The 72089-nt window shown below is 39.0% G+C and overlaps 2 protein-coding genes across 20 annotated transcripts in view; both read right to left on the bottom strand.

Annotated features, from left to right (window-relative positions):
- Positions 1-3015: 3015 nt before the first annotated feature.
- Positions 3016-47956, bottom strand: ston2 (stonin 2). 6 transcript variants are annotated; one of them, XM_079833729.1, is made up of 9 exons: positions 47886-47948; positions 39711-39882; positions 37081-37245; positions 32254-32436; positions 18909-20780; positions 14603-14805; positions 12581-12638; positions 8261-8322; positions 3016-4558 (listed from the first exon to the last, which is right to left on the bottom strand). In XM_079833729.1, the coding sequence occupies exons 2-8, from the start codon at positions 39787-39789 to the stop codon at positions 8309-8311; spliced, it is 2574 nt and encodes an 857-aa protein (XP_079689855.1). In that variant the 5' UTR covers positions 39790-39882; positions 47886-47948; the 3' UTR covers positions 3016-4558; positions 8261-8308. The 6 variants fall into 6 exon arrangements, with proteins under 6 accessions (XP_079689855.1, XP_079689854.1, XP_079689856.1 ...); XM_079833728.1 differs by lacking the exons at positions 3016-4558; positions 8261-8322 and having other exon boundaries at positions 8993-12638; positions 47886-47956; XM_079833730.1 differs by lacking the exons at positions 3016-4558; positions 8261-8322 and having other exon boundaries at positions 8993-12638; positions 37088-37245; positions 47886-47942.
- A 17108-nt stretch (positions 47957-65064) lies between these two features.
- Positions 65065-72089, bottom strand: part of foxn3 (forkhead box N3) — a 122434-nt gene continuing 115409 nt past the window's right edge. For 10 of the 14 annotated variants that reach the window (XM_079833577.1, XM_079833578.1, XM_079833572.1 and 7 more), the window contains one exon: positions 65402-69708. In XM_079833577.1, the coding sequence (XP_079689703.1) occupies positions 69240-69708 (469 nt within the window). In that variant the 3' untranslated portion in view covers positions 65402-69239. Of the gene's footprint in view, positions 69709-72089 lie in introns of all 14 variants that reach the window. The other 4 variants (XM_079833568.1, XM_079833575.1, XM_079833576.1 and 1 more) reach the window with 3 other exon arrangements.

Raw genomic sequence — 72089 nt, forward strand, 5'->3', positions numbered from 1 at the left:
AAATAAGTAACATTTAATGTTTATTTATTAATTTGGCATCCAGCCATTTAAAGCATGGTTTCCCAAATGGGGGTTCAGGAACCCCTGAGGGTTCGCGAGGGAATTGCAGGGGGTTCGTAGTCATTCAAAATTAAACGAATAGGCTAAATAATATTTTTTTAAATTAAAATCTAAACAAAACTTACTAAATAAAAAATGTTTTTGAAGTAAACATGCAAATGTGCCATTACATTATTGAAATATATACTTTAAATTTCAGGGGATACTTCAAGTAAATTATTATTGGTCAAAGGGGTTCGGCTGACAAAAAAAAGTTTGAAAACCCCTGATTTAAAGGCTCGTTTACTCCTAGTCACTTCATGCGTTTTTACTGATCAATAGCTCTCTGATTTGTTAAAACTGTTCCATTTACACTTGGCCACATACAGTAAATGCGTCTCCGCAAAACGAATATAAATCCGATCTTCGATTCCCACGCTATATGCAAATTTAATGGAGTTCATGTCAACGAAAGCAACAGATATGGAAATGAGCCGCATTTTATTTATCATCAGCTAATTTCAAGATCAAAGGCCGCAATAGAAATGCGGCATAAGCACCGGTAAGACAATTTAGTTTCACTATTTTTAATATAGATGATTGCGTGTCGAGCGTCTGCAACTTACTTTCATTTTCATTTGCGACAGTTTGCATGTTGGCTTGCTGATGAGATACTCATCTGTGGCACTTTGTGTTGCAGTAGTGCTGTCATATCTGGCCACAACATGTCATATAGCCTATAATATGCTCTCTACGTGGCTATATATTTGGTTTTAACAACCAGTTTCATCTCAAAATTGCTTAGAAAGGGCATTTACATATGTTTTTTCCACAATCGGATACCTATCCGATCAGAGAAAACGCACAAGGTGTAAACAGGCCTATTCATTTTTCATAACGGCCTTTTAAAAAGTGTCTATAAAACAAACTTTCAAAGACTAGACTGACTAATTTGCAAAAATGAGAAGGAAGGAGCAAATCATCACAAAGACTATCAAACAAGGCATAAAAGACATTTAAGAAAGATCAGAGAGGAACAGAAGGGGTGGGACATGTACAGGTAAGTCAACATCACGATTAACCTGTGAGCAGAGGAAGGACCAGAGGGGGGATTGGGATGAAAAGAAGGAGTGGACCATGAGTCCAGAGGGACAGCAGAGGAGACACAATGAGAGGAGGGAGCCGAGAGCCAAGGGGATTGGAAGGAAGTTGTACATCCAAGAAATGGAAACATATTGGACACAAAAATGGCCATTAACTCCCTAAGAGAGGTCAGGGTTATAAAAAACGGCTGGGGAGATTCAACGAGGCAAGAAGGCTGTCAGCACAGCCATGGGGAACCAAGGTGCAACAGGTTCAGCAGAACCCGGAGAGAAGGGTGAGTCTGCTAAAGAAAAGAGATGTGGTTTATTATATGTGCACAGAAAGGCCAAGAGTATATATAGATACACACACACATACACTGCTGAACTTCTGGGATTTTTATGCACAACCATCTCTAGGGTTTACAGAGAATTGTCCAAAAAAAGTGAAAATAGCCAGTGAGTGGCAGTTCTGCGGGCAAAAATGCCTTGGTGATGCCAGACGTCAGAGGAATGGCCAGACTGGCTCAAGCTGATAGAAAAGCAAGAGTGACTCAAATAACCTCTGGTTACAACCGAGGTCTGCAGAAGAGCATCTCTGAACACATCAGCTAACAACAAGAAACTGAGGCTACAATTGGCACGGTCATAAATATTGGACAATATAGAAGATTGGAAAAAGGTTGCCTGGTCTGATGAGTCTTGACTTCTGTAAACAACATGAAAGCATGGATCCATCCTGGTAGTGTGATGCTGTGGGGGATATTTTCTTGACACACATTAGGTCCATTAGTAATAATTGACCATGGTCATCACTTTATGACTACAGGGTACCTGTACAGTCTTCTGATAGCTACTTCCAGCAGGATAATGCGCCATGTCACAAAGCTCAAATAATCTCAAACTGGTTTCTTGAATGTGCCCACTATACTCAAATGGCCTCCACAGTCACCAGATCTCAATCCAATAGAGCACCTTTGGGATGTGGTGGAATGGGAGATTTGCATCATGTGCAGCTGACCAATCTGCTATCATGTCAATATGGACCAAAATCTCTAAACGAATGTTTCCAGCACCTTTTTGAATCTATTCCACGAAGATATGGCTAAAAAGTGGTTCTTGGCTCGTAATCATAGGGGAACCACTGTTGGTGCTATATAGCACCATATCTTAACATGTTCTGTATATGGTAGCGGTGCTATATAGCACCTCAGCCAAAGAACCAGTGAAGAACTGCTGAAGAACCCCTGAAGCACCAAGATTTGGTGCTATACAGCACTTTAAGTGCTTTCCCTATGATTACGAGCCAAAGAACCACTTTTAGTGCCATATAGCACCATTTTTTTTTAGAGTGTAAGGTTCGTAGATCTGTTGCCAGACATATAACATGCTAGAAACATAATAATCACTGCAATAATGATTCAGTTATAGGGCCATATTTACTAACAGCTTGGCCAGCACAAACCCTCTTTTTGCCGTTAAAAAACTACTGTCAGGATTTACTAAAGACACGCAGTGATAAATTAGCGCTGAAAAGGCATGGACAGGGTTATTTTTGCGGCTGACCTTATTACATTATGCATTTGCAGGAGTTTCCCTTTCAGATGCAAAATTCATAGGAGTAGAGTATCTAAATGAATCATGCGAGGTGATTTACTAAGGTTTGTGCTCGTCAATTTACTGGTGTTTGCCATTATTTACCGCTGGTCATTTTGGAAATGATACGGCTGCGTGTGCGTTATTCATTTGTGCGTCGTCCGTAGATCACGCGCAGAACTGTCCACTCCCATCTGCGCTTTTATGGAATTAGCGGTCTCAAGATAATTTGCCCTGTATAGTAAATCAGGCCCTTACACTCGTAAGCATTTGCCTATTACATTTTTTTTTTTTTTTTGCCAGGCAGTGTATATAGTACTGTTTTTTAATCAAGTTTTATATATTTGAGGTGTATTTCAGATATATTTTGTCATATGTAATTCGCACAGACATACATTTACGAGAATGAATGATTTCAAACCACGTGGCTTGTTTAGAGTGTTTTAGTGTGCTTTTCTAAGCAGTCCAATTTACAATTTGCATATGCTGGAACAAACAAGTGAGAAAAGACTTATGAAGTCTCCGTGTATACAGGAATCAGATTATTATAACGGTTTGGGGCGGGCATTTATCCACTTTGGTAAGTACGCCCTAGCAACCGTCATCAATGTCCTATTAACACTAACATCTTAGCAACCGCTTTACAATCATATCTTAGCAACAGAACGCACCCATCTCTGTTATCTCAATCCAAACGAAGTCTGAATAAATTCTCATATTTATATCCGTACGGCTCATCAATGCCTTCTTAAGCCGCAAAATAGTTTTAAATAGAATATTTTTCTTTCCTGATCTTCTTTAAAAGAAGATAAACCCTGACCTCTTCAGAAAGGTTCTGAAGCCTCTTAGATTACCTAGCTCACCACTAAAACTCAATCAAAGAAGCTTTTGTCAGGCTGTAGTGTCTGGCGAGAGTGAGCGAGCAGCACAGTGACCTTTCAACAATAGCCGCTGTTCTACAATGTGAACTATTGAGCTTAACAGCAGCGAATAAGGCCTGTCCATTCTGAGGAGACAATTGCATTCTCTAGGAAAGCAAGAGCCTACTCTGCGGCCAACCATCAAATACATGGGCTTTTCTGGATTAAAGCAGTCTATCTGGCCATTGCGGGGTCATCAGCTTTAAGGTGACGGTGCAGCAAAGACAAACAGCAGAGCCATTGTACAATTCTTATGGCATCAGAGCTATCACAACAAGCACACAGCCGCACAGACACAGGGCCAAAATCAACAGGCTCTCCATTCCTTTGGAACGATCCAACATGATATTTACATTGGATGAACACGAAGCAATACACTTTGTGAACATGATCATAGAGACGAGTAAAGGTTACAGATTTAGGGCAATGCTCGGTTGATTCAGACCATGACGTTTTTCAGAGACAAACTCTGTGCGGTTGCATACAATGGACGATGTGTTTGACGGATCGTCTTGGCCGTCTGTGCTGGCCACACACACGAGAGAAATAAACCACTATGGAATTGGCCTGAATAAATGATGTGTGAATGTCTAACTTAGTTGACATGCGTACAGTATGGACCTCTGTGCAGTCAAAAAATGGGGAGTAACCAGCGGGTGGGATGGGAGGGCGTACGTATGCGTTTAAGTGGCGAGGGCGAGTGGGTCACCGGCCAGATTAAAAAGACCCATAAGAGGATTGATACTTGAACAATCCTCTGTTTTTCTTGACTTTCAGAAAGGCAGACTGCTTCCTCGTGTTGTCGAGATCTGTCATGGCATTAACATGCCTTCAGGGGCTCCTTCAGACTCCCTGTGAAATCTGTCGTTATTTCACTTTCCCGCCATCCAAAGTGACAAAAAAGTGGTATTCTTTATATATCTGTAAGAGAAGCAGAAATGTAAGTCAATATTCACTCTGAATTCAAAACTGGAGAAAGGAAAGGAAAGGCTTACTGGATTTTTCAATGAATAACAACTTTAAGATATTGCATGGCTTTAGTAGACTTGGAATATAGTGCATGAGTAGTATGAATACTTTTAGAATATTTTGTGGTGCTTTTGTGCAGCTTAAAAGCTCCCATTCATTGTAATAGCATGGAAGAAAGCACCAGTAAATTGTATCTAAAAAAAGTTTCCTTTTGTGCTGAGATGGGTTGGAACAACATGAGAGAGAATAAATGATGACTAAATTTTCATGTTAAATTGACGGAGGTACGCTAGACATCGTGCGGAGACTATGATGCCACAAGGAACACAGTAATCTTTGATCTGTGATCCGAGTATTTGCTCTGCCACTTTATTGGTCAACAGGGTAATTTTGGAGGTTTGGCAGTCTTCCCTGACCTTTTTCTGTTTCCAGACAGACAGCAAATTGACAAATGAAAAAGACTGATAAACAAACACGCAGACGGCTTCACAGGACATCTGAACATGCTAAGATCCGCTACAGTGCCCTCGGCTTCGCGGGCCAGACGGTCGTGCCAACTATCTTGGCAGCGCACACTGTATGCCACCCACATCAGCAGAACCCTAACCCATACTGAAGAAATCAATAATGTGGATTCATCTCATGCTTTGAATGCCACGTAAATGTGGCATAAACTGACAATTTGAAAAAATTCCAGAAAAAACATTGGTTTTGGATCTATTCAGTATTCTTACTCCATCGTCTATAGGAGTAGGCTAACAGTAAAAGTTGAGAAGTTCATTTTGAGAGGACATTATCGCACTTATGGCAATATTATATCTTGATGACATAGTGCAGCAGATGAAAACAAAACACTCATAAAATGTAGGCCAAGAAAAGCATCTCTGTGGAGGACTAGGGTGTTGTTCTATCTATGTTTTTATAATAAAGTTTGTTGTTGGCGCCCTCTGCTGGGTAAGAGTTCTCGACACAATGAAAGCATACTAACTAGACACTGTTGTCTCTGTCCATTCCAGTTGTTGCTAGTCATATTGTACAGTTTAACTCCAGTCAAAGTTTGCCTAAAAGACATCAACTGTCTTTCATGTCAGGCTGCATGATACCTCATAGCATACCTCACGATTGAATGCCTTTGTATCCATCCAATATCTCTTTTTCTATACAGTATCTAACTATCTATCTATATAGTGTCTCTCGCTGTAAAAAAAATAATAATACACTATATCTACTCAATAAAATTGTGGCAAAAGATCACAAGCAATATTATTAATTAAATTCAACAAAAAAGAATTGAGTAAAAATTAAAGGTGCACTATGTAAAAAATGTTCAGTAAAATATCCAAAAACCACTAGGCCAGTGTTATATATTTTGCTTAGTTGAGTACTTACAATATCCCAAATTTTTCCAACTATTTGTAAATCGTGAGAAAATTGCTATTTTAACCAAGGAACCGGGACGTGTGAGGAAGTCGCCTGTCGATGGCGTCAAATCTGAGTTACCCTCTGTTTGGTTTATTTTGCAGAAACTCTTTACTCTCACTGCAATGTGCAACGAGTGTCATAGCAGCCGCCGAGTGAACACACAGAGTAACGTCATAACATAATTTTCAACACACTCAGATGTATCTAATATGATAAACAGAGCTGCGTTACCTCATACTCTTGACCGGAAAAGCGGAAGTGGCGCCGGCGACTGTGGCATAATAAAAGTCCAGCCGGCGACTATGCCATAGTAAAAGTCCCGCTGCTCGCGAGGCGTGTGTTGCGCTCTTCTTATTAACAATCGCTCCTGCTTCAAACTACAGTAACGTTAATAATCGCATCCATGAACATGATTTCTGCCCGAGTCCTATCCCGATTCTTTTCCACCGGCTGTGAAGTGAAGACCACATGTCCCAAGATTCTGCACTCAAACGTGGCGTCATCAAAATACGCCTTTGTTTTGAATAGGCGACCTCTAGTGGACGGAAAGGTTACATAGTGCAGCTTTAATTAATTCCTTAAAAGTCAACCAGAGTAACTGCAAATATACAAATTACAGCTGAAGAAAAGAGAAACACAAGAACTACAACGGACTTCAGCAAACAGCCTTAGATGAAATCAACTGAAAAGACATTACATTTCATTTATTACCAACTCGACTGACTTTATTTCTGTCATTTGTCTACATTTCTTTTTGAGAATTAACAGAGGTTTTGATGTAGATGTTTTATTGAATTATGGTGATAAGTGTTTCATTTACTTGGGCAGTTTGACTCTTGACTTTTTAAGTCAGTTTGTGGTTTTTGTAACAGTGTATGCAAACTATCTATACAGTATCTCTCTTTTATACAAAATATCTACCTATACTCTCTATCTATCTATCTATCTATCTATCTATCTATCTATCTATCTATCTATCTATCTATCTATCTATCTATCTATCTATCTATCTATCTATCTATCTATCTATCTATCTATCTATCTATCTATCTATCTATCTATCTATCTATCTATCTATCTATCTATCTATCTATCTATCTATCTATCTATCTATCTATCTATCTATTATATATCCATTTACCTATCCAAAATTAGATATTGAAACATATTGAACTTTGTCTCCTTGTCTCCTTGTCTCCTAGAATTTTACACTGCTTTAGCTGTGGCATAAATTGAAAATAATAATTGGGAAAAACTATGAACCTATAAAACAGTCCTTGTGAGGTTTGGAGATGGTGAATACAAATGACTTCATAGTTCAACTGCATCTCTTGGAGAAGTCTTACCCTATCACATTTATGCATGTGCAGACAGAGAATGAATTATTAAGAATTTGAGAATCCTCACAGGCGCTGTCCCTGCAGGAGAGAAACCTCTGCTAGATCAATATCTGCTTCACCTAGTGTCACTTGACAAGCGCTGGGAAATTGCTGCTGTACAAAATAAAAAAGTCCCAATTTCTTTCTAGGTCAAAGCTATTACATTTCCAAAATATCGAAGGCTCAAAATGCCCAGGCCTATCCAAGATTTTCTCTGTATCTCTAGTGTAGGGAAATACAATACAATTGCAGGTTTAGTCTCGAGTGGACCTTTCCTTCACTTTTGCCGCATTTCAATTTTCAAGATGGTAACTATGGAAACGCATGAAATGTTGACTAAGATGATGTGAGGGGGTAATACGTTCCTCACATTTCAGACTCAGGTTATAGACTGTAAGAAAGAACAGGTTCATGATATTTCTCATTAACCCATCTTACATCTTCATTAAATTACAGCAGCAGCAAAGCATGTATGGAAAGACCCCTGCAGGGGAATAATGGGATACATTCAAGGAAACGCACTGATCATCACCCAGAGAATTTGAGGATAAATGTGAAAATGTCTGCAAGTACAGAGAGTTATAATGAACTTTGCAGGCCTATACAATAATCAACATTTTAAGTCAGATGTGTTTAGTGCAAATTGACGACTGCCCAACACAACAATCAGTCTCTGAATAGCCCAACATTTAAAGCTGTTATTCTATCAAATCATTATCCCAGTGAATTTGGTGATTCAAGCCTTCAAAATAACAGTGTAAAAGCAAGAAAATAAGTCATTTGGGCCATCTGCCTAACATAGAGAAAATAATGGTATACCAAATAAATTAATTAATTAAAATGCAGTACTTACCAACCACTTCCTAAAGCAGCGGTCCTTTTTGCAAAAGGAAAAGTCCCGCTAAAGTTTAGCTCCTACAAAAAAAATGTAAAAGGAAAACACAATGTACAAGTATATCACTCTATACATCAATAAATTATGAAAATTGCATTGCAATGTAACCATCATACACTCTAAAAAATGCTGGGTTAAAAATAACCCAAGTTGGGTTGAAAATGGACTAACCCAGCATTTGGGTTGTTTTAACCCAGCGGTTGGGTTAAATGTTTGCTTAAAACAACCCAATCGCTGGGTTAAAACAACCCAGTCGCTGGGTTAAAACAACCCAATTGCTGGGTTAGTCCATTTTCAACCCAACTTGGGTTACTTTTAACCCAGCATTTTTTAGAGTGTATATAAAATGTATATATATGCATGTTATACGCCAGGCATAAAACATTTACCATTCAATTGTATGCAATATGTATCAGGCGTTTTTTTTTTCTCCTGAAAAAGGTCAAATACCTCTGAATCAGAGGTAGAGCAACTCTGGTGAAGCACTTGACAGTATTTTGGAAAGTCATACAAATGTGAGAGTTGTGAGAGTTGTTTCTGCTCTTCTGACTTACTTTTTGCTAAAAGGTATGAGCATGTCTGTTGATCGGAAATCATGCATTATATATGTACATAGCAGAGGCATACCATCCACAAAATCAACATATTAGATAGATGAGGGGAAATAGCAAGCAACATTTTTTTTTTTATGAAATCAAACACTTTATTGTATGCATGCCGTCCAGTTGAGAGATGAAGGTGTCTGATTGAGTGATTGATGTTAGTGGAATTACAATTATGAAGACAATAAAAAAAAATTAATATATCTATCCATACTGCATCAATTGGCAAAGCATAATTTTTTAAAACATTAACAAAGAAAACCAACCCAGAAAGAAACAAAAACAACAACAATCAATCCTGGAACAACTCAAGACACACGAAACACTAACAATTATTTTTTTGCCAAATATCAGTCTCTCTACTGTGAGTGTCAAAAACAGAATACAACAAAATAAATATGCCAATTACTCTCAGTGTGTCAAGTTACTTTAAGACTATATGAATAATCAGCAGAACCAACCACATTTTTTAAACCATTCTTTGCTTTCAGTGTAACACAGTGAAATCAGGGTCAGGTCAGATGATATCAAGCATTTCTGTCAAGTGTTTTCCTCTGTGTAACAGGACAAAACAGAGCTATCTTAAATCATAATAATTTTAATTATGATTAAAGCATACATCATATCATTTTTTGAAATCATTCTAGGTTTGTGCACAAAGCACGATCAAAGCAACTGCCAAAACAACATGAAATTAAAATGCTATTTAAATGATGCACAAATATTATTATCTTAAGAAGTGTTATCTTAAATATATTTTTTAAACACTGATTACTTATCAGTATAATGTCAACCACCATTAGTTAAATGATGCAGTACATAAACCCGAAAAGAATTGTGAAGACAAATTGTTCAAAGCACACAGTGAAAAAATCGAAGACATCATTACAGCAGTTTTCACTAGTTGATCACAAAGTTAAGCCCTCTTTAGTCATTTTGAACCTACTTAAATGTTAAACTCAGTAAAGCAATACACTCTCTTAAACTCATCAAGATGTGCAAAGTACAGGGTATTTGACATTCATGATCTATTTCCCTCACATGAATACTTTGCTTTAAGAACTCATTGTGTGGCAAACAAGAGATTAACTGAATGTGAACACGGATCTATATAAATGGCTAGATTGCTCATCGCGTTCTAAACTGCCATCAGGCAGTGAAGCCCATAGACAGTAAAAGAAATGGACACAGCGACCCCATAGACTTCCACAGTGAAAAGTGAAGTCAGTTAGAAGCACTCACTTCCTGATGGCTGAGCGTACAGCGCAGCCTCAGACTGAGTTTGACGACGTAAATGTGACGTGAGCAACCTGTCTGACAATTGTAAGCCTTCTAGTAGTTGTGCAAAGTGAAATCTGAATCACCGAATCTTGCAGAAACGGAGAGCGTGAGCAGGAGCAACTTTTGGTAAGTATTCTGATTAATTAGTTTGTCATTTTGCATAGTATTTATTTATTTATTTTAATAAATTGCCTCATAGACAGTAAAAGATTGCCTGTGAGCTCCTCCTGTCTATACGGTAATTTCTCTACTGTGCGCCGGTTGTCGCATGGTTATGACGCAATCGTTAGCCTATTTTTACAAAAACGGCTTCTAGGGGGCGATAGTGTAAGCTACAAGGTAATGGAGCCTTTTATACATTGTCGTGTTTCTTTAGAAATAAACAATGGACAAATGGAGTCTTTAAACGCCTTAGATGTAAAGTTATTCGCTGTCAAAGTGTTTAGCTGTCAAAATGAATGGGAGTCAATGGGAAGCTAACAGCAGGTAAAGGCTTGGTTAGCAATGGCTGCCCCTATGGAAGGTACGCTTTCCGGGGGCTGGATAACCCCCTTGGTGAAGCCACCGGAAGTGTTTGAGCGGCCATTTTACTATTCCCTGCATCATTGACGTACAGCTAAAACATTGACCTAAAATCACACGATTTGCAGCATCTCAGTCTCACAGGATTAGTTTTACGATATATGTATGTAAATTAATAGTTACTTCAGATGTTTTCTGTAAAGTTTTGGTCTTTTCGGAGAGGATGAGTCATATAGTGAAATCCTTAATGTGGGTGTGACTACTGCACACTGCCGACACAGGTAACGTAACTGTACTAACACAAAAATGTATTTCTTTATGTATGTAATGGAGTTGTATGTATTCATATTTATTGGAATACATATCCATAAAAATATGTATTCATTCAGCTAATCACCGACATACGTTAATTAGGGGTTAGTAATATTAAACATATATCTGTGTTTAGCTGCAGAAATTGATTCAAATAGCTTATATAATAAATATTAATACCAGCCTCTATATTGCACTATATTGTATTACAATTAAAAGTTTGTCTTCATCTCGGAAATAAAGCAAGCATCACCCGAATAAGTTATGTGTATTTTATTTCCTGATTGAGCAACATCTATTTCAGACTCTTAAAGACAGTGCAAATGTATGCCGTTTGTTTCCATATGAGTATAACTGTTATATGAGTATTCCATAAGTCTTTTTATTTAATCATCGTTTAAATCATTAACTGCTTCAAAATGCATGCTGTTAACGAAATCATTGTTGAAACATTTGCAGTTAGCCTAGGCTACTGTGTGAATAAAAACAATACTACAGCACAACACAACAGTACAATGCGATTTCAGGTTATGTTTTCAAGTCATAAAAATTCGTGCTTTGACATTTGTGATACGCTGAAGTGTCTCGTCCGCCCGCCGAGCTGATGTTCTCTACTATAATGAATATGAACGTAACTTTTTAATAAGCAGGGGAAATTCCTGACTTTAAACTAAGTCTTCAAATATAAATATGCTGACTCGTAAGGCAGTTTTCTCAGTAAAATCATATAATTTCCTACTGATTCAATAGAACGCGTGAGCTTACTAGGAAATACCAAAATGGCGGCGCGACGGCTTCACTTTTTATGACGTCATGAGCAGTCCAGTCATTTATATAGATCAGTGAATGTGAATTATATTTTAATTTGGAATTTGTGTTGAATGAAATTCAAATATAAATATTCTTAAAAACAAATTAAAATGTGCTTATAAAAGACTCATGAACACAAATATAAGGTAAACAATTTGCATTACTAGTACCTTTCGATATATTTATTTGTCTTCTAATTTTAAAAAAAAGCTCTGAAATGTGTTAGTTAACGAGTCCCTCATTATTCTCTGTACAACGTTAAATAGCAAGAAAAATTACCTGTGTAACCCTACACAAATCACCCTTATAGGCCAAAATATACACATACACATTTTTTTTTACACAAAATCTGTGATATCTGCAGGTCAGACAAATCATGACAGCTGCATTGTTTCAGGCAAAGATGATTACAGGACTTCATGAGATGATGGTGGGCAGAGCAATATTTTCATGTCCGTAAAATAAAAGCTCTGGACTTTGCTGCAATAGCAATTCATATTCTTGAAATATTTAGACACAATGAATGTGGAGATCTGGAAATATACTGTAGTGCTTTGCGAGGGGTCTGTGGTGTGTTTTCCCTTTTTGCATATCATTCTTACTAAATATGTTTCACTTTCATTTCAATTTCAAAATATTGTCCAAATGGGCAAAAAATGTAAACGAAAACTACCCCAGTTTAGGGTTGAACAACAAGTGCAACCTGTGAGCCTCCCTCTCTTCCTGGTCCCTCACTGAGGAGTGCACTCGCCTGGTTGCTCGTTTTGAGGACTGTCCAATGTGCTCTCATTCTTCTGCTCCACTGCCACCTACAAGACAACAGAAGCAAGTGCAAGTGAGTAGCTGAGTATTAGCAAATGCTTTCCACAAGGAGGCAGTCAACTACAAGGCAAGGAAGCTGGGAGTAATAACATAGTGTAAAGGGAACAACCTAATCTCAGGCACCACCTGTTTCCACATGCTCATCCCATTTCAATCTGCCCATGACTGACCTCACTGGGGTTCAGCATCTTCTGCCACTTTCCTGCCCTGCAGCTATGATGCATTTATCATATAGAGCAAGATGCTTCATCAGCAGGTTTCTCTGTCATTCCTATACGGAGGTTACAGGCAGAGTTTTACATCTTGTTCCTGCCGCCCTGCTGTTTGTTGCGCACCTCTGCTCAGTGATGAATCACTCCCTGTGGCTGCTGAACAGTAATGGGAACAGATGTTTGTAGAGCACAGCTCCAGCCACCTTAATGACATGTTCGGAATGCAGTAGGGAAAACAAGCTCTGGCAGCTGACACAGCAGGTTGCTTGAGGGTGACAACTTGTCTTTCAGTGGCTTTGTCACAGGGTACATGACATTTAGCTCAGACCCGTCCCGAAGGGCTTGAAAATCACCACTAAATAACCAGATTAAATTACCGGTTTTCTAAAGTGTAATTTTGAGGGTGAGGACAGGTGTATAACATCTAACAAGATATAAACATAGCTTAAAATCACTGCACTAACACATACTTTGGGGAGAGTGGGGTAAGATGTGCCAGCCTTTAATCTTGCAAAATGTGACTTTAGAAAGCACCAATCATATATAACTGCCTGTGATTGAGTGCTCTATTATATAGTGTTACACACACACACACACATATATATACATTTTTACATTTTATATATATATATATATATACACACACCGATCAGGCATAACATTATGACCACTGATAGGTGAAGCGAATAACACTTATTATCTCTTCATCACTGCACCTGTTAGCGGGTGGGATATATTAGGCAGCAAGTGAACATTTTGTCCTCAAAGTTGATGTGTTAGAAGCAGGAAAAATGGGCAAGCGTAAGGATTCGAGCAAGTTTGACCTGGGCCAAATTGTGAAGGCTAGACGCCTTTGTCAGAGCATTTCCAAAACTGCAGCTCTTGTGGGTTGTTTTCCCGGTCTGCAGTGGTCAGTATCTATCAAAAGTGGTCAAAGGAAGGAACAGTGGTGAACCGGTGACAGGGTCATGGGCGGCCAAGGCTCATTGATGCACGTGGGGAGCAAAGGCTGGCCAGTGTGGTCTGATCAAACAGACAAGCTACCATGCTAGTTAATAATTTAATTACCATGCTAGTAATAATTTTATGCCTGATCAGTTTATATACATACTTTTATTTTACACTGATACTTTATATTAATAAATTTTCAAAAAACACCTAAAGACACATCTCTTCCAGCAGCACCTGACCAATCAAGAATAGCACTTATCATTCTATTCATTTTCTGTCTGTCTAATTTTTTTTTTTTTTTAAATAAACGCTCCTGTGCGTTCTGAGCTAGATTAACTGAGACTTGCTACAGCACTTGCATACTGTTGTCCTTGACTGTTCTAGTTGCTTCTTTTGCTCTCATTTGTAAGTCGCTTTGGATAAAAGCGTCTGCTAAATGACTAAATGTAAATGTAAATTAATAATATTACAAAAACTATAACTAATACACTGAAATATTATAAATGTCACTACACTGAATTTTGTTTTATATGATTTTATTATGAAAATCAGAGTATTCTGCAGCAAAATAAGACATAGTATTGTGCATTAATAAATCACTTTATGTTCATTTTTTTATTTTAAATGTATTCAATTTAATATTTACACTGATGCAATGTGGTTCAGTAAGGTGTGGAAAGTTTTCCACACCAAATTCTCAATCCTCCTTGCCTAGAGGACAATTTAAGTAAAATGTGTCACAGTTTACTCCACCTTCACACACACACACACACACACACACAGAATACCTGATAGGAGTAATGTGATTTGTAGGTGATCCATTTCTTCAAGTCAGTTCTGTCCCCCACAGACAGAGACCGAACGGTGGCTTTGGATGCAGAAGCAGAGGGCATGTCAAACTCAACCTCTACCAGGCACTCAAATTTAGGAGGCACCTCCCAATCTGAGCCCAGCTCCAAACGACAGAAGAACGTATGAGGATGCCCCAGTGCTGCAAAAAAATACCATCCACAACCATATTAAATGTAATGTATGCAATATTAAAGCAAATTATTAATTAATGCAAATTACTACATGACATTTTAGATGAAGGACCTGAGCTGTGTAATGTATAATTTAACATTAGCAAAGAACTGGCCTCGATTTTGCCAAAATGAATTGAAGAAAACTCAAGAATTGTCAAATATGGATTTTTTTTATTTATTTACAAAAACCCATAGATTCGCTTCAGAAGGCATTTATTAACCCCCCGGAGCCGTGTGGATTAGTTTTATAATGGATGGATAAACTTTTTAGGGCTTCAAATTTTGGGCTGTCATTTACTGCCATTATAATGCCTGGAAGAGCCAGGACATCTTTTAAAGGATTAGTTCACTTCAAAATGAAAATTTCCTGATATTTTTTTACTCACCCCATCTCATCCAAGGTGTTTGTGTCTTTCTTTCTTCAGTTGAAAAGAAATTACGTTTTTTGAGGAAAACATTCCAGGATTTTTCTCCACATACACTCACCAAAATGATTATTAGGAACACCATACTAATACTGTGTTTGACCCCCTTTCACCTTCAGAACTGCCTTAATTCTATGTGGCATTGATTCAACAAGGTCCTGAAAGCATTCTTTAGAAATGTTGGCCCATATTGATAGGATAGCATCTTGCAGTTGATGGTGATTTGTGGGACGCACATCCAGGGCACAAAGCTCCCGTTCCACCACATCCCAAAGATGCTCTATTGGGTTGAGATCTGGTGACTGTGGGGGCCATTTTAGTACAGTGAACTCATTGTCATGTTCAAGAAACCAATTTGAAATTATTCGAGCTTTGTGACATGGTGCATTATCCTGCTGGAAGTAGCCATCAGAGGATGGGTACATGGTGGTCATAAAGAGATGGACATGGTCAGAAACAATGCTCAGGTAGGCCGTGGCATTTAAACAATGCCCAATTGGCACTAAGGCGCCTAAAGTGTGCCAAGAAAACATCCCCCACACCATTACACCACCACCACCAGCCTGCACAGTGGTAACAAGGCATGATGGATCCATGTTCTCATTCTGTTTACGCCAAATTCTGACTCTACCATCTGAATGTCTCAACAGAAATCGAGACTCATCAGACCAGGCAAAATTTTTCCAGTCTTCAACTGTCCAATTTTGGTGAGCTCGTGCAAATTGTAGCCTCTTTTTCCTATTTGTAGTGGAGATGAGTGGTACCCGGTGGGGTCTTCTGCTGTTGTAGCCCATCCGCCTCAAGGTTGTGCGTGTTGTGACTTCACAAATGCTTTGCTGCATACCTCGGTTGTAACGAGTGGTTATTTTTTTGTCAAAGTTGCTCTTCTATCAGCTTGAATCAGTCGGCCCATTCTCCTCTGACCTCTAGCATCAACAAGGCATTTTCGCCCACAGGACTGCCGCATACTGAATGTTTTTCCCTTTTCACACCATTCTTTGTAAACCCTAGAAATGGTTGTGCGTGAAAATCCCAGTAACTGAGCAGATTGTGAAATACTCAGACCGGCCCGTCTGGCACCAACAACCATGCCACGCTCAAAATAGCTTAAATCACCTTTCTTTCCCATTCTTACATTCAGTTTGGAGTTCAGGAGATCGTCTTGACCAGGACCACACCCCTAAATGCATTGAAGCAACTGCCATGTGATTGGTTGATTGGATAATTGCATTAATGAGAAATTGAACAGGTGTTCCTAATAATCCTTTAGGTGAGTGTAATAGACTTCAATGGGAACCAAAATGTTGAACTTGGGGGGGGTACTTCCGCCCCAAGAGAACATGCAAAGATTAATACAAATGCCCTTTACCAAAACACTCCATCTTCAACTTCAAAATTGTCCGACATCATTGTTTTACCTTTTTTTGCTAAAGAATGTTTGTATTAGTCTTCGCATGTGCGCTTTGTAAACACGGGGGCAGTGCAAGATGAGCAATTTAGGTTAAAACGTTTTTTTATTTTTATTTTAATGACCGATCATTTCACTAGATAAGAGCCTATTCCTCAGCTGGGATCATGCAGAGCCTCTGAGTCTGAAGCCCTTCGAAGCCCTTTGAAACTTCATTGATTCGGACCTTCAACATTTTGGTTGCCATTGAAGCCTATGATGTGGAGAAAAATCCTGGAATGTTTTCCTAAAAAAAACTAAATTTCTTTTCGACTGAAGAAAGAAAGACATGAACATCTTGGATGAGATTGGGGTGAGTAAAATATCAGGAAATTTTCATTTTGAAGTGAACTAATCCTTTAATATAACTCTGATTGTATTCATCTGAAAGAACAAAGAAGAATGTAATATACACCTAGGATGGCTTGAGGGTGAGTAAATCATGGGGTAATTTTCATTTTTGGGTGAACTATCCCTTTAAAACCTAAACATATCCTTTAAAATTGCTTTTGTAAAGCTATTGTATGGCTTCAGAAGACTATAGCTTATGAGTCATATGAACTACTTGTATGATACTTAAATAGGAACCTGACAGACATTCGTTAAAATATCTTCTTGTCTGTTCAATTGTACAAGGAATGTCATATGAGTTTGGAAGGACATGAGAGTGAGTAAATGATGAACAACATTCACTGTTTTTCCTTAAAACATTACTCCAGAGAACAGAGAATGAAAGAAAAAAACATATTTGAGGAAAACTGAATTGTAAAGCTCACGGGTGTCAGACAGTGAGTCTGTGAATTAACAGATAATGACAGCTTGAGCTTTGTCTAACCAATCAGACTCATACAGGGGGAGGGGATCCCTGCTGATGTACTATTGAAAAGCCTAAAGCACTGGCCATTGACAAAGCAAAATACCACCACTGGCCACAATGCAAATGTTATGACAACAGAAAATCAACAATAAGGATAAAAGATTATTTCTACATCACTGCACTTGCTTTGGGAATGAATGCTGCATTAAAGTGGCATGGCTTGTTACCGCAGCATTGTGATTTGGGTTTTTGTGAGGATTTATTCAGCAGCATCAAAATATAAAAATCCTTAATCTACTATCTATACTAATATTCTCATAATGATACTAGAGAAAAACACACTAAAATAAAAGGAACATTCTCAAATATTTCCATTAACCAATGTTATGTGACTAAAATGAAATTTTTTCTCAATAAGTCATTCCAAAACACATGGCAATGGATGTTTGTAGGTTTACGTATATCGCAGCCACCATACTAGCCAATATTTTTAATCGAAGGAGACGTAGGCATGTTATACAAGCATTAATGGCAGGGAAAGCCCCTTATACTTGGGAGCGGCCACATAAGAGGTATTTCTGGGAGGTTATATACATGATTTCACAGAGTAACTGTAGCCTGGTTTCCATTACAGATTCCAGTATTCCTGTAATTCTTTTGTCTTTTATGAGTTTAATAAATAACTCTCGTCTTCTGTCCAAACATACCGCGCTATCTTTAAAGAATGATCATGTGACTTAAGTACGCCAGGTGACCTGTAAATGCGTTTTCATTCCAGTTTTGCAAGATATTAATTTTTCGAATTGATTTTCGAAAACCACCTCATGCGAACATAAAAATGTTTTTGTGATATATAGGAGTTTTTGCAAAACTGAAGTGTTTCCATTGGGCGTATTTTCAATTCACAATTTCAATTTGCGCAATTTGAAGGGTAATGGAAACGCAGCTAGAGACTCAAAATTGTTGGTTAATTTACTGACTTGATCGATCTAACCTCCATCTGATGGAATATATTAGCTAGATAAAATAAAACAGCTCTAACACAGCTTTGATATTATATAAGAGAAACAGAGGAGAACAAGATCAGTTTAACCTGAAATGTAGAGAGTGCATCATGGCTATTCTACGCTAATGCTATATCTAACTATTTCGATTTTTAGGTCAATTGACACAAAACAAAAATAAATAAATAAATAAATAAACAGGGAAGAGCATGAGTACTCTCAGTGACAATTGATTCGTTATGAAAACACAATAACTGTAACTTCTCAACTACTTTTTTAACTTCCTGCATTCAAAACATTTTCAAAAGCCAAGTTGATTCCTGTTGTCACAGCATTTGACACCATAGCTACCTCAAATTCAGACCTACGTTCTCACCTGAGTTCTTATCTGGCAGGCGACTGATCCTCCACACCACAGACCTAAACGACTGTTCGTATTTAGCCGTGCCGAGCGTGACCCTCATAGCTGGTTCGGACCCTGACGTGCTGGTTGAACCAAAGCTGGCTCCTTTATTGAACCGAGCCTTCAGGGACTTTTCTCCCGTCACGCTCTCCCGCCTAAAGTTCTTTGCCCAAATGTCTGGTATGGGATAACGTATAGCAATGTTCTCACATGGTATTAAAGTTAAAGGATTCCGATTGGATGAGAACCCCGTTGACATGACCAGCCAGGACTGCACCTCCACCTCCGCACCCTTGACGCAAGCGACTGTTCGCAGGGTGAAGGGAAGGGTTTTTTCTGCGAAGGCAGTGCGGAAACGCAGCAGTTCAAATCGACGACCAACCGGTGGACTAAACGTAATGGCACGGGACTCTGTGAACTCCAACTGGTCTGCACACTCATGCAGTCGACAATCACGCATTTGAATCCAACGTGATGTTGTGTTGGGAATTATGTCATGCCGAGAAACCACCTCTTTACCTTTGACCTGGACATCATTGAGGCCAATACTACAAGGTGGAGATCCATTCAAGAATGCTAGCATGTTCACTCGGGTCAAAACTAGCTGCTCCAAGATACGGCTGTCCCCTTTTGACAGAATCCCATAAAAGTTATCCCTCACCTCCACATGGACCTCCTCGTCAGTGTAAGTCGTTGGCCAATTGAGACCTTCTTGATCCACTGAGAGTCCTACAAGCCTCTCCTGCAAAGCATGACGAAAGCTCAAAAAGTCCTGGTAGTTTATGGTCCCAAGCTTCACCGCTTGCTCTTTTACGGGCAAATGTACCACTGTGACCTTGGGCTGGATCTTCCTCTTCTCCTTGTAAACCACATTGTCTACACTGATAGTATGAACCCGACCGTTCTCGTCATAGTTTTGGAGCTTGGGTTCAGATATCTCATGCTGGGAGTTCAGCTGGAACTCTTTGAAGGGCTTTTCCAGCCCTTTCTCATAGAAAAGTTGCAGCTGGCCACTGTTCGTCAATCTGACAAATATTGGTCCCCAGTGACGTGAGGACATGATGTTCTTCTTCTCAGGGATGCGCAGGAGCATGGGCCAGCCTTCCTGAGGAGTCATGTGGTCTGGTTTGTAGGTGGAATCATCTGAGAAAATTTCATCCACCGAATCATCTGGTAGTGTAGGACTACCGTCACAGTCAGGGTCAGAGATGTGTATATTCTTGAGTTGATCCAGACCATCTACAGGAAAGCCTGATGGGACACTATCTTTTCCAATTGCAGAGTCCTTCTGAGCTGAAAAAAGCGAAATAGATTCCTTTTTGATAGCATCATCTTGATACTCAAAGAATGGTGAGCTGAAGCTGGACACATTCTGTGTCTCTGGACACAAGCTAATGCCTTGGGATGTTTTCAGGTCTGTTTTGTCAAAATAGGCACTGAAAGGGTTAATAGGGGAAGGTTGTAGGTTGGAGAAATCATCATCCAGGAAAGGGTTCTTCTTGTTGTAAGGGATGCTGTTGTTCAATAGTGTGTTATCAAAGGCAAAGACGGAATTGGTGCCATCAGGGGTCAAGTCCAGGATGTGTCTCTCTCTCATCTGTCCAAAAATGGAAGAGGAAATCAAGTTGCTGTTGGCATCTTGCAGTGGAGAGTTGTTGAGATTATCCAGTTTTATATTAGACGATCTCCCTGGAGGCTGGATGTCCTCATCATCATCATCAAAAGTAACCCAACTCGTAAAGTGGTTGGAGGTGACATATGAATGGCCATTAGTGTGTTGGTTATTTGCTGTCCAGTTGAATGAATCCATGGTTATTTCTTCATCCTCTTGGCACACAGAGGAATCTATCAATAAAAAAAGAAGACAGAGCTGTTTCAAAACTTTCAAATCAAATTTGAGCTCTCCGACATTTAATAATGAATACTTTTATAACGGAAGCATTCTCTCAAAAGAATTAACAGAAAGGAAGGCACATGTCATGGGAGGCAGACATAATCTTATAAACAAGGAAATGCCTAACCTCCTTGGCACTATCTTTTGAGTTTATTTTTGAAAAGTCACAATGGTTGGACTATTTGGGTCTAAATCAAAAAAAGAATGAAAGAAAGACATTTCTACTAACAGAAAGGAGGAATGATTCCAATCAACTACGATTCACAAGCGTTTAAACATACATTTCTCTCTTTTCACATGTTATGCATTTATTTCAACACAGATACACTATATTGCCAAAAGTTTTGAGACGTCTGCCTTTACATGCACATGAACTTTAATGGCATCCCACTCTTAATCAGTAGGGTTTAATATGGAGTTGGCCCACCCTTTGCAGCTATAACAGACTTAACTCTTCTGGGAAGGCTTTCCACAAGGTTTAGGAGTGTGTCAATGGGAATTTTTGACAATTTTTCTAGAAGCGCATTTGTGAGGTCAGGCACTGATGTTGGACGAGAAGGCCTGGTTCGTAGTCTCCACTCTAATTCCACCCAAAAGTGTTCTATCGGGTTGAGGTCAGGACTCTTGGCAGGCCAGTCAAGTTCCTCCACACCAAACTCGCTATCGGGTTGAGGTCAGGACTCTTTGCAGGCCAGTCAAGTTCCTCCACACCAAACTCGCTCATCCATGTTAGGGATGCACCAATACCGATACCAGTACTCGGGTGTCGGTCCAATACTGTGCTCAAGTACTCGTACTCGTAAAACTACCCAGATACAACCACACCCGATACCACTTTATGGCAATGCATCTTCGGATGAGGAGCCGCACAGAAAGTTACATAATTTGCCGTGCACACCACCAAGTGAAAAGGGGTTTCGTGCTCTCAACGCGCACGACTGTGATGGCTTCAGTGCTGGGGTGGACGTGACGAGTATAAACCAAGCTTAACTGCTCGTGAGGCAGATACCTCTCGGTAGTGAGTGCTGAAAGTGAAAGGCTGTTTAGTAGGGATGTGCACAATGACTAGTCTAACCCCGGTAGTATAACTAGCCTAAGCAAACTTAATTGCTATACTAGCTTGACATGATATGGAAGAAAACAGAAACATTTTGTGTAAGCTTTCAAAACCCTCCCTCATCCGAATGGAGATTTATCTGAAGCCACCGCGAGCGCCAGAGAAAACCAACGCATGCAAAAACTGAGGTAAAATTAAATGAGTTTGTTTTGCTGCAGATATACACTTTTCAAAATAATATATTAATTTCAAGATATAACATTAACACGGCGGTAATTCAAACATAGCCTTTGTAAAAATAAATAAATAAATAAAGCAAAACCTTAAATGTGCCAAAAATATGTAGACTAGTATTTTCTAAGTCGTCTAACAGCAGCACTAACGTTTAATCGACTAGTCTCGCACATAGCCCTCGCTCAGTGTCACACATTGTAGATGAAAACAGAAACAGGCTCATAGCTGATAATGCAGAGAAGCTTCTTTTAATCAAAAAGAACCTGCCTCTCATTTTTCCGGAAAAGGCTGTATGGCTATGATAACATAATTTCAGTTGTTCTGCTATGTTGTGTGGTACTGAAATCCACTGAATGTTACAGGTTGCTTTTATGGGAAATGGGCAGCAGTGCCATGTTTGTTAAGGAAAACACCAAATTGAATGTTAAAATGTCAGCAACAGCTTCAATTTGTATATTTACTTTGTTACAGTCAGAAAGTGAAAAACATTGGATGAAAATAAGAACTGAAGAACAGAAGAACTGTAATGGCATTATTAAGTACTCGTATCAGCAAGTACCCAAATGTAAGTACTTGTACTTGTCTTGGTCTGAAAAAAAGTGGTATCGGTGCATCCCTAATCCATGTCTTTATGGACCTTGCTTTGTGTACTGGTGCGCAGTCAGGTTGGAACAGGAAGGGGTCATCCCCAAACTGTTCCCACAAAGTTGGGAGCATGAAATTGTCCAAAATGTCTTGGTATGCTGAAGCATTAAGAGTTCCTTTCACTGGAACTAAGGGGACAAGCCCAACCCCTGAAAAGCAACCACACTACATGATCCCCCCTCCACCAAACTTTAAACTTGGCACAGTGCAGTCAGGCAAGTACCGTTCTCCTGGCAACCGTCAAACCAGAGAAGCGTGATTCGTTACTCCAGAGAACACGTCTCCATCGCTCTAGAGTCCAGTGGCGGCGTGCTTTACACCACTGCATCCAACACTTTGCATTGCACTTGGTGATGTAAGGATTAGATGCAGCTGCTCGGCCTTGGAAAAAAATTCCATGTAACTTTCTTTGCACTGTTCTTGAGCTAATCTGAAGGCCAGTCTGCAAAATAATAATACATTTTATTTATAATGCGCTTTTCTTAAACCCAAAGCGCTAGCTGCATGCCTAGTTTAAGTTAAAGAGGAGAAAGTGATTCTAAATGTACCTTAGGCAAATAAGCATATAAGAGTGATAGCAAAAAATTCTCATCCATTCATTCATTAAAGAATGAAAGAATTCTGCTGCTCTCTTGGTAGTTTAAAATCAAGCCCAAACTCTTGTCTGTTCCAGTTTTCAAATGCCAAATTAGAGAGAGAGAGAGAGTCTTTACCTGTTGCTAGGCACCAGCATTCCCCACCTCAGACCTACTTTCTCTGCCAATGCAACAAAGCACTCAGTGAATGGTCTGTCTCACATGCTGAAAACTGGCATGTCTATGCAATGAGAGCATAAATGCAAACATAGACTTTGGCTTATTCACAAACAACTATTTTTATGATCTGTAACAGAATTATAGACCAAAATCAATAAACAACTAATCCATTTGAGGATAACTTGTACTTGAATTGTTCAGGCTACTTCTTCCCAGTCTCTCCAACATTTACTATTTAATGTGAGAGAGTGTACTATGGCTTGTGGCTTTGCTAATCTTCTCATATTAGTTCAACAGGGTTTATCACACTACAAATCTACTCAACTGAAACAGATACAATAACAGAAAGTAATAAACGACTACAATACAAAACATGTGTGCACACACAGAAGCGACCACAGACATAAAGAGACTCAGATTTCAAGACTGGGATCTTATCAGCCCTGGAGGGAGGAGGTTAAAAGATTATCCCAGCTCAGAAAAAATGCAATGTCCCAAACATGAATACTTATGAACATCCCTCTAAAGCAAGTTTGTTCGTGTTCTTACAAGAGCTACATCAAATCAGCCAGAGGGTGAGATGCAAATTGTAACCATTAGAATAAAAATGAAAGGTTCAAGTTCAAGTTAAATTCACTAAGAAAATCTAACAAATGGACAATATTATTAATATGTATTTTTTCTTCCAACAAAGATTTAATTGTAAAATTTGTTTTCTTATTCAGTATTTAATTGTTTTCCAGTAAAATACCACCACTACTACTACTACTACTACTTTAAACATCCTTAAAACAAGACAAATTTTACTAAGCAAACCTGCATAAATTACTTTCTGACCATACTGGCATTTACTTGCTTATATGCTTATAACAAGAACAACGGTATCTTACACAACTTTGCTTCTCAAGTAAATTTATCTTATTTTTTCCTAAAAAAAAAAAAAAAATTGCAGTCTAGAGAGTCCGTTCTACTGAGTAAATCATGAAAGCAAAAGCCTGTTGCTAAGCATCAACTTACTGGTATTTCTTCAAACTTCCAGCTCCAAGCAAAACTCAGCATGGATAGATTGCTGATCCTGAGGCTGTATAAGCTATGCCAAGTGGGAATCCAACAAATGCTCGCACCCCGCTTCTTTTTTAAAACAAACTACCCTATCTTAAAATACAGAATTGAAAGAAGAATATATGCTTAATCAGCCATAAAACATGCCCATGTTATATGTTTCTTAAAAGAGGAAGGAAGAATGGTGAAAATCAAATCCAAGCCAAAGTCAACCAAAACTTTCATACGAACACTCAAACTCTGTCACAAAGCAACAGTGCATGGAAAGAGACTCACCAGTACAGCAGAGTCAAGAGTCCAGGTGCTAAAGAGAGGAAACAGATGGGACACCAATTGTGAGGCTTCACTACGGCACCGTGCAGTAAGAAGCAGGTCACATGATCTCCTCTGTCTGTGGATTGCCCACACAGACATGTAAATGCCTGTTGGTCTGCCTGCCTCCCTCTCAGGGGGAGTCTAAACTTTTTGACAGGTAGCTGTCTTTACCGAAACTCTGCCACACCTCAACACAGAAATGCATTCTTTGAAATACGATTGGTGGATAAGGTCAGAGAGTTGCCCGCACTTAGTGTACTCTCTCATGTTTGTCTGTAACCATGTGGAGGAGTGATCCTAAATATTTAGATTTGTGGAAATGTGATACAGAAACCGACTCATTTATAACATCATGGTGTGCAAAAAAACAACTCTTTTTATACAGCAACAAAATGTGCAAGTCAACTGGCATCTGACTGCAAACTAAGAGTTGAGACAAATGGGTGACAGCTTGTGTTTGCACTGTCTTGATCTGCTTTGAGATCGCTCAATCCTTTCCTAAAGCACTGAGCTACTGACCTTTATTTTGCTGGTTTCAGATCAGTCCTTCTAAACAAACCCAGAGCCTTAACAGGATTACTGCAGAATTTTCTCTACTACACACGTACCCTTTCAAATAAATTATTGTTCACGTTAAATGCATGTACTGATCTCAAGATTAGCACTTTTACTGTAATATATAATTTTAAATGCCCATTTTTAAACCTCAAACTATTCATTTCAAACAAGCTAAAAAAATCCTGCTTTCCATGATGCATCCTATAAGAAACTCACCAAACTATGCTGGTGAGAAGCAAGCAGCTCTTTACTATAATGTGAAACGGAGTGATAGCTGCAGGTGTGAGTCACAGGAGGCGGGTGTTTTGCGAGAACATTTGCAGGGGTCAAAGGTCAAAGATGGTGAGGAAGCGTGGAAGATTCCCAGCAGGATGTGCTCTTAAACAAGCTGTTGCTCTACTCTATAACCTCTACTGATCTGAGATTACAGTTTACTTCTGTTGTTCTCTGTAGAGATTTGCAAATTGACAATGCCCTTCTGTGTGGGCTCCACATTCACACACGCTCTTTCTCTTCCTCTGTTGACCGCACACACACACCCAATGCAGCTCTATGAACAACACCATTCTTATGCACCACCGGAAATGGAATAAGAAGGAAATGAAAAAGCACACTGTTTATCAAATGCACTGCATGTCCTGATAAAGAACATCTTCAGCCATCTGTGCCCGTAAATTAGCCCAACACAAAGCTTTCAAAAAGACCTGTCTTGCACCACACAGCTGCATAAATATTCATATTCATTCGTATCCAATAGTCTCGACTTACAATGACATTCATAACTATAATGTTTCAATCATGAATATAAGCTGTAAATCACACACAAAGGATCCCTGTAAAGAAAACATTTACAGTGCTTGAAGTACACACAAACCAAGAACATTCACTAGAAAAATTAAATGGAGATGTGTAATGTGTACAAATAGTGAAAGCAGGACAAAAAAATGACAATGGAGATGTGCAATGTGTACAAATAGTGAAAGCAGGACAAAAAAATGACAGCGGAAAAGGACTATGTCCACAAATAATCAGCAATTACAAGCAAATTTACTCTCAATTCAGCTGTAAATAAACAATCACGGACCAACACCCATGGGTCACATGGTGAAAGGAAAACAAACAGAACGACACCCTGCTGCCAGGATTGAGCACTGTACAAATCAACATAGTGAGAGCAGGAGCAAAGGACGGTAGGTCTAATGGGACAGGCCATATGGAAAATCCAAAAACCCAAAATGCTTCTACAAGGGACTTCTTAGTAAAGATTGCTATTGAAAAAGTTTAATAAGCATGTAGATTATTTTTACTACAGGCATGAATGACACCTCAAATCCGATTTGTTGAGGACAGGTGTTCTGACATCTGGCTAAAGGGTCAGTGACAAATAAGGTTTGGCAAGATGAGAAATTCAAAAATCGTTTAAAAAAAATAGTTTTTAAAAGCATGCATCAGGTATGTTAAACTGTACATAGTGTATTTATGTTGATTTTATGTAATTAAAAATGACATTTGTATCTTTTTTTTTTTTGGATAAATGTTAAGACTAAATGTACCTGAAATTGTCAAATGGTGTAACTGCCAAAGAATGAGAAAAATTAAATATTTTATCCACCTAGATGGCATATAAGTGTACTCATAGAAATAAATACTACCACACGAAAATATATTTTATTAGAGTTATCTCTAAATGTAAATTTGTATGCGTTTTTGCAATATTTGGTGGTACATCTAAATAATATTTGACAAATTATGTACAAATTGTTAAGCACCATGTTATTGCACTAAAATAGATTATTGCATTTTATTCCACATTAAATTTCCTATATATAATTATATTTTAATGAAAAATACTGGTTACGCCAATTGACAAACCAGTTACACCACTTTTGCTTCTACAGCCAAAGGCTATTGTTTGTTGAAGAAATTGACACAGAAAATCAAGCATGACAGTCAACAAGGTCAGCTGAAGTGGGTTTTCTTTTAATTCAAAATGCTTACTCTGAAGCAAATCGTGTCAAATCAGTTCCAAGGACTGGTTTGTCACGATATATCTCAAGGACGCATACTTCAACGTGTCCATCCTTCCTCAACACAGGAGGTTCCTTAGGTTTGCTTTCGGGGGTGAAGCATACCAATATCTGGTTCTTCCTTTCGGCCTAGCTTTGTGACCCTGCACTTTCACGAAGTGTGTGGATGCAGCTCTTGCTGTCAAGTCAAGTCAAATTTATTTATATAGCGCTTTTTACAATGCAGATTGTTTCAAAGCAGCTTCACAGTGTTAAACAAGAAAATAAAGCTACATCATTTGATTTGGCCATACAGCCGCTCTGGAGAAAACAGTGATATCATCTAGCTCATTTCAATTATCATACAGTGACAATGTGAGCAGATCAGTAATTTAGTTTATATAGTTAATTTAGTTTACTAATTAGATTCATTTGGATAATTAGTTGAAAATGTGTGTCCCCAACTGAGCAAGCCAAGCCAAAGGCGACAGTGGCAAGGAACCAAAACTCCATCAGGGGCATAATGGAGAAAAATAAACCTTGGGAGAAACCAGGCTCAGTCGGGGTGCCAGTTCTCCTCTGGCCAATTAACAAACAGTGTTTGATTATTATTCTGGCAACTTTACAGGTGAGAAGTCATATTAGATCAGAATATTCAAAATATCGGAGGCAACATGCCGGTGACGGGTTTAATGAAGATGACGTATTGATTAAACAGTTATTAAATTGTAATTGTAAAAAGATTCCAGGACAATCGCATCCTGAATTATATCGATGATTGGTTGATTCTGGCTCAATTGGAGCATTTGGCGGTTCGACATCGAGATGTTGTTCTCGCCCACATGCAATGATGCAGGCATTTCCTGCTCCTGATGTCTCCTGCTCATACCGCTTCCGATTCTCTCAGCCGCGAACGAGCTCAAGCTAGGCCAGTCAAGTCACTGTTTCAGAGACTGTTGGGTCTGATGGCAGCTGCATCCAACGTGATACCTTTTGGCCTGCTGTACATTAGACCCCTGCAGTGGTGGGTCAATACTTTCTCAGGTGAAGGGGTCGATACTTCACCCCGTCCAGAGTTATGTGGGCGTAGCCTCTGAGAGGGCCCAGCTCATAAGTTCAGGTCTCTGAACTGAGGTTGTAGAGACCATCCTTTACTCCAGAGCTCCCTCCATTATGTTAAAATGGGAAACACCCACTTCATTTTGCTACATTATTAAATCATGTATGCATGTATATATTACATGATATTATATATTGATTAAAATGTTAAGTGAATGGAATAGAAATATGCATTGAAGCTAAACATTTCAAAAACACTAATGTGCAACATAATAATTTTACCCTAGACTTACAGAACTTTAACAATAAAGTTGTGGAAAAAGCACCACTTTCTCAGTCAAAAATGCTTTAATCAGCATCATGAACTAATGATATTTGACTAAATTGGCCCCTAACAAAAAGGTTTGTAATAGGAGTCAAATTATGTAACTGGTTACACCATTTGACATTTCAATTAAAATTTGACAGGCATTATCACTGACACCTATTTAAGTACATGGCCTTTGTGGTAATATTTTAATTGCAATTTTTAAAGTTAATACTCATTTTTATAATAATGATGATGAATTATCAATGTATTCCTGGGGTCATACCATTTGACATGTATACCTAAGAATACCTGACCATACCCTAAAAAGTTACTAAGCTTTGCATGCAACAGTTAGTGTCACCAGGGATCCTTCTCTAGATATAATTTCCTATCACATGGTCTTCTTGCAAAATATTAACAAAATGGCTCCTTGAATAGTGGTTACACCACCTTGACACTAAAGGAATTTGTCTCAACTCAAATGATTCCCCAAATTAATTATAATATTCATAACAATGGTGTTCCATCTACTTTTATTCACTATAAAATAGTTCTAATGCAAGATTATGCCAAACTAGCTGATATGGTGTTTTATTGAGAACTTTACCTTTTTTAAATAAGATCAATTATTTGGTACAAAGTTTTTATGGTTACTCCACATTGACATTTTTGCAATTATCCCCCAAATATTCTCTCAAAATTTTAGACTTAGTCCTCGAAAAAGAGAGTTCATGCAAGTAACTTGCACATTTATTTTGATATTTTAATACGGACACAAAAAAATTTGCGTCACGTCATTGACCCCAATACAATGGATGAAAAAACAATCCCATGGAGCAACCCAAGTCATATCAAGAGACCAGAGACCTGGGAATAGCATTAATCGAGTAACCAGAAAGCAATGTTCAAGCAGAACACACTAGCATCATGATGCCATTTTTTTCTACTCACAAATTCTTCAGAAAAAATGTAAAAACATAGTTAGCACAGATTATTAATTCCGTTATGGTACTATCCGAAGTTACTTTAAGTAGCATTCAAAAGTTTAGGGACAGAAAGATGTCTCTTATGTTCACCAAGGCTACATTTATTTGATCAGAAATACAGTAAAACTGTAATCTTTGAAATATTCTCTATGTAATTTATTCCTGTGATGGCAAAGCTGAATTTTCAGAATCATTACTCTTAGGCTTCATTAGTCATTAGTCTCCAGTGTCATATGATCCTTCAGAAATCATTATGATATGCTGATTTGATGCTCAAGAAACATTTCTTATTATTATCAACGTTGAAAACAGTCATGCTGCTTAATATTTTTTTGGAAACCATTTTCTTCAGGACTTTTTTATTTATTTGAAAATATATATATTTTTTACATAATAAATGTGTTTACTATCACTTTTGATACATGTAATGCACTTTTGCGGACAAAAATAATATTCTTTAAAAAAAAAAAAAATTACTGTCCCCAAACTTTTGAATGGTAGAGTACATTCTTACAAATAAATTCTAAATTCCAAAAAAAGAAAATCTAACATATTATATTGTATATTCTTATTTTAAATGAGTCCTATAATGCCACATTTACAAGATATACAATTGTTTTAGCTTAGTTTTAGCTCAAAATACCCCACAGATCATTTTTTATAGCATGTTAAAATTGCCACTTTTTGAGGGTGAGCAAAAACGCAGTTTTTGTGTGTGTCCCTTTAAATGCAAATGAGCTGCTCATTTTCATTTAAAGGGACACACACAAAAACTGTGCACTTTTTCTAGAAGAGGGCGGAGCTACAAGAGCTTGCGTTAGCAGCTTCGATTACCTCACGCAGACATGCAGTGAAAATGTCAGAAACAGAGTCGGAAAATGATGGGAGACTCAAGAAGAAGTGACAACATGTAGAATGCAACAGGACGTTTCTGAATGGTTAGTTGATGAACGAATGTAGCTGATGTGGAGTTAAATATCTTCAAGTCATTGATTAGCATATTCTGTCATGATGACCTATAAATGGCTCATGTGGGAACTGTTGAAGATGTCTACAGAGTCAGAGAATATATGCTGCATGATGATATAGGTATACGAGATATAGAAGGTATAGTTTAGTTTAATTACAGTTATAACTTATGTTGTCATCTTGGTTTTATGACATGCTATTGCATTTGTGTTGCGTACTGTATTGCAATAAATGTGAAAAGACAGATGCAACAGTTTGAGCAGACTCCCAAATGTGCTCTTCTACAACAAATCTTCCTCTTTAAATCCTTTGTTGCGTGTTCCCGGGGGCAGGGTTTATGTAAAGTTTAGGGTTAGTGATGTCACTAACCCGTCAATAAGCTTGTTGTAGTCTCTTCCAGTCGTTTGTTGAAGTCCTTCAAAAGTTATTTCTTTAAAAGGAAATATCTCTCTTTGCTTTGAACTTTGAGCATCATAACTTTGCAGATGTTGTTTATGCTCAAACAGCAACATAACACACTAACTAAAAGTGAAATCATTATCAACCACCCCCCTTTAAAGAATGTTCTTATCTTTTCATGATAAAACTCCAGTGCAGCTTGTCGTAATTACACATTTGACTATTTAGTGTAACATTTGCTTTAACTAACACTCAATATCATGCACTGCTATTTACTTCTCCCTCAAGTGAAAATTCTGTTGCAGTGACTACATCTTCCCTCAGTCTGAGAAATGAAGCATGCTGCATTTTAATAAATAAAACCGTCTTAAGCACCTCACCCTCTCCTGTCTCCATAGAAACCCTGGTCTGAGTGAGCTATTGCTGGAGGGCTGAGGCGAGAGGCCCGAGATGGATCACGTAGAAGCGCTAACCGCTCCGCCGCAAATTACCTGCAAGAGAGAAAGCGTCCAGCCTCAAATCAGCACAGCGTTCCTTCAGAGCCACCATCACTCACACGAGAGGAGTGTCTGAGGAGCAGCTGTCACAGACCGCAAGAATTTATTTGTCCCGATTCCTCCATCATTTACTCCTAAACCTGCCGTCTTTTCATTCCGCCTGCGTTCCTGGATGCGACCCTGGAGGCTGTGCTGAGCAATGGAAGGGATTTATTGATGGATAATTCAGCGTGTGAAGCATTTCCTGTGCGATTCTCACTTCCTTCTGTCTTCTCACGAGGGGACAGACTTTAATTACTGTTTGAGGCATTGGGTGAATATAAAACTGCCACTTACAGACGTTCGGATGAGAGAGTTACCCATTTATTAACTAGTATAGACTAGTGTGTGCGGTGCTCACTAGGAGAGTGGGGACAGGAGGGTGTTTGACTGGGTGGCTCTTCGGTGTTAAGAGAGGGCAGGTCACAGGAAGACTGAGGCATTGGGTGAATATAAAACTGCCACTTACAGACGTTCGGATGAGAGAGTTACCCATTTATTAACTAGTATAGACTAGTGTGTGCAGTACTCACTAGGAGAGTGGGGACAGGAGGGTGTTTGACTGGGTGGCTCTTCGGTGTTAAGAGAGGGCAGGTCACAGGAAGACGCCCCCATGCTAACAGAGCTCTGCTCCTCTGATTGGGTGGTCCAGCTGCTCTCTGATGGGGGAACGGTACTCCAGAAACTGGCTGAAGAGCAAATGCTGTGCCTGGGACCTGTAATAAAACAAAAATGCCTTTAGAGATATACATTTGTGCTACATAATCCATCTTCACAAACAGTCAAAATTCTGGATTTAAAAAGAAATAGTTCATCCAAAAATAAGGAAGTCGCTTATGCCCTTAAGGCTGCATTTATTGATCCAAATACAGTAAAATCTTGTAAAATATGATTACAATTTAAAATAGCTGTTCTCTATTTTAATATATTTTAAAATGTAATTTATTCCTGTGATGGCAAAGCTGAATTTTCAGCATCATCACTCCAGTCTTCAGTGTCACACGATCTTTCAGAAGTCATTCTAATATGCTAATTTGGTGCTCAAGAAACGCTTATTATTATCCATGTTAAAAACAGTTGTGCTGCTTAATTTTTTGTTTTGTTTTTGTGGAAACCGTGATATGTGTTTAAGATTCTTGAATGAATAAAAAGTTCAAAAGAACAGCATTTATTTGAAAGTCTTTACTGTCAATTAATTTAACACATCCTTTTGATCAATTTAACACATCCTTGTTTAATAAAATAATAATCTTTTTAAAAAATAAAAATGAAAAACTTTTGACTGGTAGTATAGATAATCGTTTATATAAATGTATTTGAATTCCCTTCTATTTTAATTTCCTAATATAGAAATACATTCTTTCAAACTGAAATTTGACAATTCTGCCTTCTATTTGTAACGGTAGAATTCGATTAAAATTCAGGAATTTAATTGGAATCTAAAAGCATTGTCGTTTTTTATTCTGAATGGTGCACAACCCTGATATGTGTGTGTGTGCAAATAAATGTGTGTTGCTAATGAACAGGTGTTATCATTGAATTAGGACAAGAGACTATTAAATATTCACAGTGGGGAAAAGTGCTTTAGTAAAAGGATTAAACATCAAGGGTGAGGTGAGATAGCACAGCATACTGATGTGTATCAGCTCGTCAAACAATTGAATCAATCTCCTCTATGATTTTAATTAGCACTGCTGTAATTGCTATCAGAGGACACATTACTTATGTTATGAATTACTATGTAGAATAATGCTTTCAAACAACAATGGTTCTAGATTCAGGTTGGAGTAAATATGTCAGATGATACACTTTCAGTTCTTTAATTACTTGTAGGCAACTCTGATGCTTAATCAAACAATTGGGATTCATAAAAATGCCTAACACCGGATGTGTACACTCCCTAGCAACAAATTCATCCAAACAGGGTTTTTTCCCTTTCAATTAATTTTTTTTCCCCCCTGGAGCTCAATTAAAAGAGTTATGGCCTACCTAGTTACTAAAGCACACCATAAAGAAGAACTTGAAGAATAAAAAATATGGGTCATAGGTTAAAATGGAAAAAGAAGTACAACAGACATCATGTACATGTTTTCCTTTATTACACAAGGAATAAAACGCAACAGAGAAGTGGTTTGAAGTAATGAACCAAGACCATCTGACTGTGAGTATCACAGTGAGAAAGACAAAAAAATGATGATTTTGTTGATTAGGATGATGATGATGATGATGATGATGATAAGTCTAAGCATTACACGACTGCCTCATCAGTTAGAAAAATTAAAGTACAGTCAACTAACTACTAAGAGGAATAAAGAAATAAAAATGATCACTTGTCAAACTTTCTTTTGTGAGTAAATAAAACATGGCTGTAAGTTTACAGCAACATACAAAGAACGATAGTTTAACAACTTTTAAAATTTACCATTAAAATATGTGTTAAGCATGCCAAAAGGTTTTGATTTCTACAAAACTCCATGCATATTTCTCACATTAAGTCACCAAAGGAAATTATAAGGAATACAATCTTAGTGTGTCTTCACATCTGATGCAGAGAGACAAAGTGTGACTCATATATGATGCTGCAAGTGACGCAATAACCTACTTGTCACTAATATGCACAGTAAATCCCCTTTCAATAACAGTTAATTATTGTTCTCATTGGCACCCACGTACACCCAATGCACATTGAGATAATTATGATTATGAAGTCTTCCCTCAAATTAATAAACTGAATTAGTTTCAATTCTTAAAAGGGTACTTCATCGATGGCAAAATGTGTTTTTAATAAAACTTGGCTGCCTATACAATAAAAAAAAAGTGGAAAAAAAAATTATAAATCGGCGCTACCGTCCAAGGCTACTCCCACCATTCTGCAATGGATATGCTTGACCAGAGTCTTTGCTTTAAGCTTTGTGCACACCCAAGCGATTTTCACTGGCAATGCGCAGAGTGAACGTGCAAATTCCCTCCCTGACAGTAGATGACGCTCTCCATAACTCCCTCTAATCGAGATTTTTGTAGTCACTGTGGCGTTTGTCATAAATTTCTTTGTGTTCAGACACCAAAGAGACCAGCAGCTCTAGATTCATCTTGCCTAGTTGCATTTTCTTCTTTGTCTACTTACTTCGTCTTTGCGTCTTCTTCTTAGGTATCAATGTGTGCTCGGCAAGACTGTTTTGTGCTTTTGTGTTTTACTGTAACTCCAGCAGCTCCAGGCACGTGAACAAAAGCGTCAATCTCATTGGTCGGCCAGTTTTTAATAAGCGTGCTCAATAATCGTCCCGATGTGAACAAGCCTTAAGGTAATATACTTCTTAGCAAACTTTTAGTTATAATGGTGCCGACTCGTATAATTCCCGGGTGCAAGAATTCAAAGAGTAAATGTTAAGCGGGAGTGAATTACTTTCGGTACAGTTTCCAGTGAAGGATCCAGAACATGTAGGCAGCGGCTAAAATCTGCAAAGGATCGTAAATATGGAGAGAACGCAGCGATAAAAAATCTGAAAAAACACAACAACATTTTAAACCGGATGACTACGAACAGGGGGAAAACTGAAAGAAACTCGTTCCATCAATTATGTTTAAAGAGTAGACAAAGTATGATACAATTTTCAGTGACAAGCCTACTTTTACAATAACTATTCTATTAATAATCCTCTGTTAATCTGACTGTCCATGGGCAGGGATACAAAAACGCAGAAGTATAATCTGTAGTTTTCACAAAAGTCCTGGAGCTGACAAAAGACTTTTGCTGACAAATAAACAAGAATTTCTCAGTCGAGGCAACAGAGAGAATGAGTAAACATTGTACATTTACATATACTATTACACTTACAACTAGTTCTTACCAAATTCAATGCATACAAAACCACCATACAAAAAAAATCTCTGTATTTGCATATATCCATGTTGCCAGTGGTAAGTGAACTCTCAATGTTTCAAGTGAATAGTTTTAAAGATTTGAATAATATTCTCAGTCTATGAGAAAAGAAAACAAGTGTGCATATGGGATTACTCCACCTAACACTCCTTTTCCTGAGGGTTCCCAAACCACTGATATCACCACAATCACAAATTCAGATGAATCCAAATGTGCTCTGATGATTTTTAGTCAATAAATCACATGATGTTCACAATATACTTAATTAATATAACCATGCCAACATGAGGTTTCTGCTGCATTAGCAATAAAGAAACAATGCTTTCACTTTTTGTTTTCCTTAAATTAAAAAATAGTATTCATTTGATCTAAAATTATATGAATCTGGATGCCTTCGAAATTTAAGTGGTTGGATAAACTCAACATCTGACATTGACTTTCTGGCTGCTAAGCCTTCCTCTAGACCACACGTGAAAATAAAGGCATCAAACCTGAAATCATACGTTGGACAGCCCCTGTAATCAGAATAAATAAGCAGTACTTTAACAAACCCAGGCTTGATCTCTTAGTGATCATATTATAAAAGAATGATAGACTGGCTGCACCCAGGACTTCATCCTAAGGCAGATTTCATACAAGAGCAACAACAGCTGAGATGAAAACTCTGCTTATGGCTTCAATTAGGGTTTGAAGGGTTTGGCCATTTGCGTGTTGCTACACTCGGCCTCTCATAGGAGATTTCCTGGGAAAGAGTTGCTGGCAAAGCTGCTGGGTTTGACAAGAGTGGGGGTGGGTGAGTCAATGTGTGCAAAAAAGAGACAAACAGAGATAAAGGGAGAGACAGGCAAGACTAGACCAAGCCTCAGGCCTAAAGGTAGTGACACAGTCTAAATCAGCCCTGGAAACTGGAAACATTGGGAAATCCTTGTTGAAATGGGTGTGGTGTAATGGTTAGAAGTTCAAAGTACTGAACGGTTGCCATTGTGCCCTCAAGCAAGGCATAATCCCAGGTTGCTCCAAGGGAATTGTCAATATCATGAGTCACATGACTATGTACTCACTTGTTGAGGAAGCATCTGTCACACACAGTTTATTTTGAGTCTCAATATGAAACTATTATGACTAATATTGTGAAATATGAAGCTTGTACATGCACTTACAAGAACTCTTTATTTTAAATGTGTATTCATTTTTTTACCTTTTATTTGACAACTTTTATTATATAAAAAAGCAGGGCAGTTCCAATAAATGGTCTTTTTGGGCTGGGGAGGAAGTTTGTTTTGAAACTTGAGTATTTAACTTTACAGAATTTCTCAGAAGATCTTGTTTCCCTGTTTTCTTGTATTGTCAGTGATTTTTCAACAAACTGAGGAACGATGGATTGTACTGTCCTGTACTGTACTGAACTCTGAACTTCCCTTGGAAGTGAGATTCCACCTTTTATGCAATAAAAAAAAACATATTTAAGAAGTTCTCATACCTTTTACCTGCGTTGAGGGAGGAGGAGAGGGTGACCATGGTTTTTCATCAAACTGAACCCAGGAATTTGGCTGCTCTGTTTTGTGGTCAGGCACACATGGTACTTCTGCCCAAGTAGACGAGCCCAGCACGGGCTGGTCTAAAGAGGGCTGGAGCTGATCTCCATCTTCAGAGCAGAAGAAGAAACACACAAACACGGTTAGTGCAATACAGCCTCTTCTCAAATGAAAGGTCACAGCTGAATGTTAAATCTAGCAGGGTGCAAGAGCTCTGGACCGTTCCCGCAGTAATCACTATGGAGCAATGACCTCAGGACACAGGAATCTCACAGAAAGGTCTGAATGCAAACTCAGACAGAGTAAAACAAACTGATACCCAATCAGCAAAAAGGTTACATGTCTTTATAATTCCTTACAAATGGTGCAAAGCTGTTTTTCAATTAAGTACAAAAACTTGATCTAGAGCCTTTCTTTGCCATCTAAAGTAACATTCCCACTGACATAGACCTTAGTCTTCATTTTTTATAGGAATGGAAACAAGGCTGTGAGGCATAGAAGTACAGTGTGTTAAACTGGTTTGTACTGCAGTTTAACAACATGCCAATTGTTTAGCTGACAAAACATCTTGAACACTAGGGCTGTAATCTCCCAGTCGATTAGTCGATTATTAGTTGATACGTTCTGGCTCGACCAAAATTCTGATTGGTCGATTTTTTGCCGCGTTCATTTCATTAGTTTTGCTGCGTTCATTTAATCAGTTTTGCCGGGTTCATTTCACCTGTTCATTTCATCAGGTGGAAAGCACTAATTGCTAATGGGGGTGTTTTGAGAGCACCCCTGTTTCACAGGTAACAGTCTGCCTTCAGAACACCCCCATTGTTTTCACTTCTTTTGGATTAGCCCAGCCAGCTGGCGAAGAGAAGTCTCTCGCGGGTCCTTTGTTTTTCATTCCCGCTGGCTCAAACGCACACCCATAGCGGTAAACTTGAGGAACGCCCATCAACATACACATGAGGGGAAGCGTCACAACACCGCGCTAAGTGGATCTGTACTGTCAGTTTTGCCGCGTTCATTTCATCAGTTTTGCCGAGCCACGTTCATTTCATTAGTTTTGCTGCGTGCATTTCATCAGTTTTGCCGCGCCGTGCAAAATAATCAGCTCAAAAACGATTTAATATTCTGCAAATAGCCTACTAGTTTTTTATGTTTATTTATAATTAATTTAGGCAGACAACAAGGCTACCAAGTACTGCGCACAGTGCGCAGCTTATTCATTTAACGTTTTTTTTTTCCTAACGTCATTTTAGTCGATTTTTAGTCGAAAATTTCAGGACTTTAGTCGACCAAGATTTTCTTTGGTTGATTACAGCCCTACTGAACACTTCTCAATAGACAAAAATACCATGAAACAGTTTTGAAAGTTACATGACCAAGTTCCTTTATACATTACCTAACATTGTAAAGACTGAAGATTATCTCTGATGAAGGTCTATTATTGACTGGTCAAATAGGTACTTATATTTATTTATTTAGCAGCCTTTCATCAGCAGAGTATTCAAGGCAGGGTTTCCGTTGTCCGGTAATTACCGGACATTGGCCGGGAAAAAAATTAAATGTCCGAAAAAATTAAATCTTTTCGGTCAAATTGTCAGATTAAAATCTGACAAATAGCTCTCCAAGAATATGCAGAACCAGCGATCAGAAGGATTGTTTGCCATTTCACAAGCCTTGAGTCTGCGGACACCGCTCCTCTTATCGATACCGTAAGCCTGCGACGTGATGCCCACGCTGTCATGACAGCGCTCCGTGGCTATGGAGGATTGCATTTCTCCACAGCCTGCGAAGTCCTCATATGTGATTTCAGCGAAATGTATCCAGAGTGGACCAAGCTCGCCAAGATATCCTGTGTAATCCCTGTCTCGAGTGTTCCTGCAGAGAGGGGGTTCTCACTGCAGAATCGGATCAAGACGAAGCAGCGATCGCCTTGCGGAGAACAAGGTTACGCGGCTTATGCGCATTGCAAGTTGTGGAGAGACACTGGGAACTTTTGATTTTAAGTCGGCAGCTGCACAATTCAGCACTGCAAAAAAGCGTAAAAAGTAGCCAAAAATGCTTTTGTTCAAGTTCATTTGACAAGGAGTCATTTACACGGTGGCCAATTTAAATGTTACCAACTAAATGAGACATACTGAGTTTATAATTAAATTTGCTTGAGTAAAAACAATGCTATATTCGGATATTTTATGTGGGGAAGGGGGGTTGGTTTGTTAAACTATGAAATGTGAAACCATAGTAAAAAAAATTGGTTGATTGACGCCAATCGGACGTTCATGTTTTTTTTCCCGTCTATTTGAAAGTTAGGCTAATAAACATGTTGCATATACGGCCTGATTATGTCATTTTTTTAAGTTACATAAACTGCTTTCAGTTTTCCTCAACTTGAATAATTAAGAGGCGATATATGACCGGCATATCATCAAAATGTCCGGAAAACGAAACCTCTGCCGGTCACTTTGACCGGCACCATTTTTTTCTAGCGGAAACTCTGATTCAAGGTATACATTTTATTAGCATGTTATTGAACCAACAAAATATCTTGTGACTTGTGAGTAAAGACAATGTTTGTACTGACCTGCCGGTGACTCCTCATCTGAAAAAGCGACCCACCCTGGCCTTGGAGTTCCAGTTCGGCTACTGGCTGTAGCAGCCATGGGGAGTTGTTCTGTCCTGTGTCTTCAGCTGCTTGTACCTTGTAACTTCGTCTCACTCCACCAAATCTTGGACGCCATACCCACCTAGGAAGGCTTAAGAAGAAGAAAAAAACAGGATTTGATCTATTTCAAATAGGAAGGTAACTACTGACCAAACAGTCATTGTTGCCAAGAAGAGACAAAATGTTTCAAATAAGTGTAGAACCCTAGTTACAATAAACAAGGCTTGTTTACACTCTTTTTAATGAACAGAAATATAGCATACATTAACATTATATATTTCACGAGATCATTCAGAAATCATTCTATTATTCAGATTTGGTACTCAAGAAAAATGTCTTAGTATTGTCAATGTTGAAAACCGTGATTTGTCAGGATTCTTGGATGAATCCCGATTAACTACCCTGGATAGAGATCTGCTTGGTTACAAACAGTCTTCCAAATATATTCCTTTGTGTACAGCAGAACAAAGAAAGTCATTCAGGTTTGGAACAAATTGATCAAAGTGAGTAAATGATGACAGAATTTTCATTTTTGGTTGAACTATCCCTTTAAATATGTCTTTATTCCCCTGATGAGCAGAACTCCACCAGATGATAGTTTGGGGGAAACCAGGCTCAATCAGCCAGTTCTCCTCTAGCTTTACAGGATGAGTTATGTTATGTGTTTGTTGAGAATACGAAAAGGTTGCAAATTTGAGGCTTTGACAGCAAGAAGTGACAGCAGTAAACACAGAAGGCTTGTGTAAGTGTTTTTGACTGCCAAACAGAAAACAACATGCCCCGACAGGGCCCTTCTACACAGGATGGAGGCTGTGTGAAGCTGCAGGAAAAACTACTGATAAATGTGTGACAACTGAAAGCTATTTATAACACAAAAGCTACTACAGCCTCCCCTGGCTTCTTAGATGCAAAGTCATACATGGAAACATTAAAGAAGTGTATTGTAAATATAATCAAAGTTTCAAGTGTCAAGGGTCATTGCACTCTAATGTCTCATTAGTGTTCACAATGAACCAGGTGTAAAACAAAGTCACCAATGCCCTTCAAAGGTCACAAAAGAGGGAAGGCATTGTGATCAGGACTTTTCCACATCAGAGAGGGCCTATTTTTTCTCCTAAATCAAGACCCTGCAGGAAACACACTTTAACAGAGGAAACACATTTGGACATGCTGAACAATCTGGTAAATTGGGGCCAATTCCGTAACATGTATTCGCTCTGGCAAATCTCTCCTTTGCATTCACAATCCGGCTACACGCTACCCTTCCTTAGCCCCCTTTTTTACACCAAACAAAGCAAGCACCTCCCTCCAACTACCGAATTCATTCAACATCTCACAACACCCATGTTTACTGAAAAACAACAGGCGTCTTTACTGATTTGGGTACTGTTTATTAGCACTACTGTATATCATCATCCATTTTTTTGTCCAGTCTTTTAACTGTATTTAAAAGTGCTAGAAATAGTTATATATTTGTGTCAAGTAATAAAATGACAAAAACAAAACCATGTTTACAGGGCTAAAATAAATAAATAGGGTTTTCAGGTTCTAAACGAAACAAAGCCAAACTACTTTTGAGTTAACACCATTTTGTAAAGTGGCCTGAAAACGAACAATAAAAACCACAAAACCCGAATTATTAATTAATATGTTCTACATGAAATTAATGCTAAACAGTAACCATTTTGTGACACTTTTTTAAAAATAAAATACTAGGGCTGTCATCGTTTGCCCATATAATCTTAAGATATTTAGGTTAAGCTTATTTGGCTTGCTGTCTACTGATGAGGGGCTCGATGAAGCAGTTTCAACTCGAGCTCTGATATACCCCCATAGTGACTAAATGATTATGTAGGGCAAGGTACCTAAGATAAAAGTGGAGTTTGGGGAGGTGGTGGGATGCTGGAACATCTGAGACTGAGGAGAGGTAAGCAGCTGTTTATATACTCTGGCTGTTGGTTGTTGATTGGAAGAATAGATGGGCTCGCTCCTCCCTAAATTACTTTTGGAACTTCACTAATTACATTACCTACATTTTATTAATCGCACATCAAACTTTAGCTGAGAAATTACCCCCAAACGATCATTTAAAGCCATTATGTGTCAAAAGAGAAAAGCATCACATAGACATTACAAAAAGAAGTTTTAATAATAATAAATATTTTATTTGATTCAACATATAATTTATTAAACATCATATTACACGGCGCAATGATATTACGCAACACCTGAAAATAGTCCCCAGCGCGCTCTCTGTGCAAGCAGGTTGTCACGTTGGTTATGTTGACGGAAGTTAGCCTATTTTGAGGCACTGCGTAATATCATTGCGCCGCTGCACCCATAGTACGGCAGCAAAGTTCCTTGATCATTACGTAGGAATGAGAGTATAATTCCTAGATATATCGCTCTAGAAAATCATAACTTTTCAGTTTACGTCGGTCTTAGTAGTTAGTACACGATGTAACTATACACATCACAACATGTAAATAGGAAAATGTTGGCGTTATTTTGTCACTTATTGAGCAGTAGGCTAGCTGGAGCCGTTTACCTCAAGTCTTTGTGCTAAGCTAGGCTAGAGGTGGGTGCGTCAGACAGAGTTATGGCACGCACGGAGATGAGAATGGTACACTTTCAGTCTTGTAGACTTACAATGGCCGCTGCGTGCACGTGTCCGTTAAGTCAACGAGACCACAGAGTGTCCCATTTGTCATTTTAGGTCTCAGAAGGGTCCTCGCCAGTGCCCCCTTTGAGGTCGAAATGCGCCCTCGATGCGCACTTCTGCCGAGCCCGCACTGGTGCGGGTTACGCAGCAGCCTTCTTCCCAGCAGGCAAAGCGGCATTACGTCGTGAAAGTGCGGACTCAGAGGAAGACCGTGAGGGTTTAGGGTGCCATTTGGGACAGGGTCATAAAGAGGGGAGCAAACAAGGAGGGTAACGAAGGAAAGCAGGTGGGGCAACTAAACCAATAATCAGGTAACAAGGTGGGCGGGGTTAAGACAACAGACAGGAGAGCACATGGCACATAGAAACAAACATGACAAGCCATATGCTCACACCAAACATGACAGCAACAAGAGCACATGGCCAGTAAATAAAATCACAAGCCATGTGCTCAAACAAAACATGACAAACACGCAGCCAATGAGAGCACTCACCAACTGCGTGTCCACACAAGACATGAAAGCACGAGGCCGATGAAAAACACGAGCCGTTTGCGAACTCGGAACCGCATGCTCACAATCAAAAGACAAAGGTGCACACACAGATGCACAGATCCGAGTAGATTTTAAATTATTGTGAAATTTTTTTAGTTGCACTCTGTCTGGAGCCTTCAGAGTGCACCGCCAGAATTTCAAAGCAACACCAATGTTTGCAGCTGCAAAATCTTACAAAACTTCCATCCACTTCTCAGACTCCAACAGGCTTGGGCTTTGGCAGTCTGTCAGTTATGTCAGTGGTGCATGCAGGCGTCCACAAGATATGTGCACAATATTGGGACGTTTGGCAGAGCTGGCCTGCAAAACTCTTTCACGGTGTCAAATCTTTCACTCGCACGACCATCCGTGGGCTCATAATCATGCATGACATCATCATTCAGACTGTGCTTTTAGACGCTGCATCATTTCCTGCTGTCAGTGCTCACAGTCTTGAGTTTGACTCACACAGTGGATAGGAGGATAGGAGTAAAGACAAACAAACCAAACTGGAAAAACAAAGTGTCTAAAGTGTCTAGAAATGCAGGAATAAACAGTTATTATCTTTGTGGTGGTGCTCCTATGCCAAGCCACACCTGGACCTCAAAATGCATGGTGGTCACAGTCCACAAATGTGACAGTAATGCAGAGGGCAAGCATCAGGTGCATCTCATCATGAGAAGCCAACAAGGCTCAGTTCAGCTCCTATTCACCTTTTTATTAACGTAAGAGCAAGGGTTGGACGGTACCTTTTTCGTTACTTTAGGGATGTTAACATCAATAACTGTAAAGAATCTGTAAGTCATTTATAGAAGTGTTATTGACATTATGCCAGAGCTGCCTTGGTCTCTGTCTGCCATCGTCTGTGATGTTTGTTTATTGTAATATTTACTAGTAAATAATAGTAGGCTACTAGGTACTTATTTTAATTCATAAAAACAACCATATTAATTTTTTCTAATTTCATTTCTATGAAAATATTATGTGTTGTGTATTTTCTGGTAATCAAATGAAGACATAAGACATTCATTTAATGTCTCTTTTCATTTAATTAAACTTTTTTGTCAAACAAAGGGCTGCACAACTTTATATTGTTCAAATTAAAAAATGAAGAAAAATGTTAATTTATTGCTTAAAAAGAATATATTATTATTATATTAGTATTACACTAAGGTGTATCTAAATTCTACTGTACAACATTAATATATTTGTCAAGTGAAAATAACTTTTATTTTGATGGGTTGCCGTGAAGACCTTTGAGAGTCTGTGTGTTTAAGATATGACGGTAGTAATATTCACAGACACTAGTCTATATTACCAGATGTGTTCTAAGGTACCGAAATTTGGTACCGATTGATTTAATGTGAATCGGTACTCTGTAGTACTGACATAATTCGGTCAGTGCCATTAAAAGTACCGAGTTCGGTACCCAAAAGAGCCTATGATTGTGTCGAGGCTTCCGGTCTCATCTCCTTCCAGTTATTTTAGCTGTACAAAAACTGTTTGTTATGCTGCTTGATATTGCAAACTGCTGTTTATTAGCACATTTTTTAAACTTAATTATCCTAATAATCATAACACACTGGTTTGTAGCGCAATTTCTTGGCAACCCAACTGAAATTGAATGAGTTTAAGTTGAACTAAAATGACTAAAAATGAAAAAATGTTAAAGACAAAAACTAATTAAAAATTTAAAAGCACAAAGAAAAAATAGATAATTTCCATTTTGCAAATCTTAAAAATCTTGTCTTGACAACCAACTGAAATTAAATAAGTTTAACTAAAATTACATTTTAAAGACAAAAACTAATACAAATTTTATTAAAATAAAATAAGAAAATATACAAATATCAGCCAATTCAAAATATTTAAAAAAAATAATATAACAGTATAAAAAAAATCATCAAATAACACTATGGTGTAGCAATCAAAATAAATGACAAATAAAATTCATAGCATTCAATCAGACATAAAAAATTAAAACAATTCAGACGAATGGGGAAAATAAAAGGGGCTGGAGTAGTTTTGCAATGTGACAAAAACAGGTGTTTACTTCCAGACAGCTTGATTATAATTGAAGTGATCAAGATTTGTGTGGTCTAGCTTTGTTTTGCATCAGTCAAGCCAGATTGTTGTTTTGAAATGTATAAGGTAAGAACATTGTCCCACCTCACCACTGGCATTAACGGTTCCAGCTGGTTTAAAGAGGGGGACAGATCATCCACCTTAACTCCTGCAAATGTCCCCTACTGTGCCTAGCAGGAGAGACTGTGCCATTCCCTACAGCTTTATGTCATGGAGTGGGCTTGCTGGGCTGTCTCACTAAAACTCAGCAATGCACCAAAAGACAACAAAGAGTGGTTCGATTTTAATAAAAAAGCGCCTACACCCCCCTGCCTCCCAAAAGTTCCCAGCTTCATGCCAAGTTCACAGAGAAACTGTTTACAGAGCAGCAAAGCTCACATGAATAGCATCATAATCTCCAGACACTACCAGAAAATCCTGCTGCGATCCGTCTTCAAAGACACTGCCACCAGTTCCAAAATAAGTAGAACGTGTAAAAACAAATATAAGTAACTGAATCCATGTATAGGTAAAAAGGTCAATCCACCACCTGGGACAAATAAATGCAGCTAATGAAGGACATTTACCCCAAGATAGCGGCACCAATGCCTTGCGGTAATGTAGCCCGTGTATGAAGATGAATAGTGTATGCTGACAAATACATATAATTGAGTAGTGGTATAATGAGACTAAATATAATTGAGTTAAAGCCACAATATGTAATTTTTCGCCACTAGATTCAAAAAAATTCAAATGGCGCAGCTTGATGATGCCTTGATTTCACCGTTTTATGCCACATTGTCACAGATGACCGCTTCCGCTTCTTCTGGTCATGCATATGTGGGGTAACGCAGCGCTGTTTTATCATATTAGATACATTTGAGTGTGCTGAAAGTTATGTTATAATGCTACTATGAGACACTTGTTGCACACTGCAGTCAGCTAGATCGATATTAGGCATATATGGTAAAACATGGTAGATTTAAATAATATAACTAACTGTGTTCAGCTATTTAACAATGATTAGTTTTCTGTCGATGAATGTATCCAAACATTTGCTCACCTGTCTAATAAAACACATAATATATTAAAGCATCTTTGGTGTTTCCATGGTTTCTACAAAACAAAAATCTAGGGTAACGCGGGTATGATCTTAATAGGCGACGCACAGACACGGTCCGTGTCCTGGTTAAAATGGCCTATTTCTCTGGATTTAAACATTCTTGGAAACATTTGGGATAATATAAGTACACAAGTCAGCAAAATATATAACATTGTTCTAGTGGGGTTTTTTGTAGATATTTTAATCCAAAAATATAATGCCTTTAATGTTGGCTGGTAAAATACACATATTTTTTGTGGGAACACGAGTTTCGAAAATGTCAATGTCAATACCTGACAACGGTGCACAGGGTCTATTCATTCATTATGTATTGATTCATATCTGAGATGCCATATTTATTTAGGGTTTGGATAACAAAAAAGAGTGATGCTTCATAGTCTGGTAAATCCCAACTAGGATATGGATATTCATGTGTGTTGTGTGTGTTTCTACACAGACAAAAGCAAACCGTACAAGCCCAGTTCTAGCAATGACTCAGCAAGAAAGGTTTCTGACATGCTATGTAATTCACATACCTATACAAAACAACAAAAACATCGGCACCACCACCTCCACATGCTTTTCACAGCAGTTCCACCATTCCCTGAGGAACTGAACGCCTCTTACAAACATTTACCATGGTAACCACAGTTTCCATTGTTACTAGTTATAGCAATTACAAAAAAAAACTTTGGTAACTTCAGTATTATCCACCAGTGTCAGTAAACACCTACTGTTGATGGATTTCCTTTAGAAAATGAGGTGGGACATATCAAAGGTATTGTCTCCTTTTAAATCAGTTGGTATTACGCAAGTGGAGGTGCATTTTTTAGAAACCCAACTTTATAAAGCATTTGATTGGACACAAATCTTTGCAGTACAGAGTGAGAGTCATCAACCTTTTTTCCCACTAAAACTGAACTTTTAAGACAGCCTGAATACTGACACTAAAAACAACAAAAGTCTTAATCTGATTTTATATTGTCGTTATTAAAACAATGTACATTTGAATCACATAATTATGAAAAGATGCTGAAATCATCTCGTTTCAAGAAGTTCCCCCATACTGAGCAACTCTTTTTTTTTAACTGTGGTTACCTTGGTAAATTTAGTGCGTGGTCTTCAAAATCTCTGTTGAAACATTCTAAATGTGCAAAATTGCGTAATAACAGTAATGCAGAATAAGATGTTACAACGACAGATAAATTCATGCATTATTAAATTGTAGCAAACTGCAGAGTGGAGCAACAAAAATAAGTACTGGGGCATAATTTTACATTTCTAATAACTTTAGCTGCACAAGATACTCGTGTCCCAAAACAGAATATTCAGATATGATCATTTCCTTTCATTATCGTCATCAACAATCTGCTGTGATCTGTTATTAAACGAGTAAGACGTGCTTCAACACGTAACAATGGCACAAAAACTAGATAGGTCTCCTTTTTACATCTACTTCACATGAAACCCTCTTTCATCTGTGTGCTCTAACATTTCATAACTTTTTGTCGCGTATTACTATTACACATATCCTGCAACCAATGTAAACAAAGCACACGCGCTTAAAACAACAACCTGTTGCAACATGCGAGACATATAGTTTCATGGTAACTTATGTAACTTAAATATTTATCCCATAATATATATCCATGGAAATAATTCCCGATTATTAAGCAAAGTAAGTCGACAGTATTGTATATAACACAGCGAGAAGACAAGGGAATATTTACATACCGATATCGTGTTGTTGAGTCTAAGCAGATTGTAGCTCTCACTCGCTCCCGGTGAATCAGCGCTAATGCCCCACCTTACTCATATCTGATTGGACAGTTGGAGCAGCGCTGTCCGATGACCACCTTGTTGTCACATGATTGGACCATCAAAGCAGCGCTGCTTGAAACGTCCAATCAGGTGGAGTGTTGCCCGCATTTTATCCATCGCTCATGGCTCTGGATTAATAAAAGTGCCTCTAAGTAAAAGTTTACGCTACACTTTATTTTAAGGTGTCTTTGTTACATTTAAGCACTGAGTAATATTAAATAACTAGGCTACATGTACTTACTATAGGGTTAGGATTGCGGTTTATGCTTAGTTGCATGTAATTATGCATCATTTAGGCTACTATTAGCCTACTATGGTAAGTAGCCTACATGTAACATATTTAACAAGGACACTGTAAAATAAAGTGTTATCAAAGTTTATATTATATTATATTACTTATATTTATTGTTAAAGTGAGAGCTGCGTGTTCTAAAAAATATCTCTGTTACATCAACAAAAAGTTAAATTGGGAGTTTTGTGTTGAACCGATGAGCTTTCTTAGTTTGAAATATATCCAATTGATTTACATACATTATTATATTTAACAATGAATTGCTTGCACGCATTACGCCATCTGTTGGATGTAAATTCGTGTTTTGGTATGTATGTGTGTTTTGGCATATTTGAACAGCAATTCCTAGGAAGAAATCATAAAACAAACTAACAAAATATTCTAAGTTAAGATGCATGACTTTTTTTACATTTCTGAATAAAGTGTGTGAGGAATTGGAGTGATGTAGCCTATTTTATGTAAAACATACATTTTTCCAACAGGGGGCGCCAACGTTCTTATAACGCCTGCCATTAAATTTGACTTAAATTTAAGATCAAGTGTCTACGTCGAGCCACATACTGTATATGCTGTAGTTGTTTTCATATGAATGAATTGATTGCAAATTGACTTTTTGGATATAATGTGAAAAGCATTCAATTAAATTAAAACATTAAATGCTTTATACTACATAGGCCTATCTTCAAAACAGCCCCCATAGTTTCGGTGTCTATCTGATTCTTTGTTTCCAATCCACAGGTACATGCCTGTATGATCACTAAGACGTCAGACACTTGTGTGTTAAGGTTACAGGCTCTTTGAACCCATTCCTGTCTATCAACCTGTCATGCTTTGAAAAAGCCAGGGACCTTTTCCCAGGAACCCCGAGAGGGAAGAGAATAAGAAGGTAAAAAGTAAACACAAAACAACTTTTAAGTCACCACATCCGTCAGTGAAAGGAAGGCTTTATTTTTAGCAGTAGCAGCGGGGTGATTTCTGGCGCTCTGTACGTGAAATGGCAGAGACCCCTGCCGAGCTCTCAGAGTCCTTAATGAAAGCGCTCAGTCTCTCTCACTCTCGGCTGTCTGTGTTAGCGCGTTGCATAACTAGTGACGCCCGTGCAGTCTCTCACTGTTGCCAGGGACGGCAGGCATCTGCCCTCCCTTTGAATAGTCATCACTTCATTCCTGTAGTCATATATCTGAGCCCTACTCAATTACAACTGTATTGACAAAGAAGTTTGTCTTCAGAGAACACAGCCTCAAAAGAAATAGAAGCTCAGAGGTGCTCTCTTTTATAGCTTAGGTTCTTAATGGTGTTTTCCGTTATGTTTTATTTAAGTATGCGTTTCATTTAAGAAATAATATAGAAATATAGTATAGGCCTACTAATACAGAAAATTAATAATAAAATAATATAAAATGTATAATTGGGCTATAAATAAATAAACATATATAAGATGTTTGAGCACCAAATTAATGCAGCTTTGGTAAGAGCATTCTTTCAGACACCTTATAAAAACATTAAAAACATTAAAAACATTTGAAAAAAACCACGGTATAAACACACAGGGAACAGTCAAGGAAAATAGTAAGGCACGCTAGGTCTAAAACGTTTCTCCTTTGGTCCTTGAATTGGGTACAATGCTCCGGCTCCAGCAGAACAGGCGGACAACTGTTAATTCCATATTTTTACTCATTAGAGGGCCGGTTATTCTGCCACAGTTGGTGGTTACAATTCAACACAAATAGTCTTTAATCCACAAACAGAAATACTTAGGAGAATCTCGGGAGAACGTACACTCAAACTACATTTAACACTGATGATAACCAACGGTCAACTGAAAAAAGAACAAAAAAACAGGGAGTATATGTATACACAGAGAACCAAATTACAGTACATACAGGTGGGGATAATCAGTGGCCTAGCAAACTGGCATACACTGGGAAACTATATCAACTATCAATGACAGGGGACACATGAAAACAGAAACAGACTAAAACCTAACTAAAACAACTCAACTAACAGAACTAAACAAGACACACATGACATTAGTCCCCCTTGGCCGTAACAAGTCCAACTGACGATGGAGGGAGGAGGAGGATGAGGGGCTGGCGAAGGTTAGGGCACAAGATGATATGACGGTAGGAGAGACCGGGCAGCAATGAGGATGGGAGGAGCCAGAGAGGAGAGCAGGAGGAGCTATGTGGGAACAGCTAGGATGAAGGTCTATGGCGGAGTTGATGGAGAGAGGAGCCATGGTGGAGACTTGAGAGAAACCTTGGGGACGACAGACTGAGATGGAGTTGATGGAGGTGGAGACCCAGGTGAAGCCGAAGAGCCGATGATACCGGGCGACACTGATGGATCTGGAGACCCAGGCAGAACTGCAGTGTCCAAGGTGGAGCCAGGGAGCCTGAGGACCAAGGAGGAGCCAAAGGGGTGGAGGGACTAATTGCAGCTTAGGAGCTGTAAGGGTGACAGCCCCAGATGGAGCAGAGGGAGGGAGAAGCCAAGGAGCCAACCGGTCGATGAGCTGAGGTGAAGTGATGGGCATGGTGGCAGGAGGGGGAGCCAGGGGATTCATCTGGCAAAGCTGGAGACTGGAAAACCCGAGGAGGATACGAGCTGCAGGGCGGATCCAATAGCAGAGGAGCCAAGGGACTGGAGAGAGCCTTTTAAGGCAGGGACAAAGGACTGGCCGTCTTTGATAGAGGAGGCAGGAGATGGAGGCTGGGTGGGATCATTGGATACACAGGAGACTTGGAGCAAGATGGGACCAGCAGAGATACAAGAGACTTGGAGCTGGGCGGGAACAGCGGCGATGGGAGACTTCGAGGATAATCCTCTTTGCTTACATATTTGGGGGGTTTGCTCTTTCTGCCCCTTTGCCATCCCTCAGCCGCCCAGCATCTCTGCAGCAAGGGAAAGGAGCATAGTTCGTTCTGACCCATCATTAAAAATGGCGTAGGTCTCCACCTTTCACCACCTTAAAAAGAAAATAATTAAGACCACTTGGTCTACTCAAGTAGAATGTCCCAGAGTCAGGTTTATGAACATTGACTTCATGCAGGACTCATAGATGGCAATCTTTGCAGAAGGGACAATGTCTCTTCAAATAATACACACTGGTGTGTCCGACCACATCTCCAACAACGACCATTATCGAGGTTTCCTATATCGGTTCAGGCACTGTTTAGGCACCGGTACAGTTTTAAAAGTATCGGTTTGGCACCGGTATCAAAACAAACCCAAACAATACCAAACCCTACTCATGTGAAACTTTGTTACCCCCTTTGACTGGCCAGATGCTTGAACTACTAAACTTTAACATTCTGCTTCCACCTCCAGCCATTTTGCAAAATCCACCAAATTATAAGGAACATTCCGGTTAACAGTCCGTGCATGTCTAGAAAAACTGGAAACATGATGTGCTGGAAGTTTACTTAAAAGCTGGTGAACATGAGAGGCACATGCCAATTCCTTTGCCCCTTCATCTTGTCCCCATGATTGAAGCATGCCTACCAGAGCCTGGACTCGTAGTGCAAACTGACTGAACCCAAGGGAATCCCCAGAACGAATAGCTGGAAGGCTCTGAATGGAAGCCATCTCCCGCAAAACTGAATGATGAGGCTGGCCATTCTTCCTTTGGAGGGCTTTGAGCGCTGTAGTATAAGCGGGCTGGGGGTCATGAGCATATGCCAGTATCGAGTAGTATCCAGCTTTAAATGGTCTAAAAGAATATGCTATTTATACTGTTCTGTTTCTTCAGAAGGCAATATATATTTTTAATGCCATATTTAACATTGCAAATTCTTGGAGATCAGTACTTTTGAAACATGGAAATGAAAGTCTCTCGATTGCAGCTATTCTTGAAGGCCCAAATACAAAGGAAGGCTGAACATTGGCTGCTGGTTGTCTCACAGTTGAATCTCCAGGCGGGATCAGGGATGGAGGGCCAAGTGATGTCTGAAGTCTAGACACCGGAACATTAATAGCAGTCACATCTGAAGGCCCAGTGGATGGTCTTAATGGTGTAAGCTGAACTGGCGGTATCGAAGGAACTTGAATAATTGATGATGATACCACCATTGGAAAGACATGACTTGGATGAACAAATGGACCATATGGTGGATATACTGCAGGAGTAGGAAAAGGATAAATTGGATCATTTGGAAACATCCATGGGGAAAATACATTGCCCTGCATTTGACCAGGAACAGGCCTACCGCTTGGTGCTACATGCTGACCATTGGATGGATAGACTGGAAATAACGGCTGTGGAAATACTGATGATGATAACCAAGGGGGAACATCGCCAGACTGAGTTGGATTCATATTCATTACAGGAGGATTCTCTGAAGACTGGAATGGTAAATGAATATGCTGTGTAGCAACAGGTTCAGTTGACATTTGTGAATCAGGAAGCTGTAGAGAACATGGCTCTAATGATCCTCTCCCTTCTTGTGGCAATGGTGTAAGTAGCATTGATCGTGGCGGAGGAGGGAGAGTACTTTGTCTGCTGAGTTTAGGAGGTGAGGTAGGTTGGTCGGTATCGTCTCGTTTCGCCTCATGTTGTCTTAGGCATTCACCCAATTCATGGACAAGAGAAGCTCTGCCATTGTCATCCTCTTGATTATGTTTAACAACAGGATATGTTTGATTAGAACTCTGTTCAGAACTGATTGAAAAGGAAGAACTTCTACTTCTGATTGGCATTGTTCTAATTGTCTGGCTCAGTTGAGACAACATTTCTACTATTTGCTGTACATCTTCAGCAAGACCCGTCCCCTCAACACCCGAGTCTCAGATATGGCAGCTCCCTGTGTTACTTCCAGAGGCACATGATCAGAAGTGGTTTGTCCTTGAATGCAAGCTGGAATACTTGGCTGAGTCAATAAATAATCCTGATGCCATCTGGGGGGTTTTGATATCACAGTAGATCCAGTACTCAATCCATAAGCATTTATTTTAAATATCAGCATGTGAATAAGGCCACAGTCACATGGCTCCCATGACTAGCTACATCATGTGATCATATAGGAATTCTCAACAGAAAAACAGAGCGAGCTTTGGTGAGAACCAATCAGATGACGATACCTCAGGTGACAGGAAGTGAAGCTAACATTGGACTCAGACGTGCCTTGATGCCTTACTACCTGGGAGTGCGTCATCCGAAGGCAGCATTTTTAAGTTTTCGGATACAGCCTAGGTCAACAAACAATGACAGGGAACACAGGAACGGACCAAAACCAAATTAACAGAACTAAACACAGACACATGTGACAGTATTAAATTAATTTATATAGAATTGTATTACATTTTATATTATACATTTTTGTAATATGAAATATGATATAAAATGGGACTTGTTGACATTAAGAATAGAGAGATATCCAATTAATGTGGATAGCATTATGTGTGTGGACTTGCAAGAATTTGATGAGAAATATTGGAGTTCATCTTGTGATTGCAGACTTTCCCAGGCAAAAAACAAACAAACATGAAAAAGTAAAACAAATAAAAATAAACACCATGATAACCAGAGCTTCATTTTGGAGTTGCTAATGGCACTTGGATGAGGCATGCTGTAAGGGCGGAACCAGAAGTGTCTGGCGGCTCCCCGGCACGTGTCTTATTAGGATTCAAGGTGAGAGGGAGGACCATTCGCGCGGTTCCTATAGTCCCCCATCCATTCCACATGCTGGTAATTTATCCCCTCTGGTTAACCTACTTTCATCACAATTAAGATGCCCAGGGATTCAGTGCATTACTCTTTTCTTCTATCTCGTTCTCTCTCGCACAGGCACTGAGTTCAATCCTGCTTTTCTCTTTTCGTAGAGACATCATAGACTAGCCAGGGCGCTGATACAGTTTCAGTATTAAAGCAGACACCAAGCTGTAAATCTCTTATGACATTACATCCAGTTTATGTGGATCAGGGACGCTCCACGGCCTTTCCTTACATATTTACATCTGTTTATAATGTCTCCTGCAAACAAAGTCAATAACCAAATCCCAAGCTGGCAGAACAAATAAGAGAGATTTTATGCCACGTTTCTTGTGAAGTTTAATTCAAATGTTGATCTAATAAATCTCATGCTTGTTTCTAATCCACACCAGTCCACACAGGCCTTTAAAGTCTGATGAATACACCAGTTCTCCAGGGAGGAATAAACCTGTCCAGTTAAATGAGATTGCAGGAGTAGCTGTGCATCTGGATCAGTCGTACACCCTAATTTTATAATGGCAGTCTCGATCAGAGCAGCTGCAGCCCTTCGCCAAGACACATTCATTCTCTAAATAAGTTCTCAATGAACTCATAGTGAATCAATGGGGTCTCTTCTGTCTGCAGGTGGCTGCACCATACAAAGCGGACTAATAGGCGGGTTTGATTGCTACACCATGTGAAAAATGATCGATAACACCAAGTGCTGGGTGGTCCATGTGCCTTTGACTTCACCTCAAATTTTAAAATGCCCCTTTCAACGTGGGAAATTTCCTGTCAGAGCAAGTTACTCAACAAACTACATGGGAATTTATGACTCAATGTTAAGATGTAATCAAATGTAATTTGAGTTTCTACATCGTGAAATGAGCAGTTTCTTCAGTGATAAAGTTGGAATGAAATGGACAGATAGACAGATTTTTCTTCCGTACATTTACTTATCGTACATCCGAGTGTTAATGGATTATTAAAAACTAAATAAAAGAGCTTGGAGAAGTCCTGCATACGTCGCCAAAGAGAACTCAATTATTTGATCAGAAATACAGTAAAAGCAGTAATATTGTAAAATATTATTACAATATAAAATAACTGTTTTACATTTGGATATACATTAAAATGTTATTTATTCCTGTGATGGCAAAGCTGAATTTTCAGCATCATTACTTCAGTTTTCTTCAGTGTCACATGATCCTTCAAAAATCATTATAATATGATGATTTGGTGCTCGAGAAACATTTCTTATTATTATCAATTGTGAAATTAGTTGTGCTGCTTGAAAAAAAGTTATATATATATATTCCTTCAGGATTCTTTGATTAATAGAAAGTTAATGAGAAAATTTATTTGAAATGGGGTTTTTTTTGTCTTCCTGTCCATTTAATCAATTTAATGCGCCCTTGCTGAATAAAGGTATCTAATTTCTTTAAAAAAAAAACTTTTTTTTTTTTAACTTTTACTGCAAGCGGTAATGTATTTTTTAGCCTTAGTGACATCAGCCAAAAAGTGAGTCACTTCAGAGGCAGAGAAATGTACAAATAAATAAATAAATACATATTGATTACAGATAATAAAGACTATATATATATATATATATATATATATATATATATATATATATATATATATATATATATATATATATATATATATATATATATATAGCCTAGGAATATTGCACACTGATTAATCATTTAAAATAAATCCAGGAATGTGTTAAGATCTTGCTTTTATTTAACCTTTAATTACATACATTTACATTTAAAACAGAACTTGAGTCAAATAAACTCAAAATGACAATCACATGTACTCAATCACATGTATTTTGTGTACAAAAATACATCATTTTTTAATAGAATTGCTTCATGTGGTGCAGGAGAAATGGCATGAAAGTTAGTGGAGAATTACAAAGAAGTTGAAGTCCTTTCTGTAGTAAATGCCGTATGGGCAGACTTGGCTGCTGATGGAAGGGCTTCTTCTCCCTCGCTCCACTGGACCCAGCTTTCCCTGAGGTTCTTTAGGTGGACTCCTAATGAAAGATCAAGGGCATTAGCTGCCGTCGGTGCAGAAACAGGCTACCTGCAGTTAACGGGATGGTTACAGAACATTAATTTTACCGCAAGCTCATTTGTAACGTAGAGAAGAAGTGTGTGCGTAAAACTGAATGACAGAGTAATTGAGAATGACAGAGTAGCTGAGAAAGAGAGACAGAGGGGAAGAGAGAGATCTGATTTGAAGCTCTCTCACAAATTCAGTGTCCAAAGGTGTAAAATTCATTGAAAGCATAGTGTGGAGAGAAAAACGGAGAAGTGGGAACCATTCAAGCTGGCATTTCCATCTGCTTCGTCAGCACATCCTCCATGGAAAATGTCAGATTCATTACCTGCTCCCTCTTTTCTCTTTCTCTTTACCTTCAGCTAGTTCATCTCTTAAGCCCAGTGCACACTATGTGATTTGTTCTGTCCTTTACAATTGTTGCTTGACCCAACTGAGGCCTTGCATGCATACACGTCAATGCAGACTTCAATGTCATCAATGGTCTTTTATGTTAGGCTCTTTGATAGTAGGAGGACTTTGGATTATTTGGACTTTGCCTTTTTGTAAACACAGTCACAATTTACTCTAGCATTACCAAAGCAATGACTGACGCATTTGTATTACATTCCAACAACCTCCAGTCCCACAGTGGAAAATCATATCCGTAGTGACTGGGCCGGATCAGCAATGGAATGAAGTGGTTAAGCAACGAGAAAGGTTTGGCCCGTCAGTGGAAAAGTGGGTATTTTGATAGAATATTCAGCATGTGGTGTGGTAGAATATTTACCCAACAGTGGTGATGTCATTGTAACATTACAATTACCAATAGGTCTTCTTTACAGTTATTTTTACATATTGATTGTGATTGGTCTATGTATTTAAAAGTCTTTAGCCATTGGGTTATGGGGCTGATCAAATTAAACACATGTTAAAACAAGGACAATATATTTGAGAAGCAAAGTTGCATGAGATTTTAAACATCTTGAATTATGTTTATGTTTGAACATGCTAAAAAAACATCTTGCAAAATTTATTAATAAATTGAGTAGCAATAAATTGGCACAATATGTACGATTTTTGGATTAAAATATCCAAACGACACTAGAACAATGTTATATATTTTGTTGACTTGTGTACTTACCAAATGTTTCCAAGAATGTTTATATCCAGAGAAATAAGTGATTTTAACCAGGACAATTTTAACTGTGTCCGTGCGTCGACTATGAATGACATCGTACCCACGTTACCCTCGATTTCCGTTTTTATTTTGTAGAAACCATGGAAACACCAAAGACTCTGCTCTGCCCGCGCCGCCCTGGCGCCCTGCTCAGCCCGCGCCGCCTGAACTCTGCGTGCCACACTGGCCGCCTGAACTCTGTGGGCCGCACTGGTCTGTCTCTCCCGTTCCTCCCTGGTCTGTCTCTCCCGTTCCTCCTTGGTTTGTCCCTCCCGTCCCTCCCTGGTCTGCCCCTCCCGTCCCTCCCTGGTCTGCCCCTCCCGTCCCTCCCTGGTCTGCCACTCCCATCACTCCCGTCCCTCCCTGGTCTGTCCCTCCCATCCCTCCCTGGTCTGTCCCTCCAGTCCCTTCCTGGTCTGTCCCTCCCGTTCCTCCTTGGTCTGCCCCTCCCATCACTCCCGTCCCTCCCTGGTCTGTCCCTCCCATCCCTCCCTGGTCTGTCCCTCCCATCCCTCCCTGGTCTGTCCCTCCCATCCCTCCCTGGTCTGTCCCTCCCGTTCCTCCCTGGTCTGTCCCTCCCGTTCCTCCCTGGTCTGTCCCTCCCGTCCCTAGTGGAGCGTCTGGTAGCCGCTCCTTAAGGAGGGGGTAATGTCACATGCCTGTCCTGTCTCGTGTAGCGCATGTGGTGTTTTGTTATTTTGGGCCATGTGCTCCTGTCTCTGTCTGGATCCCACCCCTCTTGTTATCTCATTATTGGTTTAATTTGCCCCACCTGTTGTTCCCTCATTACCTGCCTGATTTGTCCCCTTTATAAGTTCCTTTGTGTGTTCAGTCTTGGTCGGATCGTTGTTTTGTCTAACGTCTTCCAGATCCCGTGATCCCTGTTTGGTATGTTTAGAGTTGGTTTTCCCCCTCGTGGGTTTTTGTTTTGTGTTTATGTTTATTTTTGTTAAATAAACATGTCATTTCTGCACATGAGTCCTCACTCCAGTTTTTCCTTATTTTGAACGTGACAAAAAGTGTCTCATAGTAGCGTTATAACATAACTTTCAACACACTCAAATGTATCTATTTTGATAAAACAGCGCAATGTTAACCCCACATACGCCTACACATAACAGGAAGAAGTGGAAGCGGTCATCCACACCATAATAAAAGCTCCGTTGTCTCTCATTAACAACCACTCCAGCGGCCTCGTTCCGCTCCCCGCGGCTCTTGGCCCCGCCCTGCTTCCTACTACTGTAACAGTAATAAATCTTTAATACATTAGCTCATCCATGAATATGATTTCTGCCCGAGTCCCATCAGATTTTTTTCCACAGGCTGTAGAGGTGAAGACAACAACTCCCATGATTCTGCAAATAAAGGCATCATCAAGCTAGGTCTTTGTTTTGAATAAGCGACCTCTAGCAGAGAAAATTACATACTAGAAAACAAGAAAAAAAATGCTGATTAAGAAAATAATTGTTTCAAGTGCACAGCCAAGAGAAAGCAATGTTTTATGAGTGCCATGACATCAGAAAAAAAGCCTAAAGCCTGAACTAACCCAAAGATTTTTGATCTGAGAAACAAATGAGAGATTGAAACATCACAGTCATTGAATAAAATCTGGCGCATTAACATTGGTATGCAGACGCTTTCTGCATTTGTCTGCACCTGAGCCCAACTTGAATGTGCATTTTTTTATTAAAACTAAATCTTTCCATGTATTAGCACCTAAAATCTAGTTCAATTGATGTATAATACTGATGCTGACATTTATGGGTCACCTCAGGTAACATAACCAGGGTTTTTACTCTCATTAGAGAAGGAGTTAGCAGCATGTCTGGTGATTTTAGGGACAATGTGATTGTAGAAACACATGCCTTCACTGATGGAGTCCTGGCACGTTTCGACAGCCGTTGTAGAGATTCCAATTTCTCCTCAAATCCCTCGACTGTGCCCCCATACAAATCAGGGAGATTAAGGCAAGATGTATGGACTTGCAAATGTATTCAAACATTCTTCCCTTAATGCCACAGATTTGCTGTAATACTCCCATATTTGTGTCTGACTTACAAGGACCGACAAATTGAAGCCACCGTGTGGCAGATTTGAATGGTTATTATCTCACGGCGTATTCCATCAAAGAGAGCGCACTTATTGATTCGCGCTGCCAATGAGCGCCTTCGTTTCCTGCTACCTTGGAAACGAGAAGAAATATTGAAGTAGTTGCAGGTGGGAAGTGTTAGTTCTGGTTGTCGGGTCCTCCAAACCCAAACAATCCTCCTGAGACAACAACTTTTTAGGTGATGAAGGGGGCAGCCGCTTCCCTAGACAAAACGATAAACTCCAGTGCAGTTTTTCATGTTACATGCTGCTGATAGGGGGGGAAAAAAATTCGGATGTGCTGGAATGAAAGCCACCTCGCTTTGTTTCCTTGGCAACAAACACATGCAATATGTCTTTTGGAAGTGTGTTTTGGGGCTGCGCGTCGGCTCTCGTGGGAGATTTCAGAAGAACGCTAAGATAGATTTACTGAGTAAATGAAACAGCCTTTTGACTGCCAGTGTGATGTTTGCAGGGATTGTACGATGAGGTCACAAGCGTGCCAAACTCCACAATAACACGCACAGGCAGCCAAAATTGAATAATGACATTTGTTTGGTGCTTAGTTTTGTTTTGAATGGAATTTCCCCCAAACTATGTTGGTGTAAAGTGAAGCACATGTCACCTCAGCTCCAGTAACCTGTGTAACCTTAGCAATATAGATGAACTCTGCATATCTGTGTCTGGCAACAAGCTTCTTGTACATTTTCAGTCTATCTTTTCCTGCAGTTGCATAGCAACACAGGCGAGCATGGGTGTGGTGACAGGGAGACACTTGTGTTTCCAAACGAGCACTCTTTGGCCCAGTTTACACCTGGTATTAAGATGTATGATCGGATCACAAGATGTTTGATCGGATCACAAATGGGCGATGGAGACACATTCTGTTTTAATTGGTTTCTTTTGTCCACTTTTGACCACTTTTGTCCTTCTTGGAGGCGAGGTTCTATGGGCTGGTAAAAGTTTGGACTTTTTCAGATATTTCGATCTAATGAAATTTACATATGAAACGAGAAAGGAAGTGGTCGAAAGTGGACAGGCTCAAACCATTTTAGGCCCTGTTTACACCTGTATATAGCACCGTCCACTTGTGATCCGATCAATAAAAACGCTTAATACCATGTGTAAACAGGGCATTTAATTAAGAATAGGCCATGGACTGTATCAGTGTTTCCAAATGGAATCTATAACCCAGCAAACATAGGTCCGACGGCAACATCATGTCCCTGGCCAAAAATAGTTGAGGTAGGATGGCATAAATCAGTAAAAATATGTACAGATTTTATTTCCTAAAAATGCATTCAGATATATTCGTTCAACTTTCATTTTGGAGCAATTTTTCAACCTGGACTTTTTTCAACAGTCATTAAACGTCCAAATGTTTGCTGGGAAATGATGTGTAGACAAGTTCACATCACTCAGATTTCATGTTTGTTCCACACTGTTAAGCATTTTAGTGTGAAATAACAGTATATTCCAGGTTAATAATTGCATTACTTTCACAGTCATTTCACAGTAAGGCTTTTCTTGTATCTAACTGCACAAAAAAGTGCAGTTGTTAAAAAACAAAAAAAACATGGATTTACAATGAGTTGACAGTATTGGAAAACACAAAACAAACTGTAACAAACTTGTATTGTAAACAAATAACATCATACTGTATTTCTACAGTGCACGTGTACTATGAAGGTACCCAGCATGAATAGATAATGCTGTGGAGCGTCTTGATTTTCGTTGGTTTTATCAGTGCTGCTGAACTAATTTTTGCTTTGCTTTTAGCAGTTTGTGTGGTTGGTTTATGTTGTATTACTGTTTTTATTATGTAAGTAAGTGTCACTATTGTTGTGTTTTGTATGTTGAGTATTGATGTCTGTGCATCATTAGGTGATGTTGTGTATAAGATAATTTTATATTTCTAAGATGAATCTCATTGCTTCACTTTTGTGAAAGAACCATCTACAGTTATGAATGGGAAATAAGTTATTGGTAAATCTTGATGCTTAAAGCTGCAGTCCGTAAGTTTTGCCTCTGTGCCGCCACCTCTATTTGCGGAGTTATCATCTGTACGTGAGTTGCGCATCGGCGGCACCTCAGCTCGGATTAAACTTATGTTTTGAGGAGTATGTGCGGCTTGCTGTCAGTTACCGCAACCGTGTGGATACTGTACTTCAGAAGCACAGATTCTACGTCTTGGAGTATAACCTATACAATAATTTTCACCGTAAAATGTCATCTGAACAAGTAACATGTCTGCCACTTTTGGGAACAAAACATTACAGTAAATCACGCTATCAACGGTGATTAAATCTAATGATCGCTCGTATAATATCAAACCATGCAAATTATTATTATTGTTATACGGTTCTCAAATTGTTAATGTTAACAGCCTTAACATTGCGTGACTACGTGTATTTAGTGTGTATTCGCATTACCTGTAGATTCCGTACAGTTTAATCATTTGCTTTTGACCACGGGTGAAATCTCCAGTTGTCACTGATGATGATGCGATAGCCTACTAGCCGGACTCCTTCTTTATGTATACAGAAGTCAAGTCACTGTCATTTATATAGCACTTTTGCAACATAGATTGCTTCAGATAAGCTGTACATTGATGATAGGAAATTAATTTTGTTTTTGATGAAAAGTTTTGATTAATTTCTGTTGTAAAAGCTGATTAGTTATTTAATTTGGTGCCATTTAAACAACATCATCCTCAATTAAAACAGAAAACCCCCCAATGCGTTCCCGACCCCATCCGCACAGCAACAGCATTTGGTGGCCGGAGAACGCAAACCATAAAATAGGTTTGAAACTATACCATCATCTTGCGTCACAACCCATAAAAAGGTGATTCCATGAAAACGGTGATGGCATGTACGCAAGCATTACATTTCAGCCTATAGGCGAGCGCGATTGGATACGTATGTGTGCATATGTGTTTTTATCTGTACAGAGGGGAAGGGAACGGAAGGAGGCCTTCACAGGAAGAGTCTAGTTGACACGGTCTCCGCTGACACTTCAGGGATGCGTTGTGGTGGTGTCTAGGAGCAGGTCCACCATCTGATCTGGATCCGGCAGACTGCTGTAAACCTCTAGACTGGGTAAACCCAGACTGATCTGCTGGCGATTTGATTTCGCCCTGCAGCTCAGTCTGGAAACCTGTACATTCATTTCTACTGCTTCTGTTCCACTTTTGCGGGAACCAATCTCAGACTGGCTTGTCCACCTGGCGCGCTATTGGCGGGTTTAACATGATGACGGATAGAGAAGCGATGGGTCGTTGCCCGTTGATCACGCCTCTTGTGGTCTGATTGGTTGAAGGACTATCCAATTTGCATACAGAGTCATTTGAATTATGCTCGGTTATCATGCCTCTTGTGCAGTAGAAAATACATAGCAGACTCCCCAGACCAATGTTCAATCTTAAATTGAGCTTGGTCTGGTGATAGCCAGACAAGTAAACCTTGGGATAAACAGAGAGACTAACATTAGCGTAGATGCCATTCTTTTTATGTTGTAACGAGTACATCAGGTGTTATGGAAAGTGTTCCCGGTTCCAGCAGACCTAGTTAATGCAGCCTAACAATCAATTAACTGATTTAATAATAGAAATTGATAATGTTATACACTCACCTAAAGGATTATTAGGAACACCTGTTGGAACACCTGTTCAATTTCTCATTAATGCAATTATCTAATCAACCAATCACATGGCAGTTGCTTCAATGCATTTAGGGCTGTGGTCCTGGTCAAGACAATCTCCTGAACTCCAAACTGAATGTCAGAATGGGAAAGAAAGGTGATTTAAGCAATTTTGAGCGTGGCATGGTTTTTGGTGCCAGACGGGCCGGTCTGAGTATTTCACAATCTGCTCAGTTACTGGGATTTTCACGCACAACCATTTCTAGGGTTTACAAAGAATGGTGTGAAAAGGGAAAAACATCCAGTATGCGGCAGTCCTGTGGGCGAAAATGCCTTGTTGATGCTAGAGGTCAGAGGAGAATGGGCCGACTGATTCAAGCTGATAGAAGAGCAACTTTGACTAAAATAACCACTCGTTTCAACCGAGGTATGCAGCAAAGCATAACCTTGAAGCGGATGGGCTACAACAGCAGAAGACCCCACCGGGTACCACTCATCTCCACTACAAATAGGAAAAAGAGGCTACAATTTGTACGAGCTCACCAAAATTCGACAGTTGAAGACTGGAAAAATGTTGCCTGGTCTGATGAGTCTCGATTTCTGTTGAGACATTCAGATGGTAGAGTCAGAATTTGGCGTAAACAGAATGAGAACATGGATCCATCATGCCTTGTTACCACTGTGCAGGCTGGTGGTTGTGGTGTAATGGTGTGGGGGATGTTTTCTTGGCACACTTTAAGCCCCTTAGTGCCAATTGGGCATCGTTTAAATGCCACGGCCTACCTGAGCATTGCAAAGACATGCTTGAATTTCCCCGCAGAAATGCACCATACCACTAGCCTGGATGCCAGCCGAACTTAGCCCCGCCCACAACATTTTTACTCGGGCAGTTCGGTCTGGACTTGATCGGTAGAGGAGTAATTATGCCCGAACAGAAACTGTTCGGACCAATGAAATTGTCAGGGCGGGCTTTAGACGATGATGGACAGATGATCAACAGTAGCGTAATCCTCCACGTCATCAAAGGCGCTTGGGTTGAGTTTGTTCTAATCCTAAACGGAGAACTTGCTCGTATATGCGTTCACCTTTAATATTTCTCTCAGAAATGATGATCGTGTTGGTAAGTAAACTCTGTGTATCCTTTTTTTTTACAACACCGGCAAAGATCGTTTACACTCATATTTTTCTTCTAACGTTAGGCTACTTATTCCAGCGTGCGTGCAGGGACAGGGTTGCCAAGTTTTTACAACAAAACCCGCCCAATTGCTAACGTTCCTCAAAACTAGCCAAAAACAAGCCCAATAGCTTTCCAGGGGGGGTTCTCCGGGAAAAAAGGCATTTGGGAGGTAAAATATGTGTTATTTTGGCAGGGCTGGCAGCTAAAAATCGCACTCCTGGCTCTGTATATCACATAATTGGGGTCGCTTCAACCCGCGGACATGGCAACACAGTGCAGTTGAGTTCTGTTGACATTTGATAACTAACGTTATGCGTCGCTCCGTTGCTCTGATTGGTTGTAGGTCTATCCAATTGAGGTCTTTCCTAGTTCGGTTGAAACACGCCCCATAATCACAGCCCAACGGAGCAGAATCAGACTCATATTCTGACTAGAATTGAGTATGACGACGTCAGGCTACCATACCACTCTAATTATAACACATTATTGCAAGCTTACCGTTGTGAGTAGGGCTAAGGTAAGAATATAGTTTTGAATACTGACTTGTTGTATACTTGCTCAAAACATTTATTTTGGATCTGTTTTAACCAAAAAAAGTTATGGACTGCAGCTTTAAATAATACTAAAACATAATTATCATATTCATTCTAAGAATAGTTTGACTAAACTATTTCTAACTTGCCGTCATTTATACAAATGTTTTTGTTTTTATTTGTCACCTTTCTGATTTGGCTATGAATTTAATACAGAGGTGCCAAGATCCCAATCTAATGGAACACTAATCACCATTATGGTAAAGAATGAAATTTATTACAGTGGCATGATTAAAGACAACATTATAATGTGAAATCAGAGTAAAAGAAGAGCAGTAAGTTACTGTAATGTCAGCATAATGCTGCTGTTGATTCACAGTAATTTGTAAGAAAATGACCCAGCATATATTGATTTCACAGTAAATTTCCGACTACAGTAATATATTGTAAAATAATACCCTTTAATCCTGTAAATTTTTACAGTGCATTTATGAAGTTCAGGAAATTGTGGTCAGTGTAGCAAAGAATCTATCTTCAAGAATGCAAATGTAAGCAAACTAGCTGATACTTTATACTCGTATTACTTGGTCTTTCAAGTCTTTCGTAGCTAATCTGCAGAGTGTGAAGCTTCCTGGAGCTGGGCGGTGGGTTGCTGAGAAGGAAGTGACCATCAGGATCAATATATGAATTGTGTCATGTTTCAGATACAGTCATTGCTTCAGTCATGTGACATTCTGTAATGGATCGGTACAATAAGATGACATCAGCAGACAGTAGAGACATTGAAGACAATTTATGGTTTATGAAGGTTTACACATTGTGGGAAGTTATTTTTATCGTCTAATGTATTTTCCAACAGTAACATTTAACGTCAGTAAGATTTTTGTTTTAAAAAATAAATTAATACTTTGGTGACACTTTAGTTTAGGGTCCAATTCACACTAAGTAGTTGCTTATTAGCATGCATATTACTGGGAAATTGTCTGTTTATTATTACTTTTAAAGCACATATTAATGCCTTATTCTCCATTACCATATTCTACATCCCTTAATCCTAAATTTAAAATCTACCTTGCTAACTATTAATAAGCAGTAATTATGAGTTTATTGAGCCAAAAGTGGTAGTTAATAGTGAGAATTGGATCCTAATCTAAAATGTGACCAATACTTTATTCAGCAGTGATGCATTCAGTTGATCAAATGTGACAGTAAATACATTTATAATGTTACAAAAGGTTTATATTCAAAATAAATGCTGCTTTAAAAAAACTTTATATACATTATAGAATCCTGAAAAAAATAAAATAAAATAATCATGGTTTCCACAAAGATATTCAGCAGCACAACTGTTTTCAACATTGATAATAATAATAATAAAGGTTTCTTGAGCACCAAATCAGCCTATCAGAATGATTTCTGAAGGATCACGTGACTGATGTAATGATGCTGGAAATTCAGCTTTGCCGTCACAGGAATAAATTAGATTAAAATAGAAAGCAGTTATTTAATATTTCACAATATTACTGTTATACTGTATTTTTTTTAACAACTTAATGTAGCCTTGATGAACATAAGGAGACTCCTTTCAGAAATATTAAAAAAAAACTTTCTGACCTAGTTTATCCTTACAGTATATCATTACATTGATGTTACTGATTCTTATTACTCCTTGCACACATATTATTGGGAAGCAACATCATTTAGAAGTTACTTTCATGCAATAGCACATATTAAATGTCACAAGTTGATTAAATGGTGATTTTAGGAGGGGAAAACAAACCAATCTGAACCCAAAATACTCTGTTTAAGCTAATATTTTTTTCTGATTCACTTCCTATTAAACATAATGCCCAAATCAGCTGCTAAAAAGGATTGAAGAGCCATGTGATATATTAAGATATGACTATTTTTTTAAGCAATAAAATCAACAATGCACTTAGAGCTGCACAAAACCATCATGCTAGTTCAGGATCACCTTTGCAACTTTTTTTTTATTGCAACTGGAAGACAATACATCACAGAAACTTGATGGTAGGGTTGGAGAAAAAAACGAAACGAAAGAAAAACAAATGGAATTTGTCGTAGCAATGGACAAAGTGGTATTTACATTAATCGATAAAATAGTTGTCTTTGGCAATATGATTACAAGTCAAAGGAACTACAGAGTGCAATTACGCCTCTATATTGACATATTAGCAGGGTGCACATGCCATCAGACTGAATAATTCATTACAAACCAAGTGGACTCCATTACTTCCATCTTAAACAACTCAAACACTTAACAGAATGGCAGTTCACAGGAACCTTTCAACGAAACGATCCCCATCCCAAAAAAAACACACACAATATGGGAAAAAAAGAAACACTTCGCCTCCTATTAACGTTTTTTTGGCTGGCTCTTGGTTTTAACGCGTTTCAGTTTCCTCTAAAAGAACTGGAAAGGAAAAGTTACGTAGTGAGTGTTGTCTTTTGAGGAAGGCAGTGTATAAAGGACTCGTAGCTCTCTCTGCTACCGGTTTCCCAGTTTGAAGCACATTGAACGGAAACAATGTGATATGTTGATAAAGAGCAGCAGACAAGGTTATAATCGGGGTTATTTCGCGTAGATGTGGGGAGGAAACGTCAAGAAATGTCTAGCTCGGTTAGGGAAAGGCATGCCAACTGGAGACATCACATTAACACTCATGGGTCAGATATAACATTCAACACGCTACAAAACATTAGGTCGAACCATTATCATCATCATCAGATGAACAGGGAAGACAGTGTGACTTCATGAAACACAGCAATGCAGTGACTGAGGATATCTTATACATGGGTACTTGAGAGAAATGCTACAACTTATTGACATGTTTATGACTGACATATCAAGTATGCATGTGTATAGAGTCATTACAGGCTTTGGCACTGAACCCTTAAGTTGTTTACCGTACGTTAAAACAATAAAAGTGCAATTCGGTGAGGTCGTGAAAATATGTACACTTGCGCTTGCACTGAGCTCTGATCTCGCTTGTCTTTGTCTATTAGTGCTTAAATATATATGTGCGGAGGCGTAAATATCCGTCTGACTGCCTGTACCGAGAACTGAATCAATACTGATGACTCCTGAACAGTGCTACATGTAAATACAGGAACAAAGAAAACTACTTGTACTGCAGATCCAAAGTCTCGCGGAACAACATGGAAGACCCTGAATAAATCACAGACACGCACATCCGGATTACACATGGAAGAGAAGCAGGCACGCAGCCAGAAGGAGCAGGGGACTGACACTCACTACGAACTTCTCCTTGAAGACACGGACGTTGACGTAGCGGGTGTTCGTTAGAGGGGCGGCCGTTAGCGTTAGCAAGCCCGAGTCCTCGTATTGCAGAGAGAGTTTCCCAACAGTCAGTGTTTGTCCCTGAAGAAGGTAATTGTTTAAGATGCCTGCTTCAACACAAAGAAGATGAGGACGACAAATCGAAAATGAAAACCGACAAAAACAACGAAAGAGACTAGGCCTATTGGCATAGAAATTAGAGGCGGTGCCTTAGTTCTCTAGGATCTATATTTATATGAAAATAATTCATGCTCCATGCTAAATACATTATTTACCTTACATGAACTTTGATTTTTTTTTTTAAAAAACAGTCTTCTTTTTCTTTACAGAACCCATGCAACACGATTTGGAAAATCCTGCTGGCTACATTGCTTAAATTAAGAAAGGAAAATGGTCTAGTGTTACTTTTATACAGTGTTTATCCTGACTGGATGAAATTGCTTATTACATCACGAGGGTTTCAAAGAAAAGCAAAAATTAGAAAACGTAAACGAACAAACACAAAACAACTCCACAGTCATTATTTCCCGCTATTAGAATACAACTGGCAGGTATTGTAGCATTAGCTCAGAGTTTTCGTTTTTTTTTATTGTGCCGAAGAAGAAATATCACCATCCGCTATCTCTTTAGACGGAAAATATCACTCATTTTGATTGCTTAGGGGGGGAAAACGTGGGCAGTTTTGAAAGACTTATTGGTAAATGTATCACTTTTGCCTCCAAAAAGCACTTTGACAAAGGCTTATGGCTTTACTCTCATCCTGGTGGATTATGATTCACACAAGCCAAACGACAACTACAGACATGAGTGTTCTCCACACGATGCTGCTGGACTTTAACGGCGAGAGCATCGAGGGGAAGTGACATCACAGAAACTGCTCGAGGATTGTCTTTGGCACTGCCCTGTGCTTCTAAAACATCTTATATTACAGCAGAGACTACTAGAACATATCATTTTCGCTAATTCTGGCAAGCTGCACCACAAATTTGCAGAGTGACAATGGGGCAGGGCAAATTTTGCTATCACTTTTTTTCTTCTTCTCTCAGTCGAATGAAATATCTTAAAAAAGGGAAGGCTATGGCTTCAATCTCCGTAGATTAAAAAAAGGAAAACACCAAAACCGAAACAAGGAACCCTCAGTAAAATGTTACTTATAAAGATAGGAAAACAAAGTGATTGTTGATATTGCCACAAATCAGTAGAATTCACCTGATGTCCTGGAAAAAAATAGTAAATTCTATTCAAAGTGATGTTTTTTTTTCTTTTCTTTCTCTCTTTATAATACAGTCTGTTCATTATTTTTGCTCTTTCTGCCCCTTTGCCGTCCGGTTGGTGATATTGTTCAAACAGGCCCTGACTCCCGCCAAATGAAGCAGGGACCCGGCCGCCTCCTTCATCTCCTCGTCGTCACTTTCCGGAGGCTTCTCTGTGCGCCTCTTTTTTAGAGGAAGAGTGTCACTGGCCACTCTCTGTTTGACTTTTGTCAAGTGTTGCCGTTTCTTGTGCTGGGCCAGAGCGAGGGCGTCCACGGACCACTCTTTGGGCTCCTTCTTGATTTTGCTCTTGTCGTCGTCCTCGGCATCGCTGCCAGTCTCGTTGGCGTGGAAGCTCACCTCGCTTCCATCGCAGTGGGCCTCATCTCCGACGTCCGAGCTGGAAGATTTGGCGAAACTGTAGGTGTGGTCATCCTTGGGGTCGCTGCTGACCAGTGGAGAGTTAAGGGTGGGCTCGCCGTCACTGGTTATTCTGTATTCGAGTACTGACCTATTAACACAGAGGAGAGATGCATTAGTGACCCCGCGCACATGCTGTTCCTGTTGTATTGTGTAAGTGCTGCGTAAAACAAATGAACTGCATGCGCTTACTGTGTAATTATTTCGTGGAGCTGCTTGTAATTATGCTACTGTAGTAATTCATTCTAATAATATGTGTAACATGGACACACTGTACTGATGTTTTGCTGTTTTTTGCACAGATGGCAACAACCTCTGGAACACATGAATAAATGCATTCCATTTGTTACTGTGTAAAGTGGGTAAATCTAAATCACAAAACCAGTCGAGAATATGCCATATTTCAGAAGAAAAAAAAAGACAAAAAGAAATGAATTAGTAAGTAAGATAAAAAATGTCACTCTCAACACTAAAAAATTGCATGGGGTCATGATGAAATTATATTGGGTTTTGATTTCGCCATTATGACATGTTGGAGTGTGATTTTCAATTTTATTTACATTTATTTTTATTTTTTTATATACGCTATTTAGACAGGTTTGAACACGTAACCCCACCCCATCCCTAAACCTACCCATTTGTGTATTATTTGATATAAAACACAGGATATAACAGGCAGAATCGAGATACTATTGTGTTTAAAAAAAATCCCCAAAAATGATCAGCGTCTCCATCCGCCGCAGATCATGCACACAATCACAAATTGCCGCCCGTAAAAACGTTACGTCAGCTTTGATAGTGAAATCAAACGTGTCTCATGACGATTGCGTCATGCTAAAGAGTCAGGTGTATCTTTTGAACGAGATATGAGTGACTGAGTGTGTACGTGCGTGCGTGCGTTCACGGAGGATCATCATTTCAGCGAATAAAACATTAAGATCAACTCTGTTCTTTACATAAATATATATGACTTCAGAACACCTGGAATGCAACATGAGTTCATACGTTTATACTGTTTTTGGTCAGTTTTTGTAGTAAATACCTGTGACTGTTACGTGTTTTATATTGTTTAGAAGTGGGTAGGTTTAGGGTAGGAGTTGGGTTTTAAATCTCCAAGATTTAAAAGTAGCCTATTTATAACATCATGTATACTTTTAAAAATGCAAAAAATTAAATGCATCTTGATCTGACGCATTGGGCAAACAACTGAAATCAATGGAGTACCCTTCGCGCCAAAAAATTAAGTTAAAGGGGTACTATGTGCGTTAAAAATTGATGCTGAGAGGTCCTGATCAAGCGTCAATTTGTGACGAGTTGGGAGTGAGAATGTGTTTATTTTTTCAGTGTTTGGGTAGTTTTTGTGTTACCCAGATCCTGGGTCATACATGACATAACCCAGGGTTATTTATTTATCGCAGGCTTTTTTTGCGTGTGCCGTTCTGTCAAACAGGTGCATGTCTTCTGTAAAATACAGGTTTGCGTAGATTTTATTTTAATATCTATATTACTTTATATAATCTATAAATTCATTGTTGTGCTGTATATCATTTAATTTTATGCAAAGGGCACGATGTGAGTTACCTAAACGAGTGTCACGTCGGTCTTTTCGAGTGACGGGAATGACTGATGCCTAAAATATTATGATTTTATTCAAAAAGATACAGAATATACACAGAGCAGGCATAACATTATGACCTAATATTGTGTTGGTCCCACTTTTGCTGCCAAAATAGCCCTGACCCGTCGAGGCATCTTTCTTTTTAATTTGTTACATTTATATAGCACTTTTCTGGGTACTCAAAGCGCTTTACATAAGGGGGAATCTCCTCAACCACCACCAATGTGCAGCATCCACCTGGATGATGCGATGGCAGCCATATTGCGCCAGAACGCCCACCACACACCAGCTTTTTGGTGGAGAAGAGAGAGAGTGATGAAGCCAGTCAATATATGGGGATGATTAGGGGGCCATGATGGACAGATACCAATGGGCAAATTTGGCCAGGATGCCGGGGTTACACCCCTACTCTTTTTCCGAAGGACATCCTGGTATTTTTATTGACCACAGAGAGTCAGGACCTTTCTCTTTTGATTACAGGGTAAAATGTTAGAACTGTGGTTAACACATCTCACAGCTCTTCTTTTTTCTTAAACGTGTATTGTGCGATGTTGGTAAGAACTGCAGCCTTAAGGCACCTCATCCTCAAATGTTAAAAACAATTATTGGAAGCATTTGTCTCTGAAATGCACTTGAGCTTTGTAGCACCTTTTCAGCCGACCAACAACATCAAGTGAATTATTTGGCGGTTTACAAAACTCTCCACTTTTCGGTAAAATAATATAATGAAAATAGTGAATAAAGACAGTTTAGCTCTATTTATGCCTCTAATTCTCAGAAACAGTAATGAAGTGTATTTTCAATGACATTTGTTTTGTGCTTCTGGTCACAGTTTATACAGCAGCAGCTCTGAG

Source organism: Gobio gobio (genome assembly GCF_949357685.1).
Source record: "Gobio gobio genome assembly, chromosome: 13".
Lineage (NCBI taxonomy): Eukaryota > Metazoa > Chordata > Actinopteri > Cypriniformes > Gobionidae > Gobio > Gobio gobio.

Bases quoted from the DNA above. Each gene is read 5' to 3' on its own strand.
- ston2 (XM_079833728.1), bottom strand. From the start codon at position 39,789: ATGGCTGCTACAGCCAGTAGCCGAACTGGAACTCCAAGGCCAGGGTGG. The intron at 32,437-37,080 runs GTATGAGAACTT...GTTTTATTACAG, and splicing joins TCCCTCAACGCAGGTAAAAG to GTCCCAGGCACAGCATTTGC. The intron at 12,639-14,602 runs GTATTCTGTGTG...GTTGTCTTGTAG, and splicing joins AATCACATTACTCCTATCAG to GTGGCAGTGGAGCAGAAGAA.